Source organism: Pholis gunnellus (genome assembly GCF_910591455.1).
Source record: "Pholis gunnellus genome assembly, chromosome: 20".
In the NCBI taxonomy this organism is placed as follows: Eukaryota; Metazoa; Chordata; class Actinopteri; order Perciformes; family Pholidae; genus Pholis; species Pholis gunnellus.
The window spans coordinates 18,826,291-18,895,043 of record NC_136547.1 but is presented as its reverse complement, the minus strand read 5'-3'; the positions used below and the strand labels follow the sequence as shown (position 1 = coordinate 18,895,043).

Sequence of the window (68,753 nt, the reverse complement as noted above, 5' to 3'; positions counted from 1 at the left end):
CGATTCAGAGGGAAATATTGTAGTTTTTATTCAACTATATTAATTTAAAAAGTGTAGTTGCTAGTGACTTTTTAGTTGACAAAAACTTAATATGATAAATATGATAAATTGTAATCGAAGATAAAAACCAGTGTTTCCCACATTTTAGTGTGTGCTTGTGTCAAGCTGTGTCATTGGGCTTTTACCCTCAATTTACATGTTTTGAATACTTATTATGATATTTGTCCTGTGTGGTATTGGCACGTTTACTCGAGTTACAGACACCACTGTGTAGCCTGACAAGAATAAGGGAAAGCCATGAAAATCCTCGTAGAAGTATGCTGCTCTGTTGTCACAGTCATGAGAAATGTGTTCCCTTCAGAGACAAGTTAGAAAGATTGTTCTGTACAAGGTCACACCTATCGACCTGCCTCTGATGGATTTGCTATTTAGCCCACATCTCCTCTACAGCCTTACTCGCATCACAACCATTTGAAGTCCTGTCACACTCAGAGACGGAAAATATTCTACTTGGGAGATTGGCATTTTCATTTGGGAAGAAACTATACGCCGGCAAAGTGCTGTCGTCATGCTGGAGCTCTCACATTATGTCTAGACCAAAATGATGGGCATTCCTGGTTCCCATTACATGTTTTTTAAGTCATTAAAATATTGTTGATCTGCAGAACAGGTGACCTTAGCATCAATTCTGAAATAATAACATACTCAATACTACATTACTATATGGCTGCTTCACTCTGCAGCACCAAAGCTAGCTCACATTCGTCTGACTCAGGATCTATATTGAATTTATACATTTCCAAAAAACAGTCAGTACGGGCAGCAGACATGGTTGGAGGCAATTGTTCTTCTACTTATGTGAGCTAAATCCCACATTTGAGCTGAAAATTGATGATGTCACACATCAGTGGTCTAATCCTTTGAGTTGAAGCAGCTCTCCAATAAATATATATATATATATATATGTATGTATGTGTAGAGTGTCTACAGTCAGCTGGAGGTTTAGGCGCCTGCTGTTGTCCACTACCAGTTACGAGTTGTTTTTCTGATTTGAAATGCTCACAATGCAAAATTAAATGACATGGTAATCGAAGCTTTTGTGCTCATTCAGCCACACTCTCGCACATAATAAGTAATTTACCCAGGACGTACAGCACAAAAGGCTATCTCTGTTTATGTGATGAGAAACATTTAGTTTAGAGGACATTATGTTCTGGAATAAGAACTCATTTTTGTTCCAGCCTTCAAGACTCTTCACGTTTCATAACCATATCCATTGTGAATTTCATTGAACAGCCTAATCACTTCAGCCCATTTTGATGAAAGACAGCTGTAGAAAAAGCCAGAGCCCTCTACCTCTGACTGTAACTGCATTTGTTGACAATAAATTCCAGTAAATGAATACTGCGGACAGAAGCGGGGAATATTTCTGCTTTTAAATGTGAAAAACTAGGGAAGCAATTCCCATTGAGGCCCGGAAATTAAACCGCTCGGGGACGGTGGTAAACTGAAAGCTTCAGCTTCAGAGAAGTAAATTGAAAGATATTGAGCATTTGACCATGAGCCTGCCAGGCTGCACTTTAATGGGTCATTTTACATCTGTATGGCTCTGTTGAAGGAGGCGTCGCAGCACGTCTCTCCTTTGAAAAGAATGAATTGACCCTCACCTTGATCACACAGACGCACAGGCTCAGCGAGAATGTGTGTGCTCGATGCCTTGACATAATGAAGAGAGGACGGGTGCTGCTACGCTCTATCCTCCTGAACCAAGTTTGCATTGTATGCATGCCAGGGCAGGCTGAAAGGGAGGGAGAGACATGGGGGCATTCACTGGGAAGATGATGAGTCAGTGTCCTGTATTAAGCTGCAGTGAACCGCAGGGGATCAGTGAAGGGACAGACCACCGGACCCTGACACAACCAACAAAACCTTCTCTGAGAATTACACTCAATGCCTGTTAGGCATTCCATTTGGGTACATTTGTGGTTTACAACTTAAATTCATAGTCATTTTGGAATCAACGGGTGGTTGATTTCAAACAAAGGGAGGCTTATCATTTCTTTCCTGCTGTTGATTGTGTCAGCTATAGCCTGACTTTAGATGGAGTAAGCTTAATGAGTTGGTTGATGCTGCCTGTCTGACATTTGAATGTTTCCAGCTACCTAATAAGACAAGAACCCAGAAGTCTTAAATATGAACTTGATGGCTTCATAGCTGGTACACGATGTTGTGCCAAAAGACTGAGGTTGAGGAAACAACAAATGTCAAGGCAGAAATTCAGGATCCTCAGCAGTTGATGATCCATGCAGAAGACATGCAAATACAGAATCAGTGTTGCTCTTGCAATGTGTTGTTGTTGTTTCTTGCAGTATAGACAAGTATAATGAGGAATATAACATCAGATCCAGGACCGACTTCCATAGACTGGGAGAAATATCCTCACACAGTTGATTTGCTAGCTGTGATTGGGTCTCTTTTTTTGTTTTTGATCCAATTAAAACTTAACGATCTTCGGGGTAATAGCGTGAATTCTACATGAACTCCCCAATACTTGTTTCTGTCCTATCCTTCAGTTGCTGCTGTTATAAATGAAATCCCTAGTTCAAAAAATTAAAGCTAGGCTTTGTAATCTCCTTCAAAAACAGTTTTGTTTTATTGACAGAAATCAATATATCAAATGCTCTCACAAAAAAATTAAGAAATCCGGTATCCGTGGTTGTCACAGCACCGTATTAAGCCCGTCCAATCCTTTCATGTGGCCTATGTACCATGTTTTTGTGTCTATGTGACTAATTGGAACAATATTTTAAACTGGTCGAGTATTGAGGGAGTACGCTGCAGACGTCAGGAGCTAAACAGGATGCGATGTGCTTGGTGCAACTCCTCGCTGTCAGTGTTCGTCCACCTAAATTTTTAGTTTTTGAAACTGATGACAACATTACGGAAATGACCCTACAGAAAAATAAAATGTTTGTTATTTTGTCATGTGACACCGGTGCTGTCAGAGTTTGTTGTGTTAAAGTACAGACAGCATAGCTTAGTGCTATCTAAAAGAATGTCTATGTCATGGCTGAATACCTGATTCCATAATGTGGATGAGATGCAAGATCTTCTGGAGACATCCTCATCTTCGCAGCAGTTAAAGTAGGTCTTCAACCAGTGTAGCTCTTGCTCAAGCTCGTGCCAAAGCGGAAGCTGCACCCACAGGAGCGACCTATGCAAAGCATCAAATAGATATGCAAGTGGAAAAAGCAAGCATAAAGGCTACATTGAATGCATGATAAGATCAGTGTGAAGCTGAGGCTGCAGATTTAGAGAAGTGAGTCGCTCTCCATCACCGAAGCAGTCAGTATGTCATACTGGTGATTATGTCCGAACAACTGCTTCCATATACACAATAACACAAACTCAGTAAACCAGCTTCCACATCGCTCCCTATCAGAGGCCCCCAAGTGTATCTGACATATATATACTGTATATATATATATATATATATCTATATATAGATATATATATATATCTGGCACGTCAAGATCTTGTCAAAACTGTGCTGAAAGTGCTTGATAACCAGCCTGCTAGTTATCTATCCTGTAAATGTAACTTTAACAATGCGGTAGAAGGGCTAAATCACAAACTTAGCTAAGAAATGGACTTGCTCATTACGTGTCTTTTGTTCCTCAAAGACTTCATGCTTCCTTACCTTCACTTTAGCTGTGTTCAAAGGTGACAGTCGTTCATCCAAACGATGGAAAGGCAAACCTATAGTGGTCAGTACGTCTGAAGTAGAAACCCCTCCTCCACAGACTCCCCTAAAGGGTCTGTCGTGGATACAGATAAGCAGTATCCTCTCCACAAGAGACGTCATTCCCTCAAGAAGTCTCAAGTTTTTCAAGAAAAAGTTCATGCAGATCGAAGGATTACCTTGTAATTCTCCTATGACATAGCTTATTGGTCCTGTATTTGTATGTTGTGGTAAAAAGATTTCATTATAGTCCTTAAGTTCAGCTTTATTTTACTTTGCGTTGTGATTGAGCATTTTCTTTTGTATATCTTTGCTCTTTTGTCCACGGTTTTACACTGAATCCTATTAAACTGCCAAATACAACACATCAAATTGGAGCTTGATTAGGAGAGTTTTCAGCTGTCCGTGTAGCTGAGTACGCGTTCATCGGGACAACACTTAGCAAGGACAGAACACAAGATTTCCAACAGAGACTCCTCCCAGCGAGACGCACACAACAAACGGACCGGATCAAGCAAAAGGTACGGAAACATGTTTTATTTCTTTGTAGGGTTCTTTCCATAATCTTGCCAGACAATCTGAACCTGTCAGTAGCAAAAACAAGCACTTTCAGTGGATGTAAATTGAAGGTGAGGAGTTGCCCCGAGCGACATTGCAGCCTGTTTAGATGGCTGCCGTCTGCAGCGTTCTCCCTCAATACTGGACCAATGTCAAAAGCTGTTGTCCCCATTAGTCACTTAGGCATAAAACATGGGAACATAGGGTCCAGGTTGATAAATACCACAGCTAACATTTAAGTGATTTTATGTCAAACTACAATTCAATAGAGTCAGAACAAATATTCAGCAAATCAGCACTAGAGTATACAAAAGAGATGAGTTTTGATTAACATGAAGAGTAGATAGATTTTAAAGTTCACCTTGTTGATTGCACTATTCTCTGCATTGTGACCTTAATCTCCATATGAAGATGAAAGTGCTTCTCACCTTTTTCAGAACTGCTTTTAATGTGTGATGAACGTTGCGTGTTCTGTGTTTTTAGTGCGTAGCTTTTTTTTACGATGATTTTAATGTTTGCAAAATGTCTTTGAGTATCTTGAAAAGCGCTCTATAAATAAAATGTATTATAATAAATTCACAAATATCAGCACTGAAAAAATAGCTTAAGTCTTAATGAAAACCTTTAGCCTTGATCAGCATGTGATATATATATGCTAGCAGTCATTTTGGAATGAAATGTGTCTGTTGTTAGTCTCTTTCCATCTTCTTCTTCTTCGGTTATTGATTCCCTCGGGTCTCACAGACAGACTTCATCAAAGAATAAGCCTCAACTTGTTGCATCCAGCTTTTGATTTAACAAGTGTAGGTGGAGAGAGCGTGAGGGCTGGTGATGATAGTACAAACAAGTAAATTAGCATTTTTTGTGGGTGGGAAACAGTTATCCTCCTTACTACCTTTTACACTATTGGGCCCTTAACTGCTGCAGTTAACAGAGTCACCAGTGAGTGTTATCGAAGGCTGAACGTATAGCTTCAATACAAAACAGTTTTGTAATGAACTTGTGCTGAACCTGAACATACTCGAGCACTATGATTCAGCTGTGGTTCAGCATGGGCAAGCTGACATTTCCCCAGGTCTTATGAGTCATGCAAGACGGTAGACGGATTGTTTGGCCACCCACCTCTGCAGCACATCGTTTTTCATGACAAACAGAGAAGCAAATCAGTATCATGGAGCGATAAGAGACCCGAGCAGAACACACACCAGAGCAGCTGACATGAAAGATGGGACAGTATAGTCTCAGGCCGAGGCTTAAGTCTCCACTAATAGTTGTATGTTGTGTTAAAATGCTGAACATTTAATAATAAATGTATAACTCACCGTAACATAAGCAATACGAGGGCTTTTTAAATTGCGTAATGTACAGTCATTTTCTACAATTATAACTTCTTCCATGAAGGAATATTTTGTGATTACACGTCTTTTACTATCTTGTCATTCATTATTTCTTTATACAGCACACCTCCACATATGAGTTAAAGATGTTAACAAATACATTAATGAACAACTTTGTTGAATTGTTCCACAGAGAATGAGAAAACTGTAACGACATTAACTGATTGATAATGATTAAAGCATTAACTCTAATTAAATTGTACATATAAACATTTATTTGAATACTGCATAAGTTCCTCTTATGTGATAGCATTTTATGGGCACTTTATTGGGCTAGAGATCTTTATTTCTGGGAAAAATCACACGGACAATACTGCTTTCCTCCCAGACGTACATACATACTGTAGCTTGAAGTAGAAAGGACAAAAACCTGTTTGGTGTTCAGTTAGTTGCTCTAACCCTTTTGCAAAATTAGCATAATCTTGTGAGTGCGAGATGCAAAGATGGGATGCATTACACTCCCAAGTCATAACTTGGCTGGTTCTTCAAATATGATATCAAAATGTGACTAATAATCAGAGGCATATTTTACTGCGGAGGATAATAAAGAGATCTGTATCTGGTTCAATCAAAGGAGCAGTCGTACTCCAGCGGCCACTCAACTACCAGCATTGAAGAGGCAATTTCATAAGAACTAATTGGTCAACTGTATGTTGCAATTAGCTGTGCACATTGTGATCAATGTGTTGTTGTTGTTGTTGACGGTTCTTGAGCTTCATTTGAAGAAGCAACACCATGTCAAGATTACCCAAATGTGATAATAAATAATAAAAAAAACGTTAATTTCTCCAAACTAAAGGCAGTGAAATTACATAGTGACATTATACGAGACATTTTTTTTATATAGTCATTCTGACGTTCATTCCTTTTTATTTAAGTTTTCATTGTAAACCAACGCAATTTACATTCATCGTTGCTCACCAAAACACTTTGAGTCCCATTTTCCTGAAATAGGCTTTTGCACAAGTAGTCTTTCTGGCATGTCCCAATCGGGAAAGCACTGATTTAAATAATAATATGAAGGACTCACTGTTATCAGCATGCACACTACCAAGACCCTGAAGGTGATGCAGGTAAATTGAGATTTGATTATTAGCCGATTAGACCGTTTTTCAAAAGTGTCTGATGTCTCCCTGACATTCCTGTGAGCTTTGTTGCAGCTGTTGCGGAGGGAAAAATAACACCTTTAATTGCCTCCATTTGGCCATGCAAGTGTGCCAGCTGACTGTTATCTAGCGGCAAGGCCATGAAAACTTGAAGTAATGTGCAAGCAGCATTTGAGGAAGCGGCTTTGATTTTGAATCTGCAGGTCATTCAGATGTTGTAAAATCTTTTTTCACAGCTTCCACGTGTTGACAGAGACAGTACAGTAGTATCATTTGGGTTCAGCTGCTCTAATAAACCATGTGAAATATGTATTCAATTGCTCAGTACTGTTAACGATCCTGGGAGACGTGGTATTTGATTTACACGCTGCAGGGCCGAAGGTCAAACTAGGCATGCACCGTTGAAAACCACGGTTCGGAGCGCACCCCGTCTTATTGATGTGTGGAGTCAGGCGACATGACATAATTGCAGCATGTCTCCACCCACCTTCAACCTGAGCAGGTCTCATTATCAGCGGGAAGTTGTCTTCTTTTTTTCTTCAATGATGCTATACAGCCTTTTACACATTACTGTGCTCATAGTAAGAACGTCCTTGCACTATAGAATAAGCACCACACGTTGTCAAGACGTCCACAAGGTTCCATTAATTAGCGCCATTTAATATACAATGTGTTATTTTGAATAAAGGCATGAAGCAGAACCGTTTAATCAGTGAATGACAGCCGTGGTAGAGGCCCACTCAACGGTCCAAGTGCTTTTCAGACCCACCAGTTACTGAAGAATGGCAAAAGAACCCTCACGTTTCTTCCCCTCTATTTTTTGTTCTGTGCCACCAAATACCACTTGATGTTGCTGAGCAACTAATGACAGAAAAGAACAAGGCGGAGAATAGAAAAGGAATAACACAGCAGAGGGAATGACAGAGGAAGGACGAGACAGCAATAGCAAAAACGGCAGGAAAGTAACTCTGGAACAGAGAAGACAGACAACAGAGGAAAGGGGGAGTAGAGTGAGCACTAATGGGAACAATTTGAATTCAGATTGGATATTGGTCCGTCCATGCTGTCAAGCTATGACATGAAAAACATGAAACATGCATATCTTTTTCTAGGAGCTGTGGAAACTATTGTCTCTTATGGTAGCAGAGGAAGAAGAGAGGGGCTCAGGAAACCAAAGTGTACATGTAACACATTTCTGTAATGATCAATGCATTTCTAACTAAAACTGTCACGATTAGGCTTCGCCTCTGTGTTCTGTGTCTTTGTGTAGCTCCACACCCTCCTCATTCTACCCTTCAGCCACTCCCTTCACCTGCTCCTGATCTACTAATCAAGCACTCCCTCCTCATTAGCACAACTCCCCTCACCTGTTCTAGCCACTATTTAAACCCCTGTCACACGATCATTCATCCTGCCATGTCTACCCGCCCGTTCGGCTTGTCCTGTTCCCGGTTTCCCCCATCTGCCTGCCCTGTCTCGTCCTGCTGGATTTCCCCCCCTTGTCTCTTGTCTCGTCCGTGGATTCCCTGTCGTGTCCTGTGAGTCTCCTGTGAGTCTCGTCTGAGTCTCCTGTCTTGGTTTCCTGTAAATAAATATATGTCGCACGCTACTCTGCCTGGTGTGCGTCTGAGTCCTCCACCATGACCCGTGACAAAAAACAAGTATATATGTTCTAACAGGACATACACTATCACATACTGTACAGATATACATGTTGCATACATAGATGTGGTCGGTGTTTAGTGCCATTGCCTGTGTGTGTTTGTGTTAACTGTGCTTCTTCCGTGGTTTTCTGCGTGGATGATTGTTCATTATCGTCTTGATGCGTTTCGGTCCTTGTGCTTGATGTTTTTGTCTTATGACCCAAAGTGCCATTATGATGCGTTTGTAATGACGGGTGATGTAAACTGGAAGTCTGTGGAAAAGTTGTATTGCTTTATTCTGTATTATCTGTAGCTGGCAGCAATAATGTTGAAGAGCGTCGGATGCATGACAGGTAGAGTTTCATCTGTGCTTTTTGTTCCACCATTTTATACTTTAGCATTTTACTTTAGAATGTTACTCTGAGGAAAACTGACTCCTGCCCCTTTTCGTGCAGAAATGCCTCTTCAAAAGCATTCATTGGACCGGAGTATGTTTCCTGTTGGAGTATCTCTTTGCTTCATGTCACAGCAAAGATGCACTTATAGGCCATTCAAGTGCAATCCTTAAATCAAACCCCCTCAAAGTCCAAGTGCCCCCCAGGTGCTTCTTTGGTTGCCTCAAATACCCCTCTGGTTTGTACAAGTGCTGCCATGGTGTGACCTTCTACCAAAAGCTTACAGCACATGACACCCTTACTTATCTGAAGGGACTCTTAACTCTTGCTTCATTTTTTTTGCCCTAATGTCACAAGAAACATTTGTTTGTGTATAGTTCTCTGTATGCGAGTGTGTACAATACTCATCCTACACTCATTGCACCACGGATGCACACCCCCAACCCAATTTTGGCCCCTTTTACATATTTGTCCATGACCCTTATTGACTGCACGCCAGTTTGTCTTTTGTGTTCTACTTTATTGAACACATTTTCATGACAAAATATCTTAGTCATGGATATTTATTTGTGTTTTGGTGTTGTTAAGGTGGGATGTCACTGCACTAAGACGGGCTGATTATTAGAGTTATTGTTCCTTTTGCTTCCCGAGCTTTGTTGAGGCTTTAGCACGGTGCAGTCAGGTTGCTTATTGCTCAAGCTCTCAGATGTTTTGTTGTTGTGTGTTTCTTGCGGTTTGACAGAAAAACATACTGAAAATAGGACAAAAAAAATTGAAGAAAGTAAGACATGTAGAAAGTGAACTTTCCATCTTGGATGTATATTTTATATTTTAACAAAATCTTCAGAATGAATTCTCTGAATAAGGCTATTTGTGTAGCTCTATCTTAACATGTACAAGCGGTTCACCATGAAAAAGCCATCAGTTTAAAGTCTTTAACTTTTTGCCACAGGAGTGCCTTGGACGTTCTTTTTTTGTGTCCCCCACCTTCGTTATACACTTGTTTGAACTTCCGAGCACTCTGGACCTTTACTTTTTTTTTTTTTTTTTTTTTCTGGACATTTGCTTTTTAGACAATCTTAATTGTTCCACCTTCTGTAATTTGTCATTACGGTCCTAATTGGTACTGCTGTTAATTATAGAATTGGTTTTGCAGATAATTCTTCAGTACAACACAAATCTTTCACCTGTAGCATGGGCTTGTAGGTTTTATTATGTCTCACCATATGGTGGATTTCCATCCACCTGTTTTTATCCAAATTTTCAATTCACACTAAATGTTTCTACAACTGGTAAAAAAAGATCTAACTAATAATGATGAGACACAAGAAACCTGTGACCTTAACCTCCACTGATATGGAAGCTCTACGGAAGAGATGAAAAATAGTGGCAGATTAATTAAAGCAGTCAACTGATCTGATGCAACCTTCCTCACATTAATACACAAAACAAACATTTCTCATTGTCATATTTCCCTTGTGTTTTCTACATTGTTTTTCACCATTTGAGATTTGACTGCGCTCTTATAATTATGCCATTGTGTTGCGCCCTCTTCTTCTACAATGGTATGATAGTTTTCAACCAACTCCTAATAATCACATAATGGTCGTTGATGGAAACAGGCATTTATTTGCATTTTCTTTTGCTGATTTTCTCAAAATACATGTGTTGTAAAAAGTCTGATGCTTCTGCAGTTCTGCCATAAAATAACAGCTACACAGAATTGATTATTGTCTGTTTTTCGTTTGTGAACCATCATGTCAACCTCCCAAATCACACTGTTTACGCATCTTTTTCAGTTACTGTGGCACGCTTCAGAGTGTCTGATGTGAAGGTGAGGTTAACCTTAACTTGAACAAGCTGAATGTGGATCAAATCCATTCAAAAACACGATGAACAGAAGCCGTGTTCACTGTCTGCTTGTTGTAAGTCTCTTTACAGATACGGGCTACCTCAGGAGATATGTCAATATTCTTTAAAGTGTCACACATCTTATTAACAGAAGTGACTAGTGTTGGAGATGGGAATCCAAATGTAGGCAAAGGTTATGGTGACAACAACAGTAGTTGGACTGCTGCTCATGGCTCCCTTCAACTTTGTGAATTCTTTGAGATGATAAATAGTAATAGGCTAAAGGGAGTTCTACAATTTGGACTAAAGCCATTGGAAGACAACGCTGTGTTTAGTGTTGGTAGATGTTGTTTACCAAGACTCTAATATACCACCACATGATGCATCCTTACTCCCCAGACTACTCATTAAATGACCTCAGGGTAAATAAATGCAGACACACATACACTCACGCTTATCCCTCAGTGATGCATGATTAACCTTTAACCACCAACTTGCACCTGATAATCTGGTAAATTCAGACACCTGCAAACATTTCAACATTGTGCAGAGGATCTGCCGTTGTGTATAAACGTCCGTTTAAATAATTGTTACGTCACAAGTCTCAGTTCTGTTTTTATTTTACAGACTTTAATGAACCCAAAAGAGACAAGGACACCAGACAAGAGGCATGACGAGGAGAGTTGTGACCAGTTTCAAGGTGTAAATGAGCAGAGATGAGATGGAGGCTTTTAATAAAACAAATAGCACCATGTAATAAATGCATTATTCATATATATAAATACACACTGTATTGTAACAGCATTACACATGACCAACAGCAGACCTTGCAGTTCACAAACATGATCCAAAAGAATATAGAATTAAGTATACACATCTCCTCCAGTAGAAGGTCTGTTTGATTTTAATTACTTCAACTTAACCGTCTGAACTAGCTCTATTAAAACGTGCTCCATTAAGACTCCATTATACTGGTGTGAATAGGCATTGCATCACTCCTGGATGTTGTTTTTTTTCCTAATCTACTTTGTAGATTAGATTTAAATTCCTTTTGTCATTTCACCCAAAACCTAGAGGTCACTTGTCTAATTAACATGCAAACACTGATGTAAGCCTGCTTCCTTTTTAGTGTCAAAGTTTCCTCTTCAAACAAAAGGCTCTGAGGAGCTCATTGGTAAGCAGTGCTTAAAGTGGTGTATTGAAAAGCAGTTTCATTCCCCGCTTTAAACTATGACAGGAGAATTTTTCTATCTGCCACGGAGGGAACACAGTGTTGCAGTCTGAACACAGCATGCCACCTAAAACAGCAGACTGCTCAAAACAAACCAGATAAACCGTACGGATGAATAAGAAAATGCAGAAAATAATCCTGCTAATTAAAGTATTAAGGAACAGCATTCAGTCCGCTTTCTCAATGTAAAGGTTGATGGATCTTTAGTTACCCAGAGAGAAGGTTTCTCTTAGTTATAAAGGCCCCAAGTCTTTCAAACTCACTGAGTAACGGAACACTTGGTCACCACTTCAGTCTATTCCCACACCGTCTTTAGGTGTTTGTTAGTGCAACTAAACACAAGCAGAGAGTCAAGGCAATTATCAAAGTCTGTAGCATTTGTCCTCTGCGGGATTGTTTTTGTATTTATAGAATTGTTTTCATATACATCAATCTTCTGCATACAGTACACACAGCTCCATGTTATTGAAAATGTATTTAGATACAAAGCTGGCAAAAATTCTGTTTCTCATTTCTAAATAGTTTCCTATTCTCACTCCACGACAACCAAGTTTACAAGAAAACATGGATAATCCCATCGACCAATAGAGCAATCTTCAATTGGTATATTACTTTAATCTGTTTGTACTATATTTCTAGTGATCCCTATTGGTCAACATTCTCACGAGGAACTACCAGACCAGAAAAAAAGGTACACATGAAGCTATACTGACCATGACTTTGTGTTTTGATAGATGTGTAACTGAATATAAGGAGCTACAGGCCAGAAAGTAAGAAATACATTGCTGCTGCTGTGATGAGAGATTTGTGGGGAGATTCTTCTTCATGCCACAGTGGGAGAACCCCCCAGAACAAAATGTCACAGCTGATGACCAGATTATCAAGACTTCACCTGAATACAACTGCCAGCAGCAAAGCATCTCATGGCATTGCACCGCTGCTTTTCCAGAGGCATGCATCTTCACACCAGCCCTCATCTCATCTCCCCACTGCTGCTCCACTGATGAATAGTTTCATGAATATCTCAGGCATGAGATATTCATGAAACTATACAGTATGAGGGTAACCACAGATGTGTGCAGAAGCCACCCGTCGGCATTGTAAATAAGAACCTCTCAGCTCGAGCTCTGAATGAGAGTCATAAAGAACCAGGCTCCCTCACTTGCTTCTCTCTCCGTTTGGTGAAAATGCGAGACACCATAGTCTTATCAGGTCTTTGTTGTTGCTGCACCTTCTTTCCCATCTGCTTTTTTCCTGATTTCCTTAAAGGTAGTGTAGTTGTAGACAAGCGAAAGAGAAGCAAGTGGGAAAACACCTCTTAGATTGTGAGTAAATTGTCGAGCAAGTTCATATCCACGAAGCACCTGCTCTGAATCTCTGCCAGCACAATGCCCATTGTAACATGATGAACACTTTATCAGAGACCTTTTTTAAGTGTCAAAGGCCCGCACCAATAGCAGAGCATTTGTGCAAATGCAAACTATTTGTTCATGGATACTCATTCAAAAATACTCTTTTTTTTAATGGAATTTAGCCCATTAGTTCCTTATGATACAATGCTGTTTTTTTGTGTTATTATCATCTATGCATAGCAATTTGAGTAGAAGCTAAATGACACACACGCACACACGCACCTGTATTTTTTGGCAGAATCTTGAGTGCATAGTGATAGTAAGAGGTATTGGCACTGAAATAAACACGTATGTTTCTTCTTTTTTCCTTTTAAATGACAACTGTACAACATATGAAGGTGAATATGAAGGTCATCAAAATCCCAGTGTCATGGTATTGGATAGATAGAGAAAGATGATACTATAGAACGATGCTACAGATGGGTGGGTAGATAGATAAACCCATCGAGTGATGTCACATCCACCCTGGGTGCGCCTCCCCCCGCAGTCTGCTGGAACTAAAATATTTGAATATTTCCCCCTCGCTCAAAACTTTTTTTTTTCTCGGCTGTGCTTTCAGACGGAGCGCCAGGGAGCGGTGGGTGTGATGCCGGTGAACGTGTGGACCCTGTGCCGCCGACGGAGCGCTCTCTCTGTGGCTCGACTACAGTAGAGACGTGGTAAGGTGAAGAAGAGGACAGAAGCTCTATGGTAAAGGACTGCGCCTTGGAGAAAAGTGGCTGCCAGGAGCCCGTAATCATGCGGGTCCTGTTGAGCGTCCTGTACCCCGTCCTCTCCCTCACCATCTTCGGATTATACCCCTCTCTGGTGAGTTTCTTATTGCATGTTATTTTATAATCGCGTACTGCCACTTGTTTCATATCAGAGCGTTGCTATAATCGTTGCTCATTATTTACGGTTGTATTTCACTCGGGTTTTAGGACATAGGCTTCATCTGTAGCCTGTCTATATAGTACGGGCTAACCCTCGCCCCGATACGTGTCAGTTTCTTTTACGGAAGATGTCATGCCAAACTTCACTCAAACGTCCCACAATTTAATAATGCTTCTTTTTCCACCAGTAATATAAAGCTGGTTAGACAAGATTTTAAAGAGCTTCACAAATCCACAGCACGCACTGCACTTCGGTGTAGGTGTAATTCATCAAGCTGCACTTATTTCCATAATAATAATGATTTTAAAATATAATAGGAATAGGCTAATCAGTATGCATGTCGCGCTCCTCCACAAAGGTGGGCTGAAGCAACATGAATCAATTCTAAAACTTTTGAAAATGCAGTGCTAGTTAGTGGATCATGTGTATGGCGAATTGGCAAATACTCTATTCATTCAGGAAGGTATTTAAATGCTGTTATATCAGAAATCCTTGTTTTCCCGACCAGCAAGAACATATTTAATTCCCGCTTTTCATTGCATTTATTTCTAAGAAAAAAAATGTAAAGTACTGTATCATGCATATAATAGGCTGAACATCGAATCGGCGTCTTACTTCCCCTGAATATGATTGCGTTAATTGTAATTTCTGAGGTTGGATTTATGCTGAAACACAATACCTTTGTGTGACTGATCACTTTCAGCCTATGCACCCATCTTGCCCACGTGTGGATCATCTTTTATTTGTAAGATATATGTGTTGTGATGCGATTGTGAGACAATCATTTCAGCACAGGCTATTGATTGTTTTTAACACATGGTGACGCCTAAGACTCAGTCTCAGAGGAAAAACCTCTTTGTCCACCAAGGACAGTCTCTCTTCTGTCTGAATTAAATACTGTGTTCCTGTCAGCATTTGGTTTATCTTTGTGCAAATCGCATAAAGTAAATTTGAGGGAATTGCATGGACAGTGATTTGTAGTTTTGTACTCAGGGAAAGCTGGAATAACTGTGACTTAAGGACAACTCCTTTCAAAGTCCCTTATGATTAATAGAGGAATCAATATGTGGCTCTGGGTCTTCTGCTGGTGAGGGTGTGGAGCTGTCTGCTTGCTGGTGCTGAAACTTCTCCACACAACCGCTCTCTTGCTATGCAGCAACCCACAGGATGGGAGAAAACATTATCATTATCATTTCATCATCATATTATCATTTCATATGCAGTTGTCTGAAACTTTTGAAGCAGAGCACAATGGTATTCCCAATACCAGATACTGCTTTATACATAGTGTTGAGATCCTTGATCCTCTCATAGTCCTTAAACAAGTAGGCGATAAAATCAATTTGGCAGTTTGGCGTTTTCAGCTCTTCCAATGTGAGATCTTGCTGCTTTTTCAGTTTCTTATGATTTCCAATTATTTATTTTTTTGTCACTGGTGGTCTTACAGAAAAGGCATTTTGATGTCGTCAGTTTTGTTATTTTCAACACTTTATTTAAGCAATTCAGTGAAAGTGTAATGTATACATTGACCAGAAATGAAAATAATCTTTGCAGACATGTGCATCCCTGGTCCACAGGTTTCTGTTATTGTGTTAACAGAAAGCTCTTGATATCTACTGTTAGCCTCTTTACATTTTAGAAATACATTTCTGCAGTGTTACCTCTGATGACTATCATTCAGTTCAGTTTCTATCTTTCATCGGTTTTTGATTAAATCAATAGAATACACCGCTGCCATTGAGGAATATGTGATATGGCTGGAGCAGGACCTGCATGCAAATTGCTAGCACGCTGCTTTCTGCATCAGTGTTTAAAAAGATCTGGGAAGGCAAACCTTTTATAGTAATATGCTAAGCTTGAGATTATTAAGCTGTCACTCACAGGCTGTCAGACGTTATACACAAGGTTTTGTTCATTATAGTAAGGGGTGGCAGCCTCTACCTCCATGGTATGTAAGTAAATGTCTCTGCAAAACACAAAATATATAAATAACCTGTTAAAACATAGATCTATTCTGGATGAACTTGCTAAAGTTGGGGCGAATGGTATGGAATCCCCTATGCTGTAGTGTGGCGTGATCCCGGCAGATGTTACCTCTGCATTGTACACTAAGAATCCCAAAGGAGCCTTTGTGAGAAAATGAAATATTTGCATATTTAGTTTTCCCTTATGGTCTGTGCCAGCCGGGTAATTACACAGTGACTGCTAACGGCATTGTGTTACTCTCATCATGATAAAAATGATGACTGGAATTTGTGTGTTATGATTACACATTATATCCTGCACCTGGAGGACGTATTGATTGGAGGAGAGAGAGAGAGAGACTTATAATAGACTCCAGGAGTCTGACGTCAGACCGCTGACAGGATTCAACTGCCCACTTAAAATTCACTAAACCTATCTTTCCTTAATCGTCAAAGCTAATGGTAAAAAAAAAAAAATCAATTTAGAGATTTTAGGTTGAATCACGTTCATTTCTGTTTTTTCAATATTGTCTTTGGTTATAACTCTTTTTTATGATCTGTTAATGCCAGTCTGAAATAGGCTGCCAAAGTCGTATTTCCAGTATCACAGTACCTACAATAATCCAGTTACACCAGCAGTCATGACTTGACATTTGCAACTGAATGTGTTTTTCTTTAATAATGAAATGAAGCAGTAGATACTGTAGAGGGACTTAATGTATTTCAGCTATGCTAAACCTACCGATGTATTGTCAGGACGGGGCTTTTGTGCTTACAGTAATGGTGCCATGTTGTTCCCTGGGATACGAAGTAACAGCTGGTTAGTAACAGCAAACAGGTTCCTAGCAAACCTTAATTCTCCTCAATATGTTTGGTGGATAAAAAAAACAAATGATGTGCATGGCCGCGTTGAACAGAACTGGAGTAACAGTGAATCATGTGGATGTTTTGAAGCAGTTTCTCTTGGGGATTACGTTCCAATGCTAGTGGGATGGAGCTTTGTGTAGGCACTTGCCCTTTGTGTTAGCCACAGTGAGTAGGTGACAGACAAGCACACACACACACACACCCACACACACACACACTTGCAGTCGCACTCACACACAAAGTCCGATCCACTTGTAATCTAAATGTAACTTTTGCCAATTTACCACCTAACAGTTTTCAGCCTCAGCTTCTGTTGAAATTGTTTATGTTTTGATCAAAAATACGACCTAAAATGTGATCACAGCTGCAAAGGTTGGGGGAGAAAAATGTTTAGTCCTCTCATAAATACGACGTCCTGTTGATCATTAATCATCTGGAACATAAAAAGGCGTTCTCTGAGATGATTGTGTGTTGAGCTGAAGGTGTCGTCTGCCAGGAGCTGATGCTGTTTCTGCTTATTTGAGACTCTTTTTCCAGCCTGCATTAGCATTTTTGCGGATGATGCACTCAGGCTCGGTGGGAGAATTTGTCTGCCACAGACGCCATATTAAAAGATGAGAGATGCTGTAGGCGAACACCTACACATGCGCACAACCTATTTCATATTTCACATCACCGTTTCCACTGGGGGCCAAATTAAAGATGACACCCTCTAAATATATATATGTGTCGACACAAACAAAGCAAACAGCCAGCCACAAGACTGCCAGCAAAGTCATTAGTTGTGAAGCTGCATGTTTCATGTTTGAAGCAGGGAGGGGGTATAGTCAGAGCTGATGGACTGGAAATAAAGAAAGTCCACTGATGATGCGTGTGAATTGTTTCCACCAGCAGCAGGGTAAATATATGGCGCTTTCTGCTCGGTCTCAGGCAGATGGTCGACGGTTTGAGTCTGTGTGAGGTTCTAATGAGTTTCCTGTCACTTTTCTTTTAATACGTGCTTTAGGATGTGTCAGGTGTTAGGTATGTGGGGAAGGAACATTTTATGAATAATTCAATTGAGCTTATGTTTGTCAGGCACGTGAATTAATCCTGTTGATTAGTAATAAGATGTCCGTGTACTGACAGTGACGAATAAGTCCAGGTACATCTGAACAGTCCTCTGTTCTTGCACGCTTCGTGCCGTTTTGCCCTTTTCTGGCGTCTCGTCCATACTATTCTACCTAAAAGGATATACATGAGCAGAGATTATACTAATGTGTGTCATTAGGAAATGCTTGAAATTGCTGTCTTTTTATATACGATGATTATGAGTCTTTAAAGTGACTTTCCCCTGTTTTGAGCTCTTTTTCACTCCTCTGGGTGAATGCAGCTCAGTTAATAATAGTCTAAGCCATAATTACAGGAGTTGAGACATGATGTTGAAACTACCGGGGGCATAGTTACGACCCTCTCCCTCTGTTGCCCTCATGATTACAGTAATTACAGCCCAGGCAGAGCCCATATCACGTGCATATCGCTGGATGAGAGCTTAAAGGCTGGACTGGAGAGGAGTGGAAGACATTTGTGGTCCCAATAAATTTATACTGGACTCATTCAAGCAGCGAGATGATTATGGGCCTGCTTGTTAAATTCTTACTAGCAAAGGTAAAATGTAATATAACGTGTTAAGTAGCTTTAGACAGAGAGGCAGATCTCGGCTGACGATGTATTACTAGAGCAGAGTTTAGTTTGAGTTAATGTAGGTTACCTACAACTTAAAGTATACCACAAGAATACTTGCAATGTGTCTATTTTGTATTTTGGTGTATTTTAAGTTTTTTTCTTTTCTTAGTCCTATTGCTAAGCCTTTCATTCTCGCACAGTTTATATACACACTTATATCTGGGGCAAATTTACCACTCAAAATGAATAAAATATACATTTTGGAAACAATTGTTACTTGATTCTTGTTCTATAGCAGGAAACCATCAGTGGTCACAGCTGAAGTGACAACTTGGCAGATCTGATCAGCTTTAGCTCGCTCGTTTTAAAAACGAGAATCTTGTAAATGGTGCGTTTATAATCATTGTGATGGTTACGTGCATGATATAAAACAATTGATCGATTGTACAGCTAGTTAAGCCTCGGCTGCTTAGCTGACACACTAGCTGACATGATGTGCTCATTAGAAGTCAATACTGCGTTATGTAGGCATTAAGATTGGAAGCCATGCATTCTAAAAATGGCAGCCTGTGTTAGACGAGATGAACACACGCTCTTATCCTTATCTCTCTATTCCATTTACATCTTCGCTCTTGTATTTTTGTTTTTTGAAAGGCTAGAAAACCACCCTCCACAAATGTGTGTGTGTGTATATATACATACATACATACATACATACATACATACATACATACATACATACATACATACATACATACATACATACATACATATATTATAAGATGTCACGTATCACTCTTGCTATGGCCCCATGCACACAGCTTCAACATGTGGAGATGTGGAGAAATCCAAAGCTTGACAGACCTTTAGACGCTTTAGCCATAATTGGGACAATCATTGTTCGGGGGAAGTACGAACGGTCAATTGTAGATTTCCAGTGCAGCTGCTGTACAGTGGAGGTCAATACCAGCCTTAAATGTTAATTGTAAGCATCCGGTTTTGGTGTCTGATCTTCAAAACCAAAAAAAGTGCTTCTTTGTTGTCTCACAATTGTGCACACATGTTCACCACTCATACCGTGCAGCAGTAGCCTCCAGCGACATGAAAGAGGCCACAAACTAGTTAGCCAGCTAGCTACTGTGAGTTTCTATATAACGTGCTCACATTTGGAGCAACAAGGCACTCTCAAAGTTGCTGAAAGGTATTCTAAGAAACACAGAATCATTCACTGAAGTAAAAATATAGGACATAGGTTTATTACAGCAATTAAATTGCCGTATAACTTCAAAGGACGTCATGGAATACACTGCACATACTAATGAAATGGTATCTAAGAGTTTAAAGCATTCCTCTGACGGTTTTATCCTAGTAGATCCTATAATTGCGATCATTGCTTATTGCCCCGCTGATACCGAGCCAGCGTGAACACATACATCCTTAATTTATGCATTATGTTATTTTCCGGCACACTCTTCTGCTTCTACATCAGAATGGAGGCTGAAGGGAACATCTCACTGACACCACTGCGGAGCATAATTAGAAGGAGAAAATTCAAAGGTTAGAAGAAATAATCAAGTGAACTAACTTTGCCGCAATCTTTTTTTTAAACAGTCTGCGGGTTCTGTGACATTAGTATGGCAGGAATGTCCTTTTCCATGATTCAGAAAAATTCTTTTTCTTACGTAATACTAATGAGCATACTCCCACTTTACAAACACTTACCCCTGAAAAGCTGCTGAGACATGCGCATGTTTGATGACATAGATTTGATTTGGGCTTCAATTGAAGGAGGGTTCTTATCCCGGTACTCTGCTCCACTAGATTTACCAACAAAATAAGTACAAATCCCAATTACAGAGCCTCCTCCTGTGAAGAGAATCCCAAAAGAGTAATGCTGAAGATGAGGGTGCTGTAAAATGTCATCAAATACACCATTCTTATCTTACTAATCCTATGTTTTCATTTTGGTAACACTGATTTACTGCCTCTACTGCCCATCATAATTTGAGACATTTTTAACCCGACTTCATTTCAGCATATTGAGGAAAAAGATTTGCGTCAGAGCAATGTCACAGCTGCTTAGTATTCTGCTCGTGTATGCATGTAGCATTCAGTGTGGCCCGAAAAATGTCCACTGGCTTTACTCCAACCGAAAATGTTTGATGACTGTTTCATTATCGTCCTCCGTGGTGCTCGTGACTGACATGTCGTCTTGTTCAGCCAGAAGACTCGCTGAAGCACAACCCTAGAGAAAGAAGCACAAGGGTGGGAACGAGATAATGTTATGTCTCATTCAGGGACTGTCTAGGGCAGAATGTGCCGAGCTCCTGCAGAATTATCTATTCAATCTTCTCTTTGCTGGGGTCAAAATGGGCGAGAAGGGGGAAACACCTCGAGGAAATTAATCTCCCTGCACGCCTTTCATCACAGTCACATTTCAGAGAAGCGATGGCATTTTCTTTCGCTGTGTCTTTTGCCCCTCCCTCTTTCCCTCCGTAGTATGCACCAGCTCTTTTGTCAGTATCTTACTGGAACCTTTATCGTCTCAGGTTCATAGTTACCAGGAATGCCGTTGCCTGGTGTTTAGCGGTGTTACCATTTGTCATAGCTGTCTGGGACTTCGGCTTCAGTCTGGTTACAGGGCTGGCTGCACATGCGAGTTTATTTTCCCCTGCCATTAGAGCTAAAATGTTAACTCATTTAAGCAGTATGATCATCAGTTACAGAACTGACATGCGCATTCCACTTCACTTGCCTCCAATACCCTGGCGGCTTTTTGTTTGGACAGGTTGATAGATGACGGGATAGATAGCATCTGTTTAGGTCTCTGTCTTGTGTCAGGCAGGACGGCAGCCTAACTGTGATATGAGTTTTAGCTTTATTGGCATCACTGACACATGGATTTGTCTCTAAATGTATTAATAGGGCTGTTTTTTTTAAGTTTTAATATCACACAATGCTTATTCTAACCTTCTGAGTTGAAAGCAGGTCGATTGCAAAGCAAAGTAGATGCAGGACTAATTCCCAAACACATTTGTTTATCCTGTCTGGTAACTGCTTTTAAAGATCTAAACAGATGATCTAAGCGAGGGAAGTTGTAAAGGCATGAATGACTTATAAGAGACGTTTTCAGTCCATCACCTTATAGCTCCATCCACCACTTTGTCTGGCAGCTGTGGGGAGGAAGGTGCCACTTGAGGAATGGCCTGCTGAGAGTACGCTTGCACCACCATATGTTACATTCCAGTGGCAAAACATTAATAATGGCTCCCTAGAATTAGACTATTTGTGTCCATTTGTTGCCTGTCTGCAGCTCCAGATGATGCTCGGGGTATTTGGATGCCTCTCATGCTGATTATCTAGACTGTATTTATAACACATTGATTTCTGCCACTGCAGCCTCTCATCTCACCTGTTGATCCCTCTCCGGGGAGTTCCTCTAATTGCCCGACCCATACAGCAAATGGAATCAGCAATCATGAGACCAGACAAAGAAATAAGTTTAAGAGACCGAGGCCACGCTCAGCAGGGCGAGGATATATATTTACGGTGCAGACAGTCATCTGCAGTATACGGACTTGCTGTGAATCTTGGCAGTGGCTGAAACAAATTCACTTAGCACTAAACAGGATAGTTCATCTGCTAGAGTCCAACTAGTTTTGCAGCAAAAATATATTCTATCAAGTTAGGTGTGTTGTGCTTTTTATAGAAAAGTTACTCAAGTGTCGGAAAAATTACTAGTGTAGAAAGATCCTTAAGTATACATAGCAAGTCAATTGGATTATATTTATATCCAATAAAATGCATGCGACGCAAAAAGACAAGATGACAGAGACAAAACAAAGATATTTTACTTTGAACTGATGATGAAAAAGTAAAGCAGGAAGCAACCCAACCTAATATTCCTCCTCTTTCACCAGTGTTTTAAAAACCGTAATCGTAAATGTCTCACGGTCACGGGTGAGGGCGAAGCAAGTGATTCGGATCTGATGACTGCAGCTAAGTCTCCCTGACATCATTCAGTGACTCGGTCTTTATTCACCTTTACATTCACTGTCACTCCCTCATCAACCCCCTCCGAGTTTTCCTCAATCACACAAAAGGTTGATGAGGACTAAGAAATGATTAAGTGTGAAGTAGGCAAAGTAAAACAGATGTTGATGACAGAATAACAAACAGCAAAATGGATTCAATTAGGTGTGTAATTGGCAGGATACCTGTCTGCTGGGAAGAGCATGAAATCTTCCACACGGAGAAATTCATTAAAATTCTTGTTTCTGCTTTGTGGGTGTTGTTGACTTTGCATGTTTTTTACCAAGTGATCCAAGATTTGGAATCAAATCCACTTTTTGTGCAGCATGTCAGCTGTGAGCAAGTAAAGCTGTACAGATGCAAATAACAGCAGCGGTGGCTGGTTATTGCTGATGGAACTTAACAAATGACAATAAAATAGGTTTATCACTCAAACTTATGATGTTTAATTCTAAGAAAACATCCATAAATCTTCTATTTTAATCTAACATCTTCAATAAATGTACTTACTGGCAAAGAGGAAGTCCAACTATTACATGTCGTAACAGCTTGGCAAGTCTATCAATCTCATTTCATAAATGATATACTTCATTTTCAGTGTTTAGGACAGCAAATACTTGCTGGACAATCTTTGAAAGTTGCCTGCTTTATCTCCTGATTCTGATAATGAGCCACAAATAAATTGCTTTTTTTTTTACAAATAATGATCTTTTGTTTCTTGGAATTCTACTATGAAATGTAACACGAATCATCTCCTTTTTGATTGTGTTGCCCATCACGGCCACATATCTATTGAATTGAAAATGCAGAGCTGCAGGCAACACTTTGGGCAGAATCATTAAAAAGAAAATGACGTATGCAGAGTTGCCCTGGTTACCAGGTGGTTTGTCTGGAGACACAGGGGAGGACCGGCAGTAAAGGACGGGCCTCAGGGAGTCGGCTGCAGAGAGAGAGATGTTTTTAATTGATGGAAACGTGCATACTCTTAACTCCGCAGTACAAACTGTACAATTATGAATCAAAATGATTTGTTTGATGTATAAGAACAGATGTTTCTGTGGTTATTTTGCAACAGACTGGTGCTGGTGTAAAAAAAAATCTAAACTTAGCCAGTAGATCTGCTGTGCATAACTGTGAGTGGAGACTGCAGATGGAAGAGATACCTGCTGTCTTCATGGCTGTAAAGAGTCACCAGAGTAAAGGAAAGACCTTTGGAGTATAGGCTGGTAGCTGTTTGTAGATATATATATACCTGTATATAAATCTTTTTTTATCTTTAAGGGAATGACATAGGTTTTGTAGGTATTCGAAACATTAAGGTTTGACCTGATGATGACACTAAACGAAAGGTTAAGAGATCAGAAGTTATTACAATTCATCCTGAGAGCAGCATAAAGGTCTGTACGAAATGTCATTGCAATCCATCCAATAGTTGATGAGACATTTCTTTTAAAACCACAAATGTCAGCATCACGGTAACTCCAGAGCAAAAGTCAAGGGGGTGTTCAAAGTCATGAGGATGGTAATCATGACCACGTCTGCCAAATCATCAAGAAAATGCAGAGGGGGCAAAAACTTTGACCTGTGGTGCTGTTACATGATAAGATGGGTGATCACCAAATTAACTGCGATTCATCGTCTGGGGACCATGAATATTGATGGACTACAATTAGCTACAGCAAATACAGTATTACAGGAGTACACTGGCCAATACATGCTACTAATATATACATTTATCAATAGCATATTTTAGTAACCTTTTAGCAATATTAGGCTAAGTCAAGCACTTACAGTAAACTAGTCCTGCAATAAACCCCCTCGGTCACACAACACAAAACAATGAACCTGTTCACGTCAGATAATCTTAAGAATACCTCCAAAACTTGTGCTTCAAGGCAGTCGTCACTAACGGTTAAAAGAATAACTCCATGAGCCCCAGTTGTCCTTATTTGAATATATAAGTCTATTACAACACAAATCTGGCCAGAGAAGATCTTGGTACAGCGTGCATAGACACAGTCATATCAAAAACCTAAAGTAACATTCCATTTGCTCAGCCTATTACAGTGTATCCTGTGTCACATAGATGGATGTATAATCACGCCACCATGGAGCGGTAACACAATGTTGTGCAAACCTTGGTTCAGACTTTTAACATAGGACGCTGAAACATCTAAAAGAACAATCCTATCTTAACCTCCAGACATGCAGAGCCTCTTCACATATTGCATGCCAAGAAGGAAGGAAGGTCTCTGAGGCCAAACCAAGTCCAAGGACCGTGCACAAATCATACATAGCTTCATGTCTAATACAGTTTTTCAACAAGAATTCCATTTCTTGGTTATTCCCAGTTGGCCAGATGACCGATACAGTCATAATGTACTGTAAATGTCACTCTTGGCTCCAATAAGTCTCAAAAGTGAGACTGACCTTGTGTGCAGCAATAAAAGTAATAAAGTCATGACCGTTCATTATTAGTGGCTACTCGACTGTCTTACAATCTTTTAGTCAGTCAGTTGTATTCAGTCATTGGGAAATAGAGGCCTGTTTTACAAATAACAGGTCAATATCAGGGAACCCTGTGGATGCCATAACAAACAATTGGGCAAAATGATGGTTTGTAGTAAATCGCTGTTACTGCTACTGCATACTCATCGTCTCTCCCTCTTTCAACTGCACACTCGCTCATGTTACGCTACACACACAACCTACACACTGATTCCTTAAAGGAGTTTGCTACTTGTATCATTTTAGATTAAAAAAAAATCATCTCCCCAATGCTTAAGCCCCGGCAGGGAGTCAACCTCCACCGGAACTACTGGCAGGAACCCTAGTTGGCTGCAATGAAACACCGTATTATGTGTAATTATTTCAGGAAAAAACTTCTAAAACCACCAGGAAGTGAGATTATTAGTTTACAGCCTAGTCAAAATAAATGTAAATTCTTGATTGACGTAATAAATCTGGTACGAGTTATAGAAAGCGTTAATGCATCTTAGTGCTGATTGGGCTACTGGCCAGATAACCACAGGATCCCTTTTTTGATAAAACATGGAGGAGTGATCCATCTGGCTGTTGTTTTTCTGGTTTACATATTGAATGGTGACACAAAATATTGTCTGTTGGCAACTTCTCCTCAAAGGTATTGATGACTACTGCATATACAGTAGCCTTAAAATGACCATTAGTCTAACCATGGCCAAGAACGACCAGATCAAGAAGAGAACTACAGAGAAAACACAAATGTGTCTTGGCAACTTGTTATGCATCTGTGTGTGCAGAACATACTGTTTGTAACCACTCATGCGTGTGTGTGTGTGTGTGTGTGTATGTGTGTGTGTAAGTCATGCCTGTGCAGAGAAGAAAACTCTTCTGCCGAGCGGCTGGGGAGAGCTTTGAGCTGCTGTATGCTGTTTTGTGAGGATGATTAATGACTAGACTTTGGCGTGAATCTCTGTGAAACCATTGTAGCCTGGGGGTCTGATCTTCTTCTATCTAACGTAGCGAGAGATGGAGCATATTGAAAAATTAGTCTTTGTCTCATCAACAACATAGTTTCATGAGTAAAATGCAACGTTATTGAACTAGACAAGGTAAAACATGTTGCTCCTTGTGTGTGATAAACTAATAATTTGGACGCTGCTTGTATGGAACCACCCTTTTATGTCTGTGCCGTCATGCATTAGTAAGTGATTTTTAATCGATTTTTAATAGGTAAGCATCGGTGAGATGGACTGTTCTGTCAATGCCATATATTTGCCTATTTTTTTGTTTTTACTTCTGTCTGTTTTCCTTCATTTTCTCCTCAGCACACGTTGGCGCCCTCCCTGTTTATTCCTCACCCCATCTCATCATCTTATGCTTGCTGCCTTCGTATTTCTCCGTCGTGATGTGCCTGCATACATACTCTCCTACCTCTATCTCTTTCCCCATAATTGACAGTCAAGTCCTCTTTCTTGTTTTTTATCAGCATTGTCCTATTTTCATTGTTTGTTTTTTTCAGCATACTGTTTTCCTTCATATATAATCACCTCTTTAATTATTCTACTTGTTCATCAACCCCCTTCTTCCTAACTTACTTCTTCCTTTTCTTAAGATGTGTCACTCGGGTTATAGTGGATGTCCAGGTTTACCATCGAAGTCCTTGGTGACAAAGAACATGAATATTTATATGAGCATCTTCAGGCTTGTTTGTCTGTTTTTGCTTGATTGAAGCATCAGCTAAATCTCTCTATTGCTAGAGAGTGCACGGCCACAGTTCCTGTGAATAATTGAGAAAAAGTACTTGAACTTACACAAAGTTTATGTCTAAAGTTTTTAAAGTGCACTGTGTAATGTAGATGGAGAACACTTGATTCTGAATGGAAAGATGTTGTGCATTGTCTTTATGTAACCTCGCAGTTTTAACACAGTGGTGTGAATGTGAAATATAGTAAGAGGAAAATAACTTAAGCTGGAGTTTGAGAAAGACACTGTATTGTCAAAAGAACCACATAAATAAACAAAACTACGATTTTGATTGGTTATAAATGGGCATGTTATAAATATTGTACTCGGAGCCACATGTAGAAGTCTGAATGAAGAGCGATACTCTGCATATAAAGGGTTTGAGGGTGGTGCCTTTTTGTTTTTTACCTTTTTCCAAACCAAAAACACAAGGCGTAAAACACAGTGTAAGGATGTGTTCTGTAAATGTTAGCATGTTTGACTAATAGCTTACTAACTACAGTGGTAACCCGGCATAAACATTATTTAAAAGGCCAAGGAACATGTCGTACTCTGTGAGGTTACAGGTCATGGTACAAGATAAGCTTGGTTGATGATAGCACATCCACTGTGTAGTATTGTCTCACACAGCTGTGACTACAACCATTAAAACATGACGGATATCTGTTTCGCTTGTCCAGGTATAGGCTGTGTAAGCTGCGCATTCCAAACAGTGAGGATCAGGACTTTGTTAACAAAGACATGCACTTGTCAATCCCTTCTAACAGACAGAAGACCAGGCAACATATTTAACACAACATGTAATACTAAGTACAACGTTTCACCCGTTTAGAAATCTGCAAGTTGAAGGGCAGACGGCCTACAGGTGTTTTAGAGTGGAGGCAGTCACATGTCTATGCAAAAGTCTTCCATAACTTTTTGTTAAATGTATTTATATGTGCTTTAGGTGTATAGCCTAAAGCACTGGCATTGTCTGTATAGGTTTTTTTCAAAGTGGATGCATATGTAGCACCGTAGCATCGAGGATTACTTGAGGTTACCAGCTTTCCCAAGAGAACAGGTGTCACATAAATATGAACTCAATGATAATATATAAAAAACATGATCTAAAATATCGATCTAACCTTAGTGCGTATATATTTTTGTGCTTGCAGACTATCGGCCCAAAGGAGGGCTGGCAGGTGTACAGCTCGGCCCAGGATGCTGACGGGCGCTGCATCTGCACCGTGGTGGCACCGGAACAGAGCCTGTGCTCCAGAGATGCCAAGAGCAGACAGCTCCGCCAGCTACTAGAGAAGGTAAGCACATATAAAAGGGGATTTATACCACCCCAGTGCAGCATGAGCACACAGAAGCACACACTCTTCTGTTAAAGATGGGGAATTACGAAGGGATAAAGCTCTTGCAAGCTTTATTGTTCTTTTGAGGAGTGTAATGCTCGTCTTAAAGCATGTTTTATCATGTGCGTTTGTTCTTTTTCAAAATTAGCCCGTCACACATTCGGGCACACACAGCCTCACCAGGGAAAATACATCAAAGTGTCTTTCAATTTGTTGCAGCGAGAGGAAGTCATCCTCACTTCACATGTCAAGTTTATAGTATACTTTACTATACTATGCTATACTATACTATACTACACTATACTACACTATACCGCTAAATGTTGATTTGTGACTACTGACCCTGTTTGGGGTAATTTTTTATCATTGTTTTATTCTAGGTGCAGAACATGTCTCAGTCCATCGAGGTGCTGAACCTGCGCACTCAGAGGGATTTCCAATATGTCATAAAGATGGAAAACCAGATGAAGGGCCTGAGGACCAAGTTCAGACAGATTGAGGATGACAGGAAATCCATCATAGCCCGAAACTTCCAGGTATTCTTCACTCTCGTTTAATCACTGCCTGGTTTAATCAAATGTTCAAGCCATCTTTTCTATTTAGTTTCTCTATATTTAGCTGAAACGTTTTTCATGCGACATTCATTTCACAAATGCCATTACACTTCTTTTTGAGAGGATCGATGCCTCTCTCAATGTCTTAATGGTAAATATGAGACTACAGCTATAGCAGCTGGTTAGCTTAGCTCAGCATAAAGACTGGAAACGGGGGAAACTACCAGACTGGCTCTGTCTGATAGTCACTACCCCTGGCCAAGAGATAGAACGGCACACATCCCCCTAAAACCACTGAATGAAAACCACTGAGCAACAATGGTTTTCATACAGAGTCATAGTTACAGCCCTGACATGAGGGTGTTAGCAAGTCTCCTCATCCTTTATGTCAGTGCTAATAATAGTCCCTGCTATCTGAGTCGTTGAGAATAGCCCGGATAAGAGCTGAGGAGCCTGTATAACTTCTTTGTCAGCGTACAGACCTTTTTTTGTGTGTACATGAAAATAAAGAATACGTACACTACAAAGCTCTCTAATTCAGAAAGCGCTTACAATCTCTCCGGTTATTTCAGAAGCTGTTGTTCCTGCTGCAGTTGTCCTGTGTGGATTGCACTGCACAGCTGGTATGGGAGTAGGGATATCTCTAATGTGGCAAGTTGCAAGCCACTGACTCAGTTGGACTCATTCAACTGTGTGGAACAACCACCAGCATGGCAGGAATGAGATGAAGCCGTGGTTTAAGAACACATCTGAATTTCATATGGAAATTGTAATTAAACACAGGAATAGATGTGTTTTAGTTAACCTTGTAAATACATGGTGGATACTTGTGGTTTATCACAAGTTGAAAGGGTAAATGCATGGATAAATAATAAAAAGTTAATTTCTTCATGGTTGGCTAATACTTCCATTAGGTGCTTCATACAGCACAAGGTCAGTCTGTTTTCTCCTGATGAGTAACACTGTTCACTTACTGTCTCTTGGGACTACATATGCTAACATTATATAAAGAGCACTGAAGCAACAAGGGATATGTGTTTAGTTCCTAATCAGTCACCAGTGGCACAGTCTCCACAGTGGGTATGCCGTTATATTCTTTTGATAGCAAATACTTAATATGTGCTGAGGGCGGGGCTTGCTCCTCTGTCAAACAAACTGTAGTTTTGTTTGTCCCTGACCATCACACCTATTTACATTGTACCACCTCTCTCTCTGTTTTCCATTTGCTGCTGCTGTCACTGTCACTTCTGCAGGAGCTTAAGGACAAGATGGACGAGCTGAAGCCCTTGATCCCTGTACTGGAGCAGTACAAGATGGATGCTGCGCTCATTTCCCAGTTCAAGGAGGAGATCAAGAACCTATCGGCAGTGCTGACAGGTATCCAGGAGGAGCTTGGGGCCTTTGACTACGACGAGCTCTATCAGCGAGTCCTACGACTGGACAGCAGGCTCCGCAGCTGTATGGGCAAACTAAGTAAGTGGTGAACACTGCCTGTGTGAGTGCGCAGTGATTTATATTGTCTTATTAGGGACAGTGCTGGCAATGGTACTGGTGAATAAATATTACTAGTGGCGTTACAATAGTGGTTGCATGATTTCATGAATTGAAACAACTACATTACTGTCATAATAGTCTTTTGTCCTCATTGTATACGGCTGTTGCTGCTGCTGAAGAAAATCACCAAAGGAGGAACGTAGATCTTAAAAGACAACTCTGTAGCCTGACTTCCTGTAGTTACGAAGTATAAGACCACAAACTAGTACGACTGGTGTTCATTAGACTTCACCTGTGTACGGTACAGCAGGTAACTATTAGAATCCCAGTTTTAGTTGCTGTAATGCTTTTCTCTGTTGTGTTACATCTCACACAAAAAATATGCTCCTTTTAAAACATGTTTAATGGCATTGTGTTTTTGTTCTTGTGGACTGTTTGGTGTATTGACAGCCTTCAGCTCTTCAAACATTAAGATGTTCCAAAATCTTTTAAAGAAGCCTTCTTTAAAAATCGAAGAATCAAATGTGTTATTTTCTAAATAAGACCATAAATTGAGAACTAAATTAAAAAAATACTGTATAGATAATATATAAAAATATGTTAACTTTATATGTTATGTATTTTATATTTTTAGTTTTGAATGTGAGTGGGTGGCACTGGTTAGGTTTGAATGAAAGGTGCATCTTGTGGTAAATAAATCTAGTAAGTAAAGTATTTTATTTCATTTTTGTACCAAAAATTGTTCTTTGCTTATTGTGCTCAAACCAAGTGTTACACTTTACATGTAGCAGCTCGCAAAGAAATTAAAGGAAACAATATGGGCTAGGCATGAGAAAGCTATGCTGCTTGAAATTACAGGCAGCAGTTGCATTATTATGCTTCAAGTTAAATAAAGCAGCTCACTGCCAGTGCCATCTTAGTATGCACGGAGGGCACACTCTCTGGTGGCACAGGCATGAAATTGGCTTGAGAATTCTAGTTTTGAGACAAAAACCACCACAGCACATCTTATCGCTTGCATTTCTTTATTAACAGCATGTGGGAAATTAATGAAAATCACTGGACCTGTTACAATAAAGACATCTGGAACCCGGTTTGGGGCATGGATGACTGATCCTGCAGCATTAACCAGAAACAACAGGGTGAGTTATGAAAGCAGGGGACTGCTTTCTGCGGGCTATACAGTGTGTACAGTATATTTTTGTGTTGGGTTTTTAGAATATCAGCTAAAGATGGGATTGTCTGTTATCATTGAGTGGGTTTGATTTCTGCTAATCTATAATGATGTTCCAAAATTGCACACATTTGAAATACATTTCTGCATCGTGCAAGAGAATTACATACATCTAAAATATATATAATTTAAATAGAGGTTGGAAATAGTTTATTTTGATGGTTGTACTAGATGTCGGCTGTTTCTCACCGCCCATTCTCTTCATCCTCTCTGATGTAGGTTTGGTATATGGACAGTTACACTAACAGCAAGATTGTGCGTGAGTTCAAGACAATGGACGACTTTGTAGCAGGTGTGGTTTCCCGAACCTACAGCCTCCCATTTAAATGGGAGGGAACCAATCACATTGTCTACAATGGATCGCTTTACTACAACAAGTACCAGAGCAACATTATTGTCAAGTACAGCTTCGAGACAGGCAGCGTGCTGGCTCAGCGGGCTTTGGAGTTCGCCGGCTTCCACAACATGTACCCATACACGTGGGGGGGATACTCCGACATTGATGTCATGGCTGACGAACTGGGAATGTGGGTTGTTTACGCGACCAATCAAAACGCTGGAAATGTCGTCGTCTCCCAGATAGATCCCGACACCCTGCAGGTACTGAAGACCTGGAACACCGAATACTCCAAAAGGAATGCGGGTGAATCATTCATGATCTGTGGGACGCTCTATATCACTAACTCTCACCTGTCAGGGGCAAAAGTTTACTACTCTTACTCTACGAAGACTTCAAGTTACGAATACATAGACATTCCTTTCCACAACCAGTACTTTCATATGTCCATGCTCGACTACAACGCCAAAGAGAGAGCACTGTATGCCTGGAATAACGGACACCAGGTAATATTTAATGTCACCCTCTTCCATGTCATAAAAACCGACGATGACTCTTAAACACGATACTTTTCCAACCACAACTAAAGCGCCGTCATTTGTGAAACAAGGACCTCCATGTTTCCTTTAGTCAAAATGGACGATGGTATCTTTACTTGCCACTACTTGAACTTTTCTAATTTGTGGCTCTGGATTCTTGGATGAACTGAGCATGGACACCAATGACTTGATACCTTACTGGAAAAACTCATATACATTTTTTTTAGACTTTTTTCTTTGCTGCTGATCCGACTGGAATGCCTTATTTGCTTTGTTGGGTATGCCAACCAAACACTCTAGAAAGCTTTTGCATGAATGTCCACATTTTGTCTGCAGTGATTTCCTATTATATTGCTGTGTTTTGTTGCAAATTTGTTCAGCTAAAAGTGTTTGCATTACTGTCTATTTAAAAGTCTATTTAAAACTATTTAAAAATGAAAGGCAACCAACCTCTCCTTCATATTTGCTACCACATTAAGCTAGCAAATTATGAAATGTAGTCGCCATTCTTTTAAAGAGTGGCCTTTAAGTTATTGCTGTCATGTATGTAACTGTAAGAACATTTGTATTTTTTATAAAAGAAAATAGAGAATACCTGTGCATTTTCATTCAAATTAAAATATTGTACATTTCATTAAAATGGTTTTGGCTGGTGAAATGTACATCTGCCATTTGATCCATGATTGTAATGAATCAAGCCTATTCCAATCAGGAAACTATGATTCCAACACTGAAACATTTATCGGTCTTTTACGTCGTTTTGGTGTTTTTGATAAATTGAAACAAACAAAAAAAACAGTTTGAGAAGGCAGGCAAGGAATAAACAGGAGTCACACCCATAATTTAAGGAGGTTATTATGGTGCTAAGGATAACATGGACATACGTAATAAAAAGACTTCTTTATATTTTTCAATATAAGAATGAATTTGAATAGATAGTGGTAACTGATGCTCGTGGTGACTATCTCTCAGAAAGGAAGGGATTTTCTTCCTCTCAACATGTGGCATTGAGAGTTATCCTTTTGGCATTTCAATCAGCATGAAGTGGCAATAAACCACTGAGATGATTCACAGTGTTCACTAGAATTTACTTCTTCTCACCATCGTGTCTCCACAGTATCTTCAATAACAAGGAGACGTGTGCTTTATGGTACCTGATGTTGGGTTTTGATGATTTTTTTATGGGTAAACACAGTCACGTCTTCACGCACATATAATGAAACACGCCTGAGGCAAAGTACATTTGCATGCGCACTCATATACAGACACAGACACGTGGTTGGAGGTAATCTGTTAATTCTATCAACCCTCATCAGTAATCCCAGGGAACTGCAACATCAGTGACTGGCCTCTGACACAGCCTACAATGGCTTTTAATTCAAATTAAAAAAAAAGTTTTCTCTATTAAAAGCAGTAAGTTAGCTAATTAGAGAAGAGATTAAGAAAATGTCTCGAGACTAGAGGTAATGTATCACCTGCAATTAAAATACAGCTTTGTAATTATCTTGGTTTTGGTTTGAGGATGAGGATAGCCTCTGAATGGCCTTTCTGAGTCTATGGGTTTACAATATCACCTGACTATGTGATCCGGATCTTAAACAGCCCTCTCTGCTGTTCTTCCTCATTTATTGATTCCCCCCATCCCGCGGTCCAGGCTACAAGTGTCACTCAGTAAAATGACGTGCATCCCCATTGTATCTCGAACTACACGATTGACAACAATGGGAAAAAATGACCAAAATCTTCATCGGGGGATCTTTATTAAATATAAAATGGCTCATGCAGAGAGCTTTATTATCATTGATCTCTCCACGCTTCCATACACAGCATGCGGCTGTTTGGATGGCTGGACGCTTGTTCATAGAGACAGGAGCATCAGATCAAAGTCTGCATGTTTGACCACACACATCTTTTATCTGTGCTCAGCGGCTGTCACAGGATACACAACACAGGCTGGATTCGCTCCAGTGGTTGCTATATCAGACTGTATCAGAACAGGCCTGCATTGGCTTCAGGCTGTTGGCCTCACCTGTGATGTGTTGTTTTTTTTTGGAATTGGGCTCATTTGGATTCTTTTATAGTCAAAAGCTGAAGAAGTAGCCGTGCCAAGTTGGAAACTGACAAACACAGAAACCACGATATTAGGAAGTGGCACGACCGTTCTCTGTTTTCTAAATACAACAAACGGTAATTTGGATTTATGTCAGACAAGCGATCAAATTTAGAAACAAAAAATGTTAAGGGCCGTAGATCATGGTATAATGTAAACACAGGTGTGCTTAAGTGTGGCTATGGCTGGTCTTTGGAACCATGAACGATACGGTATGATAGTCAGTGATAACATGGTATCATTATTGAAAGTTGTGCATTTTGATCTGCATGTTCGCTAGTGTATTGGAGAGCTACTCTGAAAGACCAGTTCCAGTCTTAATCACCCTTTTTAAATGGCACAAACGTCGGATGTCACCATCTACAAATTAAGTCTCATTACAAATACAAAATCCATGTATTCACACACACAACACCCCCAGCACATATAACACTCCATACTATATTCCCACAGTAAATTCAGAAATGCCAGTAGTGCATTAATGTTTATCACACGTGCTCTCTGTCGCTCTCTCATAGTTGTGTGAAGGATTTGTGGAATCTAATCAAACACGTTCTGTACCATAACAGTGCCTTCTGGTGTATTTCAGCAGAGGGGATCAATTGGGATTGTTCTGTGGTTCCTTTTCATTGATCCAGACATGGCTTTGCGGGGCTGCTGCACACTGTTCCATTTCAGCTAAATTAATGGAAGTTCCCAAGAAAAGTCATTTTGTTCACATGCTGTAGGTGGTATCTGTCAATAATCCCACTGAGTTCATAATTGATTTGAAATTCACCTCATCTTAGATTAGGACTACAAACCAGGGTGCTTTGAAACTTCTTCCTTCAATTCTTTTTAAAACTTTTACCTCAAAGGGCTTCTGCTCAGACTCACTTTTCTGCATTATTTTGTTTTCTGTGTCATCTGTCCAGATTTGATTGCTCGGGGCCTTATGATGTATTTTAATTCCCTCGGTAGTTGGGAAGCTACAACAAAAGTGAATGTCTGCTGCACTTTTAAGTAATTGCTTGAAGTCAAGGAAAGGAGGCAGAGAAACACCTGCCAGAACTATTTTACAGTCTCGCAACAAAACACAACTTCTATCTTGGCTGACACATCAACAAAAGAGACTGAAGTTTCTCTGATGAATTCTAATTGTGTTGTGAAATCCTCCCTGTCATCTCCTCGAATCCCTAATGTAATATACGTTTTATGAAAAACATCCACAGCCACTTCAGCAAAGTGAAAGTTAAGGTGCCACGGCACAGTCCAGATAAAATGCAAATTTTTGTCTTGTAGAATGCTCTTTGTCTCTCTCTTTCTTTTGCTCTCTCGCTCTCTTTCTGTCTCCATATTTTGGAGTTGCATAGCCAGAGGCTGTGAATGACCCCATAGCATAGATAATTATCATGTCACCCCGAGTAACCGTTGTGGCTCTTAACATGACTGCTTTGACATGCCTTGTAATGAAGCCAGAACATATCTGTTGATTAAAGAGGGCCGAAAGGTTGAATGAAAAACTGGAAAAATTATCATATTTTACATTGCTTACCTCCCCCTTGCTATTAGTGTTTGTGTGAATCCTCGTTCCGTCTCTGCAGTGGTATTTTTGAATAAGACATGCGGATGTATATAAGTTGACATAGGCCCGGTCAGCTTTTATTCAGAATCCCATGGTCATGTAAATAAACTCACAGAAAGCATTTATTACAATCCTTTAACGATCTAATGAGTCAAGTCCTTTGGGAATGATGCATTATGTCTCAAAGAGCACATCAAAGTTCATGTTGGATTTGAAAGTACAGCCGCAAGGTTGCGAGAGATGATTCGGTTGAATCTTTTTTTTTATTATCTTTTGCTCTGAAGATTAAAAAAAAGAGACAAACAAGTTAAGCTGAATGCAATTTATCTTTCAGCAATATTTTGGCTCACGATGCAAAGTGTGATTTGAAAAGCTGACTTAATGGGGGAAAAAAAGGAAAGTACATTTTTTTTTTTCGTCCTTTTTTTTTTTTTTTTTTTAAGTGCAGCCTGAAAACATACTTCACAAAGTAAAAATGAATGAAAAGCAGCAACACTAACAGGCTGAAGAAATAAAGATGGCTGGACATGTTTTAGCCTTTCATCATTGTCTTCCCTCCGCTCCCATGTAGAAGAAACACCAAGACCAAAGTACCAAAACATCATGTCAGCACCAAGGTTCAGCTTTCATTTCATGTTGCAAAGTCCAGGTCTTGAACTGATGTCCATATTAATTTTAGACAATCTTTATTATTTAGCTTTTCTTGGTTTGCCTATACAGCAGTTGGCCCTGCTGTATTTTCCATGGCACTTTCCATGTACATAAAGAGTTGGACTTGCCCATATGAAGTGATGTTGTCTACTTGCACTGATAGAGAGGGTTATTGTTAGGCTTTCTCCTGGGAGGAGTTTCTGCTTGCCTGACATGTGTGAACACAACAGGGTATTACATGTGAAATCACACCACACACACTGCTTGGATGGTGGAGTCATTATACAGAAACAGGATAATATTAGCTCTACAGGCTAGATCTAGCAGCTACAGTTAATGTACACAGTAAGGTGGTACATACTGTATATTCCTTTGCAGACACTGAAGGTGTTTGACGTGACAGTTGGTGTCACCGTGTACAGTAGGTAGGCCTTGCATTACCCATGCATTTGCACTACATCGACTTATCAAAGGTTGTATGAGAATATTTGATACGTCTATACGTGGGATTCATAATGCATTCATTTCTCAGAGTAACTCAACATTTACTGCATTATTACTGCTCCAACTTAACTTTTAGGTGACAGGAAAAGTGGCACCATATATTTAGTATTTATGAAAATACTCTGTAATGCAGTAATACCTTGTGTTTGTGTATTTTCCACAAAAAAGTGCCCTTACAAAAGTCAATGACCTTGTTAAATTCCTTAAAATGTAATTGTACCTCATTAAAACTTCCAGAATGCAGAATATGCAAATGTGATTGATTTCAGCAGTTTAACTTCACAAGACGTCTTCTACTTCTCTGAAGAATCCATTCTGCATTTACTGCAGTTTTCACATCACACTTATGTAAATTCCATACTGGGTCTTTCATGGTCCTGGGTTTTAGCTTTGGGTTTTAGCTTTGTGTGTTTCCTGTATCATTTTGAATGTTCATTCTACTCATGTGTCTTGTCTGGTTTTGCTTCCTGTCTTTGTGTGTTTTCCCGCCTTTTTGATTGTCTGCCGAGCCAATCACCATGCTGTCCTTGTGTCCTCACTCAGTGTGCTTTCCCTGTTTTAGTGTCGGGTCGTCTGCGTTTCTTACTGGTGTTCCTCGTGTCATACAGGGAGGTCCTCAGTTAAGCTTTTTGGTGTCTTTTTGGTCTTTTTTTTTTTTTTGCTGCCAGCTTTTTGTTATCAAAACTCGCTTTTCTTCATTTTACCAGGATTATGATTGGCTTCCACTCGTGAGGTCACAAAATTATGCTCGTACTTACCAGCTCTTAAACTCACATTTAAAATGAGCACAGAGAAATGTTCCCCAGAGGAAAACTTGGAGTCAAACTTTGTAAATGCATGATCATGCAGAAGTAAAGTAACAATAAGCAAAACATTCTGCTTGGATTTGAAAATACATCCATATAATATGCCCAAATAATATCAAAAAGCTGGGCTACAACGGGAAAATAATTAGACGACATAGATTTGTATTCTTGGCCTAAATTAATCTCAGAAAAAGAGTTATAGATAATTCTTCACCTGGAGGCGTTTTATTTTAAACTCATGAGTGAAATCCAAAGTGTCTCCTAAACAAGCAGCCTTTCCTGAAGCCAAACACCAGAGAACAGGGTTCTATCATAATAAAATAATTAATCTTTTAGCGTGGTTATCAATTATGAAGCTCAGTTTGTCTTTATTCTCAGAAAATAGCTGCACGCTCTTTCATAATTAATTCCTCAGGATAACTCCAGATATTAATCCTTCATTGCATCACTTGTTTAATCGCTATTCTTTCTGTGTTTCCCTCTGGAATACAGATTGATGATTATTAATGTGACTGTCCTGAGTAATAACATAAATTCATAATTGCTCTCTTTTCATGCACAAACCACACTGCCAATGCTGCTCTCTCAGGTGTAGTGACCTCAGCATTCATCCCCTGACCTAATCAGGGGATGAATGGCTTCCATATCAGGATAGTGGCACAGCAAGATATACTGCAGGAACACAAAGATCACAGCAGAGCCAAAGGAGGGAAATTAATTATCAGAAACAACAAAGGACACAAATCAAAGCAACTGTGTTGTATGGCTTTTGTATCACACATGCTCACGACTTTTACAGAGATTTATTGAAGCTTTTTTCATTTGCTTCATGGAAGAACATCTTTAATTTATGTGAAACATGTCTCACTTGAAGAGCGGCAAAGCTAACAGCTTCACAGTATTCACTGAGTTTTAATCCGCTGTTCTTTTCTGTTTAAGCATGATATTGTTAGTTCAATGGCTTGAATCAAAGTAATTGGTATAGACTGAAGAGTGAATCACTGAGTACACAAAGCCATCTGAGTGCCTCTGTGCAAAAACAGAAGAACTGTAAGGTTTGCTGAATCATTTAGGATCCTGCTTAAAGAAATTTGAAGGAAGACAGCGCCTAATGAGATGTATCCAGGGATTCAACTGTCATGCTATTATTTTACAATTCAATTCCCAAAAAAAATGAGCGGCTGTCATTGATTTATTCCCACAGGTGTGCATTAGTTTCAGAGCCAGTGCTCTTTCATGGCAAGCTGCCAGATATTAACTACAGCACATCAATATGCTTCGTATAGAGACATCCTCATCGGATTTCTTCTTACTTTGCTGTCTCAGCTATGGCTCTGCTTTTGTTACATTCATCTCTATTGGATTTATGGAAGGGTAAGCCTGCAGTCAATGTCACTGTCACTTACTGTAGCTTAACTTTGTCTGTCACAGAGTTGAAACTTCATCCGTAGAGCCGCTTCCAGACGGAATTACAGGGGAGCACGGGTGATTACTTTTCAAAAGATTTCAGTCTTTTTCAGCGTTGGGGATTTCGTTTGCGTGTGCGGCGCGCGTGCGTGTGTTCTATGAGCATAGGGGTTAAACAGGTTAGTCATAGTTTAGTCATTATAAATTAAATGCTGAGGGACCCATCTTTAAGCCCCAGATCAAATCAGTTCCTATGACTTGTGTGTCAGGGGACTTTTAAAAGGCTTTTGCATAGAAACCCTTAAAACAGTTAATTAGCTACATTATGGAAGCTTGAACAGAATTATCACTGAAAATAAGTATCTGAAAATATGAATATGAATAATAACTCTTCAACCCTGCTTATCATGCAGTACGTATATAGAGTAGGTGACACATCATAGCATCTTGCAGGATCTACCTCCCCTGAAGGACTTTAACTTCGTCTTCACCTTAATGGTTTCCGGGGTGTAGAGCTGGGAGATGGCATCCGAGCAGCTGAATTAGAAAGTGACTGCTCCAAAGCTTTAATGTCAGCCTGTCTTCCTTCTCACAGACAAGACGCTCTTTGGCAGTCAGAAAATGCTGCAGAATGATTGACACCCAAATCATGTGCAAATGAAACGAAACCCAGGGGAGTTTCTCTGCGGATTGGACTCAGGTTATTGGACCGCCTTCAAGGGCGCATGAAAACAACAGGGAATTGGCTGTGGAAATGAATACCTGTGTTGAGGTGGGAAAAAAAATAACCTATGCGGTTGCTCAGGAGGGGATTAACAATAACAAATAGCTCACTAATTATTACAGTTACGCTAATTGAAATTATTCCTTGTAGAATGAATCCTGTCCAACTGGGGGCCTGGTCGTGCAGCTCGGATGCAGAATCTAAACCCCGATCCTTTTGAGGATTTGTAGAAAACTATACTGTGTTATTACACCTGAATTACATGTAACAGCATGACAAAGGAGGGACCAAGAGACTGCTTCATTTTACTTCATAATTACATGTGATTACAGTGAAAAGGAGACAAAGAACTGCTTTCTATATAATCCCGACTTATAGTACAGTAAGCGTGCAGTCACCCACATTGCAGCACATCTCTGATTGGTAGTGTACTCTGCCATTACAAGCTTTCCAGATCATTTCCTATAATATTTTGTATAGTGTCCTGTATTCAATTGTCAGTAGAACTATTGATCTGTGGTGGCAGGAAGCTTGGACCTGATTCAGACGGCCTCTCTCTCCAGCCATCCATCATCTGCAACCGCTTAGTCTCTACCCGGTTGCAGGGGGGCTGGAGCCGATCCCCGCTGACTTTGCGAGAGGCAATGTTCACCCTGATCACCCCCAGATTATCAGTCAATCACATTGCTGACACATAGAGACAGACAACCATTCACACTCACATTGACACCTATAGGCAATTTGAAAGTCAACAGTTGACTTAATTAACCAAACCTGCATGTATTTGTGTGGGATGAAGCCAGAGGACCTGGAGAAAATATGTTTTTTACAATATTGCAAAAGAATTATGACAGTGTTTTGCACAAAAGTGTAATTAATTCTCTCTGCAATGCTGTGGATTTATTAGCCAAATTATAAATGAATTAAGAAAATCCCACACCATAATTTTTTTTATCTTAAAGCATAAGAAGAAATTGGATGCTCGTCCAAGAAGTTCCCTCATACAGGATTGGTTCATCGGAAAAATCGTTGGACTGTATTTGAAACAACCAAGAGACATAAATCCTTCTGCAGCATAGTGAGAGCGAGCAGTCTGGAAACTGGGACAATTAGTAGCTTAGAGTTGCAAGTGCGATATTCTAAATTTACGACATGCACACAAAACTGCCGTGCTGAAGGAGAGGATTATCTTGTTCTACTGGGGGAAGTTGTCAATTGAACCCAAAAAAACACTTGGGTGATAAGATAGTTATATGCAGCTTGCAATTTTGCCAGGACTTGGGCTCGATCCCAACTACTACGTTTTCATTTTAAAACACATATCTTTTGCTATGTTTATTCCTAGCATCCGCACTATTCTGGGGTTTTAACAACCAAAAAACGATGGGGTTTATAAACACTACCAACACTGTGTCAGTTTGAAGACTCCAGGGTTGCACGTAGACCTTCGAAAGCGATGACGTACACACACCCGCGTTTGTTACTTGATTGGGTCACGACGTGTCAGTCCCTGATTTGTCACGCTGCTGGAAGAAAACAAACAACATGCTTGATTACCAGTAGACTACCCGTGGTAAATTCAACATGGATAACGGACTACAGGTGTTGCTGACCTTGTTGTCTATACTAGCAGCTGTTGTGCAGTTAAATTCTGCATTTTATAATCCTACTACTGCCTACATACGGAGGAAGCAAGCTGCAATTGGAGCGATTTGCCCAGTGGCATTATAAGCCCTACGGAGCGGACGTCACGGTTTTTGGCTTTGAGGAGGACGATGGACACATAATAGGAAACCAAAGGGAGATGGGTGAGGGACGTGTGTAGACCAAATGTATTAAACCATAATCTAGTAAACTTTGATTTGTAAGTGTTCATTTTTAAAGTAAATTTGATGTTTGTGTGAGAGAGATAGAGCAAGACCTGCAGCCTCGTAACTACGTTTAAAAAATAAAACTATAGCGCGAGATCTTAAGTATGACCTTTTATTATATAGACTAAATATGTACTATAATAATTATTTTCTGTAAGTAAGCAACCAATCTACTTCCTGTTTACACCAGCACCCGCATGTCCAGTGTATGTGAAAAGTCATGTGATATTCCTTTTTTAGGCATGTGTGGATGTAGCCTTATTGTAAAACTATTGCACTTCATGGGCTCAGCCAATAAATCCTACTTTATTATAGTTTGACAAGATTTGAAATTCATGTCAATGAAACTATGTCATTTCTGTGGTGGATCTCTCTAACAAAATCATCATGTGCTTATGTTTTAAATGTGTTTTACTTCTCCATACTATACACAGTGTTACACTATACACACTATTAATTTAGCCATCTGATTAAAAAGTGCAGTGGATGAGGTCAGCAGCCTCGTGGCTGGTCTTTATCACACTTCTAATAATAGAGGAGAGAGTAATTCCATTGATAATGAAATCTGACTCAAGATATTCACCACCCTACTTGTCATTCTGCACACTCTCTGCTCATTGTGTCACTTTTTGGAGTAAATTAATCATTGCAGCTGTTATTTACATCCAATGTGTCCACAGTTGTATCAGCCAAATTATTGTCATAAATCTCACTAATTCTGGAGAGTCTCCAGTTTGGATATGTGACGGCCCCGTATGAACTTAACCTCTTCAAAACGTTGAGTGGAGAGATGTTTCCTCCATTTTATGTTTACATCGATAAAAGCCAACTGTATTGATACAAGACTTTACAAGAGTTTAATGAGGCCCTTCTTTCCTCTAAATATCCCTAATGATTAAACACACAACTAAACAAGCTTACTGGAACACTATAAATTCAAATGATAGCTGAAATGCAAATATTGTTTCTTTCGCATGGAAAAAGTCACATCCTGACTCATTTCTTTTTTTAATTGGAAGGGGGAGAAACCAAGAAACCAAGAAACCAAAAGGTCAAACTGGAGAACATAAAGGAGCGTTCCTTACACATTGTTGCAAGTCCTTTTCCTGACACTTGTTGCTTACACATGATTGTTGCTATAGATACTGTGCCATCTCAAGCATTCCTCTGATAAATATTCAGCACCAGATTATATTTAATACATTGAATTTACACCAGCAATCTGTGTGTAATTAGCACCAGATTTACTTAGTCTGGAGCCAATTTCGCAGTCGGCAACTGCCGCTGCCCTCTGGCCACGTTGTGAGAGTGAAGGAGAGCTCAGATTAGTGCTGGAATTTGTCTCAGAGCAGAAATGTCAGGGAAGAAGTGAAAGTGATGCTGCATAGAGACACTGATTAATGAAGTAAAGAGACTCAAACATTTACAAAGGCCACCAGATATACTGTGCTTATAGAAATGTTTGTAAAGTTATGTCAGTCAATAAAGAACCAAGCAACAATAACCTAGAAAATGAAAAATAGATGTTTATAATAAGGTTTACAAATAAAAAAATATAGGTAGAAAATAATATTAAAGCTTTTCGCAACAGTGGATGAACGTCGGATGAGAAAATCTCAGGAATCCAGTAGAAACAGAAGTCAACGGCACAATAATAAGATAGATTGTCTACAGGCTGTACTGAGGGACAGTGGTGCTTTGAGCTTAACACCAGCATAGGAACATGCTCACAATGACAAAGTTGACATCTAGGGAAGGCTTGTTTACCGTATTGGTTAGCGTGCTAAGTTAAACTAAACACAAAGTACAGCTGAGTCTGACGGGAATGTCTCATAAATGACAACTTCAGTTTACCCGATGATGGTGCAAATACCAATTTTTAATTATCAATTCACTGGTACAATTCATCTTGAGGAGGAAAAGGACAATTTTATGGCAATCCGATGTATAAAACGATGTGCTAGTGGAGGTTTGGGGTGAAAGATTTTACTGTGGTTGCATTCAGGGATGACCACAGTTATCCTCTCTACCACATGTCATGGCAATCTATCCAAACATTGTTTAGACATTTTTAACTAAAAAACTAAAAATGTGATATAGGAAAAGCCAGACTGTCATCAAAATAAATAAACTTCCTCCTCTATGGAACATAAATGTAGTTTAAGATCTAAGTCAGAGCAATATGATCACGAATAGCAGCTACAACCCTTGTTTCCAAAGTGTCTTCACTTTGTTGATTGTCTATTAGAAAGAAAATCTTTGAACTTCCCCATATGCACTATTCACAGTGAACTCAACACCAGCTGTATTTCCTAAGATGTTGATTGATTACACTTCCACAGTAACTGCCAGGAAGGCTTGAACACTGCTGCTGTGTAAATAGTACAGATCAGGCCAGAGCTGACAAGATATCATGGATGGTATGGGTTAAACTCCTCTCTCTCAGTATTGGATAGAGACAGAGTGGCCAGATGGCATCCTGTGCTGATTCTTTAAAGTACTTATATCCCCCAGAATCTGTAAATGCTTTGACTTCTAGCCAAAATGTGTCAATCACCCGAGAGGCCTGTTGACGCCACTTTTCTCCACCAGCTCTATAAGCTGTCAGGAACGCCTAAGGAAACACTCTATCTTCTTAGTGTCCTCCGTCTCCAACAGAAAGCACTTGTCCACAGTTTTAATTTCCATTTGAACAAGTGAAACAAAGTGCACATAAAGGCTACTTGAAATGTTCTTACACATCTCACCCACTGTTCCTGATATATACCACTGTTTAGCATTCAGTACAGGACTGAATTGCAGTGACTCCTCTTGATCCAGAACTCTATTAATTCACTCTGCCAACACTGACCATGAGCCAGAGCACCATTATAGCAATTTTAGTGGACGGCCCCTGTTATTAACAACCCCCACAGATATACAAATGTAACAGAACAATAACACATGCGTGGCACAGAATTAAGTTCAAAAGTTAACATGTTGCGCTGGACAACACAAAGTTGCACCAAAGCAGCGGCTGACGCCACCATAAAACGTGATCATGCTGCCAGTTGAAAGAGGCCAAATATTTATGTTTGGTCTCTAAGGCCAAAAATTGATATCAGTATAATTGAGTATTTTAAAAAATGTCATATGTTCTTCATTGCTATAGGATTGAAAAAAACATAAAAAATAGGACTGTACATGCCAGTTATTTCATAACTACCTGCATTAACAAATTTCCCCCTGGGGATGAATAAAGTATACATCTATTAAAATATCAAGCTTCATGCATGACCTCTACATATGTGAGAGATTAAGTATATTACTTCACAATTTTGTGAACAAATGACTAATGTACTTAATTTCCTGTAGCCCCATAACAATAAAGTCCACCCCGTGTTCTGCAAATCGAATGCTTTTAATGTGAAGCAGCAGCAGCAGCAGGAAACATTTGCCATCCAACGACGACGCTGTCAACTGGGACGGCATCATGAGCTGTAACTAGTTAGCCAGTGGGGCACATGCGGCCGGCCCAGCAAGCCCTCTTCCAAGACCACAGATCCATTGACCTCTGGTGTAGTTGCTTTGACCACATTAAAGAAATGTGACAACCAGGGTCACTGAATACTAGTCTAATGTCTGGTCTATAGTATGAAAATACAAGGCTGACCTTTTGTGCTGAGGACAACGCAAAAACAATATCTGTATATCTCAGCCGGTTTGTTTTTTTACAGTGATTATGAGGTATAGTGAGATGAATGCATCCAAAATATAGATGGTCTAAAATTGCAATATGAATGAAGACAGGGTAAGTTTGACACTCTTCCATTTTGTATGTTTTTGTATTTTGTGCATTACTGTAAATAAATATACTGTATAGTAATATAACAATGGGCAGGTGAACGCCGGAGACTTTGCTCTCTGACCTGCCCTCTCGTGCACTGATCCTGCAGCTAGTGCACATGTGAAAACACTGCATTACAGGTACTCTGTGTTAGTTCTTTAACAGATGCATGTCTGTATATTGTATAGTAGTAGTATATTGGCTTGCTATGAGATGTATAATTCATGGCAGTATTACAAATAGAGTAAGGTTGGAAACTTCTCTGGTTTCTCAGAGAGCTAATTTGCATTCATGTGTGCAACAGCAACAGGCCATGGTTTATAAAAGAGCTCAGGCAAGCGAGATACATTGAGGGAGCTCACAAGGCAGAAAATAGAGATGAATACAGAGCAGCTAAGAAACAGGAAATAAGAATGTGAGGACATGTTGGACAAGCGCTTCTCTGCCTGATTCAGGCCACAGGCTCTACCTGCAGGCCTCACTTTAAGGAGCTAATTAGTTCAGTGTTGTATCCCTGATACCATTTCCATGTTATGTAGGCTATGGCTGCCTGCATTATTCAGCAAAAAATAATACACAGGCCCTTTGAATTCAAACTGTGAATATTCTTTTTAATACAAGTATGTGACTATAAATTGTGGCAGACGGGGATCAGGAGAGAGCCATCGTGTTCTGTACTGGTTCGGGATGTCACGTTTACGTGGCACTATGATGTTAGTGCTCGGACAAAAAAGATTAAGAAGCATGTTAACTTAACATGAATACACGGGTTGTTTTTGTCTCTTCTGACAACCTTAGTCATTAGGCGAGGTCAGAGTATCTTTACCCGATCATTATTGCTTATCACACTGCTGATGTTGATCACTGTGTAGATGTAAATTTCTTTTATTGAGCTTGTGTCTTGTGCTGCAAAATGTTTCATATTCTCCATTCAGGTTTAATTTTGATCTGTTTTTCCTCTATCAATAGCTCACTGTGGTGCAAAGTGCAGTAAATGTGCTGCATTCTGACAGTTGTGGGTGGATTTGTAACCAGAATGTCTAATAAGAGGAAACTGCTGTCCTGTTTAAGACACAGAGGAGATAACTCTCAAGACTTTGGTTTTTGGAGGGAAACTTTGTATCAATTTATGTTAGGAACCGTCTTGCAACATAGGAGATTCTGACATCTTCCACCACGATCCCACTGTGTGCATCTGGACTGTGCTATATTGAATGACATAGTCAAGATGAAAAGAAGAACAGATGCAGTTTAAAATTGGTTAGAATTACTATTGCCACACTGCTAGAATGTATGCTAATGTTCATGGTACTGTAGAAATGCCGATAAATTCTTTCTGACGCTAATTCAACTGGTAGCCTCTACCAAACGAAGCAGATGGCTGGCTTTACTGCCGTGGCCCATGTTTCTTTATTTTCACCTCTGATGCTGTGTCAGAGGAAAGAAAGCAGCAGAATAAAGATGTATTCTGCTCTAAACAGGCGTTGTACCCAGCAGCTTTAGTATTAAAAAAAAAAAAAAAGTGCACTCTTCTTATCCTGTTCAAGACATCGACTGCCCCCATCAGTTGATTATGGACGTTATGACAGGCTGGATAGATTATGTGAGGATGGACGATTGTAAATCCATCTACAAAGAGAGGCGGGCCTTGCGGCATCATTGTAAACTTTTGTTTTAAGGACAAACACCCCCACTGAGTCTCATGCATATGTCACCAATCTGGGCCCTTCAGTGCATTCCGGGACTTTTTCTGTGATGAAGTGGAGTAATTTACTTTCTCAGTGTAGCCACATTTTTTACTCCCAACTATCTGGTCTATTTCTATTTCAGCTCCTGATTTTATATATTCTCTCAAATTACTTTACAGGTCTCTGTGATAGAGAGTGATGGCAAGTTTTTGAGTGAAGATAGAAAAATGCCACAGTGTTGTACCCATTTGTTCAAACTGCAAAAAAAGATGATGAAGAGTATTTCGTTTTCCACATGCTGCTGATAACAGATCCACAGAGATGCATTTCATGGCTGCACAGTTTATTCATGGGCATTTAACAATCCCATTTTCATCCAAATGGGAAAAAAACTGTATTTACTCAGACATTCTGATGCACAACAAGCAGAAACATCGAAAAAACAACTTACTCAGTGGTTTTCATTTTTTCCATTCTATTCCACCAGTCCCTTTAGAAGTCTCTGTCTAGTTTACTGTTTGTGGAGGAAATAGTTTATCTGGAGAAACTCCCTTTTTTGTGCTGTGTTTTTGAAAAATGTATCTAATAATTTCGGTGCAAAATGAGTAACTCAATGCCTGACACCAACACATAGTGTTTGTGAGTAGTTGGAATATTTTCTGCTAATGTATTGCTGCTGCAGTGGAGTTGACCTGGATGTTGGCAGGTATCCATAGCAATGAAAAAAACTACAGCCATGCAAATTCATTTTAAGCATCTTTTCATGCACCGTTTATTGACAAACTGATCCTTCCGAAGGTTTTGGGGTTTTGTAGTTCATTCTCTTAAACGGCACATCATGTCTGCACCACACTGCATAGGAGGCTTTTAAGTTTTCTGTGCTTCAGTGTTGTAAGTGTCCTCCAATGTGTCAGCATGCGGCACCAATTAACCATGTTTATTTGCCTGTGTTGTCCATTGTGCTTGGAGGGAAAAATGCTTCTGACTCTGATGTGGAACTGTGAGTGGGTTTATCAGTCCTCTGAGCAGAACAATGTTAGTCTGATCGTTTTAACATCGCTGGAGGAAATTACTGCTATGAACTCCGTGATAATCACAGGCTTGTGAAACTTCAAACCAACTCTAGAATCAAGACAGCTTGGTGATTCAACTGCTTGGCTTTTCAATAAATGGCTCAAATAGACTCTTGTAATATCCCAATTTACTACCACTATGTGATCATCATCATCTATGTGAGTACAGAAGGATTAGTTTTGGTGTTCATACGTTTCAGTAGGAATATATTATATATAATATATTTCAGGTACAGTTAAGATACAAAATGTGATTTACTTATTGGGATTACTTTGCAGTTTTTCAGGATTTCAAACTCTTTATACTGTAAAGTGTCTTCTGATCAGCAGGGACAGCACGCTGCTGTAGAAATGCATCATTACATTCAAAGTTAAGCCTTGGCTGAAAACCAAAGTTGATGAGGTCTCGTGAAGGCTCAGTACTCTGAAAGACCTTATCAGCTCGAGGTAAGATAATCACATTTATTTCTAAAATACACCATTTTTAAAGCACATTTTTTCAGGTTACTATCACCCATGCTTTTCATCTTTCTGCTGCTGTTTCCCACATCATTTATTTAGCAGGCTTGTGGGTCGACAGACAGTCCTGTCACCTGAAGGTTCCTGGTTTAATCTTGCAACAATCAATGTCAATCGACAGATGCGTGTCCTGAGCAAGTATCAGTGAGCAACTGACCCCGTATCTCTCATTGTAAGTCGCCCTGGGCAAAGTGTTGGTTCACAGTAGTCTGTATTGATAATTCCTCCCTGCATTAGTTAGTGACATTTAAAAATATGAAACGGCATACAGACGTAATTTTGAATAATGGATGTCAATAATAACATCCAGCCTACACTGAACTTTCATTGTACGCTCCATGCATTAACCATACCATATTGACGTACAAGAGTGCAGTGAGGGAGTTGTACCTGCAGGCAGAATGAGCAGAGGTTTTAATTAACAAAAATAAAAGGGCAGTGAAAATAAACAAGTGAGCCCACACGCACCATTCCGTGCCATTTATCAAGAAAGTAAACACCGCTTTATCTTTATAGTGCTGCATTTCTCAGCCATTTCCCCATCTGCTCAGTCTGGCCACTTCTCTCTCTTCAGTAGTCTCTCTTTTGCTATAGACGCTTGATGCATGCTTATTTTGTTCAGCATGCATTTCGTGTTGTATCGTGAAAAATACAACACGGTGTATATTTCTATCATACAAATGGAACACTGACAGATCTCACTACAACGCTGGTCGACTTTGCACAAGGAGCAAAGCAGGGTGTGGTCAGAAGCAGGGACGGTGTTAAATCAAACTGTCAATCGAGTGAGGGCGTTATCTGAACGTGCCACCCGCTTCCCTCAATGGAAATCCACTTCTGCCTGATGGTGCACGATGAGGAAGGAAGACTTCTCTCAATGAAATAATCTATACGCTGTGGATTGAAATGACATGACCGCAGCTGTGGGCCGCAGTTACAATTTAAAGGGTCAACCATAAAAAGACAAGGAACATATGAGGGGGAGGAAAGTCATTACTCTCCTTGTTTAACCCTCCTTATCGTGCTCCAGCAGCCAAAGCCTGGAAAGAGAAAGAAACATATGCAGAGGGCTGGAGACAGAATATTCTTGTGTTTTTTATGCACGTCAGGTGTTGAGGCTGCAATACAAATTCCATCTCATCACTCCCACTGCAAACATAAATTACACACTCAAACCAAAAACTTGGAGGCTGCCAGCACAGGAAAATAAATCTGATAGCACTGATACATCTGGCTGAAAGAAAATGAATCACACCGCAGGAAATGTGTCAATTTTTTAACTGCCATTAGTAAATCACCATGGGGTCCAAAGTATTGTAGCTGCAACACTATATCTGAAAGTGTGAAAACATTTTGTATGACTACTTTCAAACGTGTGAGTGTGTAAAAACGTTCTAATCTGTAAAGAATATCTGAACAAATAGTTTTCTTCAAGCTATTTGTGAACACTCATCATTACGACTTAAATGTTCGAAGCCACTCGAATAAAAATGATTTGATTCGTTTTCATATTGTTTCTATGTCGTTAGAATACTCATAATATAATATTCAGTCAGGAAAGACTACAAACACCAGAGTCAAATGTGTATTTTGTATGATCGTCTGGTGGCATTCTGGACTCTCATGGAACCAGAGACAGCAAGGATGGTTCGGGCTACATAAGCCAGAGGAGCCTCGGCTTGCAGCAGACCCACAGTACGTACATGGCTGTCACTGTAAAAGTCACTGCCTCTTATAGCATTATTTAGGGAAATACTGTGGAATTTTGATCATGCCCTTTTTTCCCCTCATCAGAAACAAGTCCCCATAGATGAGTTTTTCATTTTTCTGAACTACCTGTCAAGTGGATGCACCCAGAGGGAGCTTGGGCACCATTTTAATATCTACCACACAAAATCAAACTTTCTCTACTGCCTGTTTGGATCTGTGTGCACATGGATGATCTGAAAAATAAGAGCTCATCTTCCACATGAGTTTAGTATGGAAGCCCATTCCCGCCAGCAAAATAAAATAAAAAATCCACCCAAATAAAATAAAATCCAGCCAAAAAAAATTATTTATATATATCCACCCAGAAAAGAAAAAAAAAGTTAATGTTTTTTTTTTTTTTTTGCATGTCGTATTTGTTCCGGAAAAAAGTAAAAAAAAAAAAAAAAAGATTATGATGTTTTTTTTTTTTTTTCTTTTGCCGGAAAAAATACGACATGCAATTCTACACAAGGTAACTATTACTGGTGATTTTTGTAAATGTTAGATGTTATATATCATTATAACTATTAATATGTAGAATTGCATGTCGTTTTCATGGAAAGACTGGCGAGGGGATGAAGGGACCTGTGAGGAGATCGTCACTGAAGCGCAATGCACACTTCTAATCTCTTTTGCTAGCAAAAAAAAAAAAACATCATAATCTTTTTTTTTTTTTTTTTTTACTTTTTTCCGGATTACAAAACAAAACAAAAAAAAAATTACATAATCTTTTTTTTTTTTCTGGATGGATATATATATTATTTCTTTTTTGGGTGGATATTTTATTTTGTTATTTTTTTTTTGGGTGTATTTTTAATTTTTTTTTGCTGGCGGAATGGGCTTCCATAGTTTAGGGACTGCAGACACCCAGGTAATCTCTTTTCTTTTCTTCACACTTCATAAGTCCCACTGCACCTTTAAGGCATGGTAGGCATGGCACCACATGGGGCGTTAACATTTGTGTCAGTCAATCTGTGAGTGACAACAAAAAGACCTTCAGGCTGTCAGGCGTCATGCGTCTCTTGCCCCCTGACATGGCTGTTATGGTCGCTAAGGGCTTCCTAATAGATGACCTTGTCCCCGGCAAAGTTCACCGGCCTGCCTTTCTGTCTAACGGAAACCAAATGTCAGCACACGATGTTCTTGAGACCCGGTCCATTTCTCCACGTGGAGACGTTAATTAGAAGGGTCAAGGAAAACAGTTTGATACTGAAATTCCCTTCTCTAGGAATTAGATGGAAGTCTACAGATGCAGTTTGCCGTTACACACTGCACACTGTAAACTAGACATTTAAAAGATATCCCTTTGGCAGCAACTTGTGGTGGACGTTTTCACTTCTTGTCCTTTTCCTTAAAAGGCCAAAAATAATCAAGTTCTTGAAATTCCCCCCAAAAAATCTGACAATTTGTTTTGTAAAATAATCAATAGTGGCAGTCTTAACCACACCTGCTCTTTATATTAGTTGCATACAAAGTGCACTGCTTCACAGGAGTAGGAACTATATGCTATTCATGATTTTGTGTAAAATGGGCAGTTTGTTATGAATTACTTCCTGCTTATGAGAAGGTAAAACAAAATCATTTTAACATAGCCTGTAGAGTCAGCTTTGATACATTTAATTGTAGTTAATTTTGTTAAAGGTTACTGAACATGAAAAAACATTTGTCTGAACATTACTTTATTAATCTGTATCTCATTAGAAACACAAGACATACATCTCAACATTCATTGTTTATTAGCATTAATTGTTATAAATCATTTCAGGCTCCTGTGTATGTAGGTAGAGAAACAAAAGGTCTGTTCTCTCTTTTATCATTATGTCATGGGTTGTAGGAGAGCACTGCAGAGCAGCGACTGTAAGCTAACAAGTGGGGCACATTCACATGAACTAACATGCACTTGATGCTCACGTGGTCGACTTGGCTACATCAACAAAACAAGTAGAAGGCAGGATTACAACAAACACAGAGGGCTCAGGTAGACATTACTCCACTATGCCTGTGAAGTAGATCGGATTAACGGTGCTCAAGATGTTGCGATGGATATACACACATATAATACACACAGACAGATTCCTTGGATTTATAGTCATTATTTTAGATATATTTGATAGCTTCTACTAATTAACCCCAATTTGTTCTGTAACCCATTTCTTTGTAGTATATTACACGACAACATGCCATGTTGGTAGAATGGAATAATAAGTGAAGGTACCCGTGCTGTGCAAGCTTTGCACATATTATGCATATTGGAGAGGTCTGGGCAAACAAACATAAACTGTCGAAATGAAGTCATATCCAATCCTATTCAATAAGATATTCTGCAACTGGTGGGACTTTTTGAGTGATTGTTTATAGATTAATGGCTGATTGATTTAATTATTCCACAGGCAGAACCATCGCTAGAAACAAGTGGTGTGTGTGTGTGTCTTTCATCTCGAAGTGATTCAGAGGCTGCAAATATTGTGAGCATATCTGTTATTTTCAAACAGTTCTCTTTTTTTATTGTGATACATATTGGCCATTGACTATTGATCCTACAATGGTTGGCACATGCCAGATTTGAAAGTCACAGAAATAGGTAATTTCTCCTAAATGCCACTCTCATACAAAAAATGAATGGAAATGAAATAAAAAACAATATAGTGAAGTATATATGTGTAAAAAAGTCATGTCAAATAACATAAAGTGTAGTGTGTCAAAGAATTCATAGACATTCCATATAAATGTCATGAAAATGTCATAGTTGTCTATCATAAAAAGTGAATTTAGTATGTGATAAAAAGCCTAGTAAAGTATGTCAAAGAAATGTCATACAAAAGCATATTATAGTATGCATAGAAACATACTAAAGTATGTTAAAAAAGGTATTTAAAGAAAGAGTCAGTATAATATGCCGAAAGATGTCTTTAGTTTATAATATATAATATAATTTAATAATTATAAAAAAAGCATCATATACTATGTCATGAAAATGCCACAGTATAGTATGTCACAAAAGCCATGAAAAAGTAATTGAATATTATGTAATGAAACAATCTAGTACAGGGGTATTAATATTCAACGAGGTTGAGTTCGAGAGAATTTCCTCACGCAAAGGTCCGGATCATCATCATAATGTCTAACTTGCGTTGTGATTTAGTCCCATATATATTGAAGTAGTCTAGCAGTTGTATTGATGTCTGTATGTAGTCAATTTGTACAGCATATACTACATCCTCTGTCCCTGGACCCTTGCATCAGATAAGGAAAGTCTCACCCACACAAACAATGATCAGAAGGAACGGTCCTGAGAGAGATATAAGCGGGACGTTTCAAGTGATTCACAATACCAGATGCTGAATGAAGGTAAAACAATGTGGAGCATCTGGACAAGCCGACACACTCTCCGTTCCGAGGGCGGAGCGCAGATGCTGTTTACTCAAAATGTTCGGCAAGTTATGGCTCTGAGTGACTTTCCATAATGAATAAAGTGTGATTGCAAAAAAACGAATCATCAAAACATTATCAAAAAAAACTAGTTCACAAGGCAGCCAACTTTTCAATATAGTTAGGAATCTGTCAAGCCACAACTACGCCAGTCGGAACCGGGGGTTACATTGTGTGTAACCATAGAACCCACCCGTGCTAATGCACATCAAATATTGTGACGTTTTGATGAATTATTCTACACAGTTTCTTCTGCACACCAACAGGCGTGTTGGAGATGAACGCATTGAAAGCATTTCACACAGTTCCACAAAAAAAAGGTGAATCACTTAAAACTTACTAACTGTAACTCTCTCTCTCTCTCTCTCTGGACCTTTCTTTCTGATCGCCCGGAGTGCGCCACAGGTGCGCCAAGTGCCCACTTCACTGCGCCGCTGGGTTCAAGGGAGAAAATATATAACTATATATATATATATATATATATATATAGTTATCAGTAAAACATTCGTTTTTCTATATGTTGAATCCATAAATCTTGTTATTTAGCCATGCATGTTTTAATAAAAATATGACAATTACTGCCACTAACGATTAAATGTATATCAAAATATGCTTCCCATAATCTTACAGTACACTTATCCCTGTTTGTAATTGAAATCGATAGACTCTTAGCATTTTTTCGACAAGGCACCATAAATCGTCATAACACACCTTCTCTGTGTCACTGCAGCGCTGGTCAGTAGCAGAGTGTGTCCGTTGATTCCTTTGTACAACGTGCACCTATTAGAAGCAAATTCATAGAAAACAACACATAAGCCATTCTGTGTGCCTCTCTGTATAGCTTACGTTCATTCATTAAATTACTTAATTTAAGCAAATTATAGATGTTATGAGATGATGAGTGTACGGGCATAATGTGTGTCGTATTTGAATTACAATAACATTATTCTCAGACTTAAAGGGACCACTGGCATGTTGAGCTGACTGGAACAGAAGAGCAACTCTTACACACACTATAACAAACAGACCAAATCAACTGAAAAGGTAAAAGTAAAGTCTCCGTCGTGTCTTTTCCATAATGTCATCAGACACTTATAAATAACGATCTGAGCATGTCAGTGGGAAAAAACAAGCACTTTCGTTGAGTAAATTGACAATATGTAATTGCCCAATATGATTACATCGCAGCCTGTTTAACGGCTGCCAGCTGCAGTGCTCTCCCTCAGTACTGGACTCATTTTAAAAATGTGTTGTCCCCCATTAGACACAAAAACTTGGAAAATAGGGTCCAGGTTGAAAAAATACCAAAGTTACCCGTTAAGACACATCAACACGAGGCATGTATTTATTAATGAGAGGCCTCAGGAGTATCACACAGTCATGGTCTTCAAAGAGTCAGCTTCATGTCTTCGAAGCTAATCACCCAAACCGTGCCCGGCCCTTCCACACTATTCGCTACCAAGCTAGGAGCATGTGAAAAATACATGCAAGAAAGAGCTTTTTTCCATCGTTGTTTTCTGAGGCAGGCTTGGCTTTGCCTTGAGGCTACACTTTGTCTTTGCCTCCTGCTTTCTTACTTCTGACAATCCTCTGGGGATGGTGTGGATGAAAAAGTAAGAAACCGATTGAACTTATAGGATACTGCTATGCCTACAGCATCTCTGACAGACACTAACATGCAACAGATGTGCGAGAACAGCAGGATAGTTCTATTTGTGATAAAACATAAGGATACAGCTATAATAGCATGAAACAACAGAGGGCATCATTAAGGATTCACTGTGCCCCATTCGCTATCGACAGCAGCTCCGAGAATGGAAGATTGGTTTTGGCGGCATACGAGAGCTATTTCCAACTTCACCTTTGTCAATAGCTGCCAATAAATCAATGCCTCAAACACCAGGGAACAGTGTTGAGTGTAGGTCCCACAATAGCTGCTACTTTGCTTAGTGGATAAGTTTGAAAATTCATATGAAATGAAAGTTCAACCACAGGTTCCCCTCACCGCTGGATAACAATCACCTTTGGGACACACGCAGATCATTTAGCTCTAGGCTAGGTCACATCCAGCCTATATACCTAAAGCTTTAATCTGACTTCACTGGAAGAACAATAGCCTTCAGGTCACCTTTACTGTCAGCCTCGCTTTATTGCTGGAATAATGTTGAGAGGAGTTTGGTTTGATGAGACATCAAAGCACATAAAGTTTAAATAATTGAAGTATTTTATAAATCACATTTGAAACTTGAGATCAAAACCTAAAATTCATTGTCTGCCAGTATCTAAGGCAAAGATCTCAGAGACAGATTTGAGTCACAAAATACATTGAATACAGTCTCAGACTGGCAGCTTGCAGCAAATTAGAGGGAACTACTTTACTGATTTTAATTGTTTCAAATTGATAAAAAAATCATTTGAATTCACTGATCATGTGGTGTTTGGTTGTTTTCTGCTCACTGTATAGACCAGTTGCTTATTTATTGAGACATTATCTCTGATACCTGGTTCTGTGCTAAATACCTGTAGAACAAATGATATTCAGACTGAATTACAGAAACATCGTCATCATGAGTCCTTTATGCTGAGATCATTTGTTTACATGATCGTCCATAGTGCTATCAAGGTAGAAGCAGCTCTCCTCCCAACCTATTTCCTACCAGAGAGGCAAGAGGCGAGAACACCAAAGATGCCTTTCTAAAGCATATAGCTTTCAATGTACAGTGTGATTTAAGAGCTGTTATTTCAGATAGTTCATTTACAACAGCCTTAATAGCTACAGTGAGTCTCCATTCATGAGAGGCAACACCAAGTCTTTAAATGTGAGTTGTGGGAAGCAGTCCGGAAGATGGGACGCAACTGTTGTTTTAATTAAGTAGATCAAAAATGGTGGGAGAGGTCAGGCATTTTTTCAATAGCGGTTTTTCTCGGCCACTTGGGGGCAGCAGAACACAACATTGACATTATAATTTGTTAGCATACAGCTGCCTACACATCCAATAAAATCCAATATTCACTCTCCTTTTAGCTCTGTTTTTGGTTTTTCACAAACACCTGAGGGAAATATCTGGCTCTTTAGCTGCTAAACGCTCCGCTATGTTGAATGTTCACCGGCTAGTTGCTATAACTTTGCCAGATGTTTGGTGCAATGAGGGCTGTATTCTCTATAGGTTCATTACTATGTGCAACTCCTTTTGCATACAAGTATAGTAGTAGATGTAGCAGTGTGGTCCGTTGTTACTATACAAATATTGATCATTGCAATTGTATGAATATGATAGTCTTAGCATAATAAGTCAAGCAAGCTTTTATAGCAATGATGCATTTGAGGCACATATTGGAAGCCACCTCTGCACCAGAGTTAATATTCATAACCATATCCTGACCGGATGAGGAATGTCAAACACTCTGACAGTGTGTCAAGTAGACAAACATATGACGTGCTCTCACATCCCACGGAGATATCACTGTCCTTTCATCTGCTCGGGGAAAAAAAAAATGCAATGTGCCTCTGCTGCGAGGTAGTAGCCTGCTGAATAAGCCATAGATGAGTCTAAACGTGCAGACATTTTTTTTCTGTCATGGCTTGGGACAGGAGTGTTGAATCGATCCCCCCAGGCATGGGCCAGCCTCGGGCTATTTTATGGAGAGCTTTTACTGTTAAATCCAGAGGAGCAACTGTGCTGACAACGGTGCTCGAGCAACTTGAATCAGATGCCCAGCTAAAATGATGACGGATCGAGCATCGCTTTTTAAATACTCGTGTCGGCAGCACCCCACACATTTTTGCACCTTCACTGCAGTAAGCATACTCTCAGCAAGATTTATGGATTTTAATATAGTGCCTTAATTGCATGTTGACTTTTAGGGAAAGTGTGATGAAATCCGGAGAAATCTTGAGAGCAATCTTATGCATGTTCACAAAATGTGGTGGATAGTGCATCGGCTGCCTTTTTTTCCCAATCCAAAGTATTTTTGAAGTTTATAATGAGGGCGCCAGGGAAACGATTCTAATGCAGCAATCAAATGAGAAATAGATGAAAAACAGCACAGAAGTCAGCATCATATGAAGGCCCAGTTACCGAACTGAAGGAGTTACGGGAGTGACTCTGCATCAAAAAAGTGTTTTTTCCATCAGTGACATTGCAAAAACATAAGAGGGGTTCAGTTCTATGGGGCTCAGTCATAGAAAGAGCAGCAGACACTGTCATTGTCATGGTATTTTAGATAACTAGTGAAACCATAATGGTTGACATTTTTCTCATTGTTGACCTAAACATGAATGAAATATCGTCCAAGCTGCCACCATTGTTTTCTGTTTATTTCAGTGCACAATGATTATTAAAACTCAGATAGGACATATCATATTTTTTGTCTTATCATATCGTTATTTCCATGTGCTGCAGTGTGTGATCAGCTGCGTTTCAGGCAAGCTTGTGACAATCAGTGTGCTGCTGTAGAAAAGATTTGTCACTTAAGTTGCAATGCAGTGTTCGTGGGGATTAGTTTTCAAAAAGGTCTCGGTCCACAACTGCAACTAACTAACTTTTACACAAAAACGAAGGAAGTAAGTTGTTTACTGTGATGGATTGCCTATCTAAAGCAAATTGGGTTTTTTTTTTATGTTGAAATTAACTGAAACTAATGTCTGTCTAGCAGGTAGAAAATAAATCTAGAAACTTGGGGAGTGCTTTGGAAAATGGGTGACAGCAATATAAAGTATATGCAATTTGTAGTTAATGGTCCAAAACATGCAAAACCACTGGTGCAGTCTTTTAAATCCACCTGGCTGATCCATTATTAATGAAAACAACACGACCACAGTATCAAGATGTGTTGACATTTCTATGAAATGTTGAGTCAGCAGTTAGCATTTGTTCCCTGAGGATGATAATGCACATTGTCAACAAAAAAATAACAGTGCTGGAACATTTATTGTAATTGAGAGATATGTCCCTTAAAAAAAACCTTATATTCTTTAAATCAAAAACCTTTCACGACTGTAATATAGGTTCTGTGCATCGATTCAAGTGTGTGGATATCTATTCTACCAGTTTTGATACTTTCAGCACCTTATAAACCAGCTGATAAAGCCGGGTGAAGCGGTGGTTATCCGGCATTTACCTAAGATTGTATAACAGAAAAGATTGAGATGATGATTTCTGACTTCAGTCAGAGAGAGAACTCACCATCACCTAGTTCTATGAGGCGGTGAGCCCGTGGTGTAAAATCACATCATGTCTTGAAAATCAAATACATGATAAAGGAAGAATCGGGTGACCGTGCAGTCTGACCTTAGTCTACCCACTGCTCACATCCCCTCCTTTTCCCTTTGATGTGCTCCAGTGTGCAAGGACACATCAGTGAATCGTTCCTCCTGCACGCCAACATGAACATGGCTTGAAAATACTGATTAGATGTGTGCTGCTTAAAAAGTCGCTCTATTGTAGACAAATTATTGTAATGCATATGTATCTTTTTTTTCCATGTACTGAGATATTCAGCCATCCGTTCAGACGACATCTGTAACTCCCTCCAGCATTGTAGCTGAGACAGAAGCATGTGGCGGGTTCTTGACTGAGTATCACTATGTGGCACTTACAACACAAACACAGTGTTAATAATAAAAAGAAGAAGAACAACAACATTATTATTATAGTTATAGTGCTGTTAATAATAAAACTGGATTTACAACCATTTTTGTCTTTTCTTTCTTCCTTTCAGTAGCTGACAATATTTCTGGGAGGCTTTGTTTGCAGAGAGACTTCTTCTACTTTTGATTCATCCAGTTTTTTCCTTCAATTGTTTCTCAGTTGTTCTTTACTCTCCACTACAATCTCCTCTGTGAACAATTAACAAATTGTGTCTGTGAATTGTCTTTTTCTTCAATTCTTTGTCCTTGTCTTGCCTCGTCTTATCGCTTCATTGTGTTTCTCCTCTAAAATAATTCTGAAGTTATCGTAGACGATACTCTTGTTATCTGACGTCTCTTGCTGCCTCTTTCTCCGCCTTCACATGTGCTTCACTCTTTCCAAATCTGCTTCCATAAGTGGCTCGTTATTCTCTCTCAGCTATCTGTTACCTTTCTATTTGCTTGACATAATGACTAGTTTTTCAGCCTCTGCTTTCTCTGTGTGCCTGAACATCTTGTGCCGGTGGCTTTTTCCCATTTCCGTCTTTGCTGTTCCATTTTCCTGCTCACCTGATTCTGACCTTTACCACATGCAGCGGTCTATTGCCCAGAAGGCCGTTTCTATTTCCTCATTTTGATTATTTTCTTGCAGTTTAAGACCTGTAGATTTCCTCCCAGGTGGCTCCGTTAACAAGGCAGTCAGAGGATCTCATGGCCTGCTAACATGCACGGTGAGCCCGGAGGTCAAAGTCTTGGATTTGATCTTATCTCAAAGTCCCACTGAGCGTTCTGAAGTATTGTGTTGGCCGAGTGACTGAAAAATATACGTATTTGATTTAAATGAATTTAATTATTACTGTACTGACTTTTCAAATGTGGTTTCTGTTTTTCTTTCATTTTTTAAAACCTGCAATTTCCAACTATTAGAAGTGATAGCTGTTGTTTACATCTATGGCATATACTGATTAGTGCTGTTATTTGCTTTACATGGTATTTTATGATGTTGTGCAGCTTGCTAAACACTTGCTATCGGCATGAGCAGCCACACATCTGTGCCTTGTTCTTGAACAGGCTGTCATTAAGATGCACCTGTTATTGAGCATAAATTGTCTGGGATCCCTTCAGGTACATTTGAAAACAGTTCAAAACTGTTTAATGATCTCTATTTAACCATTTGATGTATTTAGTTCATACTGCACTAATCAATATTTCTATATCAACAATGGAAAAATGATTATGAGTAATGTCAAAGCCACAGATAAATATTACCCGACTTTGCAGTTTCCTCAGCTATCGATGTCATTTTAGCCTCTTTTACCAAATTGTTTTTGGGTTTCTGCAACTTTACTGTTTATTGATTACTCTATTTAAAGTGTACATATTCTATATCAAGTCCGTGATGCAATAATTCCGAATCTCTACGTTCTGACTTCTGTTCTGCTGCTATTTGGCCGGGACACCCCCTGTAACACAGATTCATCTCGGTGAGGTACGTTCCTGTTGAATAGAAGCTACACACAGTAATCTAATGTAAATCCTCTGTGTGAGGCAGGTTCAGTGAGGATGTGGAGTTTATGAATGGACATAAATAAAACATCTTTTTGCAGGTTTCATAAAAGTTCATTGTTCCTCTAATCACCCTGGTCATCTTAGTTTTTTTAAATGGTGAACCAGGTCCAAGATGAACTCACCTATTTACTCTGGGATCTTAACCCTGTAAGATCACAAACTGATGAAAGTAATATGTGTTCATTTATATTTAGGTGTGTGTAATCTGAGTGTTAGCTTCCATCCTTGTGTTGTCTTTGTTTCTAATCCTGTCCCACTGTAATAAAGACAGATTCATGAGGTATCAAACCTTTTTATGAAGCTTAGCTTCATTAAGTTCAGCCAGGAAGACTCTCTTTACACTTCTTTTCTTTCATAGTCTCTCAGTCTCTCTCCCTGTGACTATTCTGTCAGCTGACTGTGGGCGTTCACTTTAAGTTAACCAACCAAGATTTTGCAATTTCCTTAAGCCAATCACATCGTTGCTGTCAAACGTTAAAAATGTTCTCCCTGCAGACGTCGTTGCAGCACAATCAAATGTGACCCTCCTGCACCCCATTCACCTGCAGTCGGCATCACAGTCATGCTCCTCATTCATCATCGGATTGCAGAAACTCCCTTCATGACCACCGTGCTGATACCACCAGTGTCTGGACTCCAGGGGGATTCTGCCTTATCTGACCTCAGCATCACTACCGCTCTATCGTACTACTTCACGATGGAGTCCAGTCGCCAAAGACTTTTCACTATTCATTTGTTGTGCATGTGTAATACATTATTGTTTATCCAAATGAAGTTTCTCTGATAGAACAGCATAAAATGACATTGTGTTGGTAATAAATATACTGCTTTATGTCTTCCAGGAGAGGTTTCTGTCTCTTGCGTTGGTACTGTACCTTTCACGGATCAACAGGATCATCTTTCTTTTGAAAGGAGTCCCCGGCGGCCATGCTTGTGTACATTGCAGTATCTACTGTAGGCTGTAGTCTCAAAATTAAATCTAATGAAAACATTTTTCACATATTTTAAACTGGTTTGCCTATTTATGTATAATTTATACATAAACGACTATATTTCCCATGTCCTGTGCAATTTCCTGGCTACCCTAAAATATACCGTGTAATGTCCATTGTTGCTGTGTATGTACATAGATCTAACATTAGCTGATTTTCTTTATTCTAAGCTAAGCTAATTGCCTGGCTCTATCTTCATAGACGTTCAGACATATGAGTAGTATTGAATGTTAAACTATTCCTTCAGTTGAAGTCCCCTCTGAAATAAGCTGGCCCCGTGTCTGGCCCCTTTGGTTTGAATGGGCTTCAACTGCCTCTGACACACACACAGAGTGCAGTAACTGATCATAACCCCGAGAGAACAGGAAAAAAAATCAGTTTGCTTCTGAATGTAGACACAGTTGTGACAAATCTCAGGTCATCAGCCAGTTTGTTCCAGAGAGCAGAAAGAAAGACGAAAAAAGTATCTTCCTCCGAAACCTTAAATACCTTGAGGACCCATAGCCAAGGAATCAAACTGATCTGGGAACGGTGCCAGCCATTGAAAGTCACGCTAGGGGAGGCTCCTCCTCACACCTGGCTGACTATGGGTCTGATGGAGGATGTTTGAGATTGCCTTGGTGGCCTGCAGCCTCGTAGCCACAGAGATCATAAACCTTCTCAAGCCTTCTGTGTGCATTGCTGCAGACACCACACCTGGAGAATGGACTCTATATAACCTTAACATCCACATCAAAAGAGAAGAAACAAAAGGCAAAAGGAAAGTCAAAGGAGCTGAAGATGTGTCTGCAGTAGAAGAAAGCGGAAGCCAGGGAGAAGGTCTTCTCTGCAGAGATTGTTACAGAGCCTGAAGGGGAAAAGAAGAAGTAGAAGGAATTCCTTCCTTGTTTCTGTAAAGCAGGCGGGTGGAAGAAGACACAAAGGCAGCAACCCAAAGCATCCAGAGCTTTGCACACATTTCCACACATTTGCATGATTTGCACTGGGAGCTAATGACTCGATTGAAGCTCTGGAGTAATATGTTCAGATTTGCAGCGACATACACAAAATATCACTTCAACAGAAGATTAAAGATGTTGAAACATATCTTTATTAAGATGAATTATAGATGTAGGAAGATAATTATTAACATTTACAGTTTGTAAAAAACTTTTTTCTTCTTTATGTGGGAATCACAATTACTCCGACACTGATTAGATATTGATAGGTACTAACAGCTAATTGTTTCAAAGACATGAATTATTAAGTTGGAACACTTTAAAGCTATATATTTATGAAGGTTTGCAGCTTCACTAGTCAATATTATTTGTAGGTTATGGATCAAATGCATAGTGTGCGATTCCCTCAGCTCTGCAAAGTGTTTCATCATCTTCCAGCTCATTGAAACATGACTCCAAATGAATTCATCACAATCCCTTTGTGAGGTGATATTATGTCAGACTGTGTTTATAGGTTGTTATATTGCATCAAAGGGGCCAAAAAACCCCAATCACTGCTGGTTTAAGAAATCATTTTAGAGTGCAAACAGTGTCACTATACTGAGCCATTCAGTCGAACCCACTTGCCCTCAACATGAGGTTGGGAACAGTCTGGAAAAACCAGCATTCTATCACATGGCTGACACATATAGATAGACAACTCTTACATTTACAAGGACACACCAGAAACTCACCTAACCAACACGTGCAGATACAGGAAGAGCACACAAACTTCAAACTAAAAGGCCTCGGCTGAGACTTGAGTTGAGTTGTTTTGTTGCGTAGACAGCTTTCCTCAGTTGTTTTGACTGGAATAGAGGAAATGGGATGCGATAATATTAACAATGTTAGTAGTATTGTGATGTCAAATGAATACTTATTTCTTGTTATACTTACTGTAAGTATACATCGTTTATGCACGCAAACATACAGCTGTTTTACATAATGTAATTATTGTTGTGTATTGATTTGATTCAGCCAGAATATATCAGAATCTGTGATGTAATGGTCTCTGAGCATTTCTGTACATGTTTTTTTTTCTGTTAGTAATTTCAATTACTGATTAAAGTTACCATTGAACTTTTAATAATTTAGAGAATGAAAACAACATGAGAACAGCAACAACAAAACAAGATCAATTGAACTCCTGCGCACTACGTTTTAGTGATTACACACTACCAGTAGAGCTAATCATTGTTATTGTGTATCTCTACATGGAGGTACGTCAGAGAGTCCTAATTACAGTAAGAATTACAGTTGTCTGTCAATGTAACAATGGACCAAAACCTTATTTGACGTCACCAGTGTAGGCTGTAGTTATTACAGCTCACAAGAAGAAGGAAAGCAGGAAAGCAGGCATAACAGGTTTATTACTATTGACTCAAATCTTGTAAAAGCTGCAGACAAAGAGTCCGACAAAAAACCCATTGAGCCACAAGGTCAGAGCTAATGTGTCTCCCCTTCAGATTGGCATGTGCAAAAAGTAGACCCATCTACTGACATACTGATCTCAACTCTGCCTAGAAATCAGAAACAATATCTGTCGTGCTGCTGCAGATGTCACAGATAATTTTAGTCCTGTTGAATAATTTAAACTCTTGCTCATCCCAGTAATATGACATGCACACACGGCTCCTAGTACCTGTAAAGGTGCTTAAGGAACTGCTATATCTATAAATTCCTGGTAGTTGTCTTGGATTATAAACTGAAAGTCACAGACCACTAACCAGACTCAGGCAAGCTAGCAAGTTAATATTACCCCAGAGCTCTATGAAGATGTGTAAGTGGTATAATACTTACTCGCAACACAGTTGTGTCATTTACTTTCTTCTGCTTGAAAATGGAGTGGAGCGCCGTTGTTGAACGGTTGAAAATTCTTATTAAAATAAACAAAAACAAAGTCAGAATTCTATCAAACCCACACAGGTATATTATGATCACTTTGTACAGTAAAAATCATATTTTACTTTTACTGAAATTGGAATTATTAAGGATGAACATGAAGAAGTGTAGATTATGCTGTTTACGCTGCCGTAGCTGCTGTTTGACATGAAGCGCTTCACTTGCACTGATACAGTCACTCGACTGCCTCCAAGCACAAATACTGGGAAAGAAAACAGCCGAGACATTGAAGTGCTTGATTTCTGTCTCTTCCGTCTCTCATCTTCTGCTCCCTTCTGTATTAATAGTGTACACTTACTACAGATAATATGATTAGATTTTATCTCAAGCAGAAATTGTTTGAAATAAATCAAGACCAAATGAACAAATCAAGCATTCAGTACCACACCGCTGTGTTCTTGACAACATGGAAAGAGCTCTGAAAATGCATTAATACCTTTGTGTTTGAAATAAAACTGCAGGTTGGAAGTCTAGGAAGTTTCCTGGAAATAAATTTCTTAAATAAGTTTCTAGTCTTGTACTACGTATACAGTAGGTAAATAGTGACCATGTTCTGAGACAGGTCTTTCACTGTAGCTACAGACTGAATTTATGCGCTGTTGATTTATATCGGACGGTGTAAATTATACATTCAAATAAATCTTGCAAAAAAATGCAACATGTAAGCAAATTTATCAAATAATGTGTGAACAATCCAAATAGTAAAGAATGGGTCTGACTCGCAACCTCTGTCCCCTGTATGCAGCTATTCTGGAGATCGTCTCCATTTTATCCAAAGCAAGTTCATTACTCAGTTAAAGTTAATACAAGAAGATAGACTTTTGAATCAACCGACACATCCATAGATGTGTACTGAAATCCATTCTAGTGTGGCAAAAACATGGTAAGTCGAGACCTCTTTAAAAATAGAGCGGCTGGAGAAGCTGCGCGATCACAAACACTCTACTCACTTTACTCACTAATCTACCAGAGAGGGGAAACACAAGAAACTAAAACTACATTTACAGCCAACAAAGATTACTGGGATTTAAAGTGTGACCTTTGTGTTAACAACACTCCGCTGCAATGTATAAATAAGTAAATACACGACAAAGCAACACTTGACCGAGGTTGTGTGTATAGTGAAGACATATAGGCCCCACACAAATCACAGACAAACCCCCACGATCATAAAAAAGCAGAAACAAAAGGATAAAGATGGACTCTCTTGCCAGATTTGAGGATTGTCAGTGGTGGGGGGGGGGTTACGCTGGTTCTTCTTCTCCACACTGTGGGGGCTGCAATAAAACGTTTATAATGGCTGCCACTGCAACTGATTACTTTACCATATGTCTGGAAAATGAAGATGACATTACGGGAGTAAAACAAATGAAAACAATGATGTGTGAGTTTGCAGTGACACGTCGTAATACGTCGACTGATTACTTGGGATCTCTTGCGCAGCAATAGTAATATCTTTTCCCTGGAGCTCTGACAAGGCAACAAAAAGCAGCGATAACATCCCTCCTTATGCAAGCCTCATATCTGCAGTTAATGTGGCGAAACATTTACTTTGTCTATGTTGCGATGCAGACTTCAGTGGTGTGAGCAACGGACAATATCGTCGCAGACTCTATTGTTTACCCGCTGCAACCTTCTCCTGGTGATCATTCATAATATTAGAGAGTATGTTTTTTTATTTTGTACATGTGATGGTTTTCTTTTTGATTTGATCAAAAAGAACGCACATAAAGTGAATGTGCAAACGTAAAGCAGCAGCAAGCAGTGATCTTTGCAAAATATCAAACATATTGAATAATGACCTCTGCACCACCTTACTCAGGTTTGTGTGTGTATTCTGCAAGAAGCAATACTGTTTGTGCTGATATGGAATTGATTTGGTCTGCATTAGACGGTGTTGGGTCAGGGTACTTTAATTATTTTCATCTGCGATATATTTTGCAGACTGAACACAAATGAATCACTCTGACATTGCCGGGATTGACTTACATTGATATTTTCCATGCAAATGGATTTTGATGAAGGGTATTTCACAGATGTATTTTTAATAACAACCCATTAGTTTTCTAAAAACTTGAATGAAAGGTTGCTTTTATAATTACATTAGTGTCTTGACACTTCATTTAGTTCTTCACTGGTGACGTGGAGAAAGAATTCTAAACGGAAGTATTACGCGACGCTGTGGAAACAAGAAAATATTGAATTACTTTCAAAATGTTCTACTTCAATTCTACATATAATCCAAACTCCTTTGATGATAAATGTTCTTGATTTTTTATTTGACCTCCTTATTTATGTATTACTAATTTATGCATTGATGGAGTCAAAACTACAATGTTTACACTTCATACTTGACTGTTTTGCGTCTTTATTCTAATACCCACATGTCACATCTAAGACAGACATTAGTAATTACTATAAAAAAATTAGATAAAAACAAGGCATGATTGTCTAAGTTATTTCATCATGTATTGTTCTCTCTTGGTATATTTTCTACCATTAATTCTTTTGATATTACTCACTCGTATTTTGTGTAATGATGCAATGTATTCATTACTCTTCGGTATACTTGGTTCATGGCAGCCAACGTGGAAAATTCTCCTCTCGTAATAATCAAGTTTCATTCTGATCAAATTCACTTTCACCTGCTGCAGACGTTTCCCTTCAGTCCACTTTACTCAATCTACACATTAAGAAGAACAGAAGAAGAAGGTTGGCAGGATAGTCGCCCTCACGAGCTAGATACCTTATGAAAGATGATCAAACAGCAACACATGAAAGAGAGCAATTTAAGAATTTAAGAGCTCCCTGGTCTATCCAATAACTGATTCTGCAGGACACCTGTACTGGCTAGTGCTAGGTTACCATCTCCCCCTACTGGAGAAACACCATTTGTACTTGAAAACAACGATCAAATAATGTGCAGTGGACCATACAAGACTAATATATAGTCTCTCTACTGTAGATTACTTTATAGATTGCAATTTGCAGCAGGCACACTGCAGTGTAAAGAGGTTGAACAGCTAAATTGTTGGGACAATATAGTTTATAAATAAATTACTTAAAGTTTGCACCAGTTTTAATGTGATACAGACTGTTACACACCAGGCATGGCAACTACGGGGTTTATTTGTATTCCAGTCCATGCCTCTGTAACCCTTCAAGCACTGGCATATGAAGCTCACATGGGGACCGGGTGGGAGACCTGCTGCTGGGCCTCTCACCTTTCTGTCACAAAGCGGTTGGACTGCAATCCGGTTAAGGAGTTAATGAGTTACAGATTTTAAATTATTAATGTTTCC

General features: G+C 39.4%; 1 protein-coding gene across 1 annotated transcript; it reads left to right on the top strand.

Annotated features, from left to right (window-relative positions):
* Positions 1-14,022: 14,022 nt before the first annotated feature.
* olfm3a (olfactomedin 3a) lies at positions 14,023-32,482 on the top strand (the record flags this gene model as incomplete). Its single annotated transcript, XM_079181630.1, has 6 exons — positions 14,023-14,142; positions 28,118-28,261; positions 28,684-28,839; positions 30,111-30,330; positions 31,387-31,493; positions 31,805-32,482. The coding sequence occupies 6 exons, from the start codon at positions 14,023-14,025 to the stop codon at positions 32,480-32,482; spliced, it is 1,425 nt and encodes a 474-aa protein (XP_079037756.1).
* Between the last annotated feature and the right edge of the window lie 36,271 nt (positions 32,483-68,753).